Source organism: Canis lupus, chromosome 1, assembly GCF_048164855.1.
Source record: "Canis lupus baileyi chromosome 1, mCanLup2.hap1, whole genome shotgun sequence".
NCBI lineage: Eukaryota > Metazoa > Chordata > Mammalia > Carnivora > Canidae > Canis > Canis lupus.
Window position 1 is genome coordinate 56,128,144 of NC_132838.1, and position 71,784 is coordinate 56,199,927.

The 71,784-nt window shown below is 51.4% G+C and overlaps 2 long non-coding RNA genes across 2 annotated transcripts; one reads left to right on the plus strand and one right to left on the minus strand.

Annotated features, from left to right (window-relative positions):
• Positions 1-17,291: 17,291 nt before the first annotated feature.
• Positions 17,292-29,745, minus strand: LOC140617457 (uncharacterized). The gene is made up of 3 exons (XR_012017701.1): positions 29,647-29,745; positions 18,660-18,989; positions 17,292-17,928 (listed from the first exon to the last, which is right to left on the minus strand). It is a non-coding gene; the product is annotated as an uncharacterized lncRNA (long non-coding RNA).
• A 32,734-nt stretch (positions 29,746-62,479) lies between these two features.
• On the plus strand, positions 62,480-69,222 carry LOC140635735 (uncharacterized). Its single transcript, XR_012033080.1, has 2 exons — positions 62,480-65,052; positions 66,528-69,222. It is a non-coding gene; the product is annotated as an uncharacterized lncRNA (long non-coding RNA).
• The last annotated feature ends 2,562 nt before the right edge of the window (positions 69,223-71,784 follow it).

Genomic DNA, 71,784 nt, shown 5'->3' on the forward strand with positions numbered 1-71,784 from the left:
AACAACAAACATAGCTATAGACTACAATAAATGCTCAAAAACATGAAAACACAGGTTGGAAATAAATTGCTAAGGGCGCCTGGTTGACTCATGTGGTTAAGCATCTCCCTTTGGCTCAGGTCAAGATCTCAGGGTCCTTGGATGGAGCCCCGCGTCGAGCTCCCTGCTTGGTGGAGAGTCTGCTTCTCCCTCTCCCTCTCCCCTCCCTCTCACACATGCTCTCTCTCTCTTAAATATAAAATATTTTTTTAAAAACTTAAAAAATGCATATCAGTTAAATAATAAATAAGAAAGCCAGTCTAGCTATATTATCATGAAAAAAAAACATAGAAAATGCAGAATTTAAAGCAGTAGACGTTATTAAGGATAAATAGGGCATTATTACATCCATAATAATAAATATGTAAAACCTAAAATTATTTGTACATAATAATTTAGCATGAGAATTTTTAAAGCAGAAATTTGAAGAATTCAAGCAGAAATGGAACCAGTCTAGAATCCTACTTGTTCATATTATGATATATTATATAATTAGTATATATTCTATTATGTATTAGTTACATTATTTTCTATACTTTTCCATGGGCCTGAAATAATCACAACAAAGCAATCGTGATTTTGGAAAGCGAGTGAGCGGTGCATTCTACTCAGAATCACGCGTGGCCCACATGGGGTGCCTCCAGGATGCCTCAGCGCAACCAAGCAGCTCCTTTAGGGGGCCGACAGGGTGGGGCAACTTCACCCCTCAGTGGGATCATTTATAGAGATGCCCCCAGGTCAGGGTTGCATTTGATTCCCTAATGGGCATCTGCCCTTAAGAATCCTCCCTTCTGGGATCCCTGGGTGGCTCAGCGGTTTAGCGCCTGCCTTTGGTCCAGAGCGTGATCCTGGAGTCCTGGGATCGAGTCCTGCATCGAGCTCCCTGCATGGAGCCTGCTTCTCCCTCTGCCTGCGTCTCTGCCTCTCTTTCTCTCTCTGTGTGTGTCTATCATGAACAAATAAATAAATAAATCTTTAAAAAAAAAATCCTCCCTTCCGGCCTTTGTACTGAGCCAGGCTTTCAAAACACCTTCTGATCACCTTGAAACTATGACCCTCAAGAAGGAAAAAAAGTAAGAACAAAACCAAGGAAAAAGCCAAGTTTAGACTTAGCAACTGGGATCTTCAGACCACTTCCCAAAGGAATTCTGGGCTTGCGGGTCATGCCCCTGGAGATGGACGGTGCCTCGGAGCCCCCACCTAGCAGAGCCAAACAGCCCGCCCCATCCGTACCTCAGCACTGGTCTTCCTGCAGCTGAAAGCTGCTTTTTATTCCTTTCTTTTCATGGCAAAGCTGCCTTGAGATACAAGCAAAAGCCTTTGTTAATAATCTCCCTACTCCCCAGTCTCCATCAGGGATTACTTCCACCCTGGGGTCCAACGGAGGGACTTAACTGGGCCTCCTGGGGGCTGTGGAGCAGGACCATCCAATGATTTCCTCTGTTCCCAACAAGAGAAAAAAAGAAATATAACAAAATCACACTTTTCTTTTTTTTTGCCTGACAGAAAACATAGGTTTTAGATGGCCTAGTTTCAATTACTCATGCATCCTTGAAATCCGCGTAGACACTGTTCAATCCTCACTCCCGACTTCCCGGAGTTAAAACAAAAACAAAACGCTTTTAAATGAGTTCTTTCTTATTGTAGTATTATTTTGTAATAAACTGCATGATTGCACGATTGCAGGCATTAAGCAGAGGCTCGCCATGCACACGCCTGGAAGAGCCCAGGCCGCACGGTTGAGTCAGCCCCAGCATCTGGCCAGGTGACTGTGGGGCCTTCGCGGGGGACACAGTGGTCCTGAGGGGAGGCTCATCCTGATGTTACTGTAATATCTACAGTTACCTTAGATGTTCTTCATTATAAACCCTGCTGGCAACTACACGAATTTCCTCTCTATGACACTCTTTGGGCTCTTGAGAAAAACAAATTCAATTTAAATTATAAATTAATGTTTATTATAAATACACATAAAGTATAGAAAATTTAAAAGAATATGGGAACCCCCACAATAACATGTACTCTTAGAGGCAGTTGTGATAGATGTATTTCTTAGATATATTTATCTATTTCTTAAAACATCTTCAAGCCTGTTTTCCCCTTCACGAAGCTGGGACGCTGTTCACTGGGGCTATTTCTGTGTGTCGAGTGTCACATCCTCTGGTGACAGGGAGACTGCACTGCCTGCTGTTAGTGAAGAGGGTCAAGGCCAGTGGCCAGCCCTCAGTCAGCGAGTTCCAGAGCAAGGGATGCCTGTCACTTCCAGATCGAAACCTTTACAACCTTAGTGCCATGACAGCATTCCCGCCCTTCTGCAGGGGAGACTAGGGGAGTTAAAAAGCTTAATTTTTAAAAATGGGGCAGAGGGAAGACTGTGAATTCCTAAGGTCACCTGGATCTCCAACGGGACCTACTGATACCCTAAGTAAAGTGTCAAGGGGGAGCTGCTATCAGCGGGTACCTGTGGACAGTCACTGGACAGACATATGATATACAGAAAAGCCTGCGGAAAGTTCCGCTGCTCTAAACACTAAGCTTTGGAGCATGTTTGTTACCACAGCACATCTAACCCACCCTGACTACAGCAACTGGAAATACATGATGTGTCTGGATGGTCAAACATACTTTAACAAAATATATGCATCCTGCTGTATTTGAAGTCCCATAAGACCACTCACGTTTCCTCCTATCTTTTCTAGTAGTGGCTCAGGAGAAGTACCTGGAGCCCAGGTAACCATTTCTCCTGTAGGCAGATGGCAGTGTGCGCGCTTTGATCACTTCTCTAAAGCCAATTCACCTTTCCACTATACCCACTGTTGCTAACTGTAGTCCCCTCTGACCCACAGCTCCTTTTCCTGTAAGGCTAGGCTAGGGGCTAGGATCTAAGGATGGAAGCCGAGAATGGTGGAGCCCGACCTAAGCTCTGCTGCCAGTCAAGTGACCACACCCCCGGCAGGCGGGCCCCATGACTGTCCATCTTTTGCAGGAACATGAGCAGTCCCCTTGCATGAGTCCTCAGATTAGAAGGGCATTCGGGGCCAGCATGCTAGGAGGATCTGCCAGGAGACCAGTGCACTCTGCACCCCAGGTACCAGCATGATTGTCATGTCGGGGTGTCCATGCCTACGGGACCGATGCCTAGAGTTGGGGCAGAAGAAGAAAAGCCCTGGCTGCCAAGGATTGCTGTGCACCTACTTTGTTCTCTCAAATCACTTCATAAGTCCCCCGCTGGGCCTCAGAGCAGTTTTAATGTCTGATAATTGAGAAAACACAGTGACAAAGTGATGGTGAGCTCGTGTGCTCACTTACATGAAATGTACCCCCACAGGGGTTTGGGGGAGCTCGTGGGGAGGTGCATCCCTGGTTGACCAGTGTCAGGGTCGGGCCCAGGAAAACAGCTGAGGGTCACCAGGGCATCCATCCTAGAGGTCAGCATGGTCATTTCATAGGTGCTTTGCCTCCAGCCCATGCTCACGGCCCTCCACTGGAGGGGGCGCTTGGGTCCAGCCCAGGAGGTGGTACAACATCTAGGGGACAATCAAGGTCTGAGCAAGTCTGCATTTTCCTACTCAAGACAGGTGTTGGTTAAGCGTGAACCGCCCCCAGGCCCTAATGTCCACCTAACCTGGGACATAAATTGAGACTTAATTGATCCCCAAGCCTGAGAGCAGCCCTGGTGTCATGATGGACAGGACTCTGCTTGCTTCCTGTAGGTTCTCAGGCCATGCTGGCCAGCATCAGGGCTGGGTCAAGGGTGAGCTCAGGGTCAGGGTCACAGCTAGTGTCAGAGCCAGGTGAGGGCTGGGATCAGGGTCAGGGTCAGGGCTATGGTCAGAGCCAGGGCAGAGGTCAGGGACAGGGCTAGGATCAGGGCTGAGAGCAGGGCTGGGATCAGGGTCAGGGCCAGGGTCAGGTCAGGTCAAAGCTAGGATCAAGGTCAGGCCTGGGGTCAGGGATAGGGCTAGAGTCAGGGCCAGGTCAAGGCTGGGATCAGGGTCAGGGCCAAGGTCAGGGACAGGGCTAGGGTCAGGGCCAGGTTAGGCCTGAAATCAGGGTCAGAGCTAGGATCAGAGACAAGGCAGGGGTAAGTGCCAGACTGAGGGCCAAGGTCAGGGTCAGGGTCTGGGTCATGGTCAATTTTAGGACCAGGTTTAGGGTTGGAATGGAGGAAAAGAGAGTGCAGAGCCTGGTGTATTTGGGGTTCATGGGGCACCCTTGTCAGGTCAGGTACTCAGCCAGGCAGGCCAACCAGCTGAGCCAAGAGAAAGCGCTGGATGCCCTCAGTCCTTGTGGCCACCTGGGTGACTCAGGCACCCGCTGAACCACTGACAGGGCGGGCTCTCCAGAGCAAACATCACCAATGGGAGGAGGAAGTGTCGTTCAGCAGTGTCTGCTTGTCCTTTCAGAAGGTGGAGAAAGAAGTGCTGTAGTTGGCCAGAAACAAGAACCCTATTATACACCACTCGTATTCCTTCCTTGATGATCCTGCAAATGTAGGGAAGGAAGGTGGCACTGCTCCGTGCCCACGGGGGCCTGAGAGGTGGGGAGCGGTGCTCGGGCCCGTCCTCCCCTCCTGCCACCCCGACAGAGCCGCCGGCACCCTGGGGGGCCGTGGGAGTGCCACACCAGTGGGATCCTACCCACCTGGTCCCCCACAGGACAATGGGGCCGTTCTGCAATCCATGGGCCCCTCATCCGTCCAGGGGCCTTTCTACCTAGCAGATGACAGTCCTGGTTTCCTTTCAGGTTTGTGTTTGGGGTTTTTCCCACACTGCTGTGGCCACAGGTGCTCTGAGCCAGTCCACGGGCACCCTAACTGGGACACCCACTGCCGTGGCCCTCGCCTGGGACGGAAGCTCCATCCAGGGGCACTGTCCTCCCTCACGCCCAGCCTCACCGAGTGGAGAGACAGGAAAGGCCCCGTGGGTAATTTAAGAAGGAGAAATGTTCACTTTAGATAAAACACGGCAAACCTTTCTCAGCCGAGTGAGAGTGAAAATACACCCTACCCTAAATCAAATATAAACACAGCAGCCAGGCGTGAGGCTTGTGGGGTGCACTAGAGCCCGGATGGGGCATTCCCGTGGGGTGGCTTTCCATCCTCACCCAGGCCGACCTTGAACCCGGGCCTATAGGGCCCAATGACCCTGGCCTCGAGGTCCCACTTGCAGCTGCCCGGGCACGAGCAGGTGCACTGTCAGCCATGCTCTGAGTCACACCGAGGGCTGCGCCCATGGGTGTCCGCCGCAGGGAGCCGCAGGGAGCCGCAGGGAGCCACAGGGAGCAGGGCCCGGGCAGCGACACCCGAGACGCCCAGCCAACCTCCTCCCACGCCCCGCCCAGCTCTTCCTGTCCTGCTCACACAGCCTCACGCCAGGCATCCTGCGGTTCAGCTTTTGAACTATTTTTCGGAACAGAGCTACATTCTGAATAAATTTTATCAACAATTAGAGAAAGTTCAAGCAAAATGAATATACTTTCAAGTTGCCGGCAGCTTTGAAAATTTCAAGCAAATGATCATATTTTTTCCCTGAAGAATGTGTCCCGGGAACCCGAGCAAACAGGGTGGCGGTGGCGACCCCAGGGTGCTTACTAAGTCTTACACCAGATCCTCGGTGGGCGATGCCTGACTTGCTGTGACCGGACAGCGGGGTCATGGGCTGCCCACTGCTCTTCTCGGTTCGATCACGTTTTCCCTATAATGGGCACCATAGAGATTATTGAGATTGTGCAAATTTTCCTCAAAGTGATATTTGTGCAAAATACACAGTCTGAACAAAAGAATGACTTTTCCATGCTCCCTTTTCAGAGACATGGGGTCGAATGAAGTCAGGTCAGAGGGCCCATTAGAGGAAGTGTCACATCTCCAATCCCTCGTATTCCAGTTGGGAAAAGTGGGTGGTCCCCAGGCCTTGTGTCCACGGCCATGTGGGTGGGGGCCTAGGCCACGCTGCAGCTCGGCCACCCCGCCCCTGCCCCTCCTCCGCCCCCTGCTCCCCCGACGTGCAGGCGTGGCACGGGGGGCCCTCCTGGGTTTCCCCGTACAATGTGCTGGTTTGAAGGCACAGCACCATCCAAGTCCTGGCTGGTGGAAATGGAGTTAACATCAGCCAGAAGCCACTCACACTGGTTCAAAGCCGTTGACCCGGGGCCGTGCCGTTCCTCCCACTCCCAGGCAGGTGGGGAGGGACCTCTGGGCTTCGACCCCTTGCACCGTGCCAGCGTGTCCGGCTTTGGATGCACAGTGTGGGCGGAAAGTGGTGGGAGATGGACAACCTAGAGCTGATGTGATGTCCCTGGAGGATGCAGGCAGGGCCTCTGAAGCTACTGGTCTCCCCAGGTCACACCCGTCGGCTGGGGTCCCCGGAGGAGGGGCTATTCCACCCCGGAGCTAAGTGGAGGACCTGGGACAGGGGTTGGCAACCATGGCCCCAGACTCTGCAGGTCCAGTCTCCAGTAAAAAATAAGTTTTATATTTCTTTAGGTTTCTGTGGAATGACAAGGAAGGAGGTGCAGGGCGCAGACTGCACAAAACTCAGCATTCTGGGCCGTGGGAGGCACCTGTTTTCTTTCATTGAACCTGGTCTTCCTGTTTCCTCCATCCACGTGGGGATGAGCAGGCTGCGTCTCTCTAAAGTTGAACGTGCTGATCCCGCTTGATTTCCTAGCAGGTGGCCTGGAAGGTCTTAGACTTTTAAGAGATTGAAAAATCAAAAGAAGAGTATTTCTTGATACATAAAACTTGTAAAAAAAATACAAATTTCAGTGTCCAGAAATAAAGTTTTATTGGAACTCAGCTTCACCCCTTTGGCGTGGATTGTGTTTATGTGTTCGTGGGCACGTGGCAGCGGTGGAGCTGCAAACAGCAGGCTGGAAGGGGTGCAGCGGGGACCCCGAGGCCCAGTCAGCCCCATGGTTTGCTTGGTGCCAGGATGGGAGTCTGCAGCCCCCTGCTCTGCTGAAGCACCTCTGCTCGGGTTGTCAGTGTGTCTTTGATCTTGTTACAGTTGTGACTGACTTCTGCTAAATAATTTGATTTTTTCTTTTCTTTTTTCATTTTATTTTTTTAAAAGATTTTATTTATTTATTCATGAGAGACACACAGAGAAGGGCAGAGGCAGAGACACAGGCAGAGGGAGAAGCAGGCTCCATGCAGGGAGCCCCATGTGGGACTCGATCCCGGGACTCCAGGATCACACCCTGGGCCGAAAGCAGGCGCCAAACCACTGAGCCACTCAGGCATCCCCACTTTTTTCATTTTAAAAGTAATTCATCTTTGGGGCACCTGGGTGGCTGAGTCAGTTAAGCATCTGGCTCTTGGTTTTGGCTCAGGTCTGTGATCTCAGGGTCATGGGATCGAGTTCCGTGTCAGGCTCCATGCTTATTGGGGAGTCTGCCTGAGATTCTCTCTCTGCCCCCCCAACCTCTCTCTATCCCAAATAAATGAATAAACCTTTTTAAAAATAAAATAAATTTTTTTAAATAAAATAAAATTTAAAAATAAAATAAAATTCAGCAGCTGTTTAAAAAACAATAATAATAATTTAACAGAATTCCTCCACTAAACCTCAAATGTTTAACTAGCCCAGCCTCACATTCTTGGGAAGGGCGGGAATAATAATAGTTGTATTTATTTTCTTTTTTTATAAAAAGTAAAACTACAAAAACCTTAAGTGATCTTATTTCTCTTCAAAGAGCAAAACAGCTTTGCAGGCAGACTTTGGGGCCAGCTCTAAAGGAAGTCATAAAAAGCATTTATTTATTCCCCAAACATATCCCATACCTCTGGGCCTTTGCTCCTGCTGTAACCCAACCTGGAGGGCCCTCCCTCCCAGCCTGCTCTGTGCTGGCCTGGCTCACGGGGTGTCTGCACCAGCGAGCTGCCCGGGCTTCCCCACACCCAGCTGGAGTCCCTGAGTCACAGGGTGCTGCTCCACTTTGTCCCCTTTCATTTCTTAAATCTTACTGTGCAAGGAATGCTTGGTAATTAAACAAAAGGCTGCCTGGCTTCAAGTAGAATTGTCTTTCAAATTTATCTTTTCCTCAGATTTCTAGTGAAGGAAACCAGAAGCGGCACTGATGAGGCTGTGCCAGATGATGGGGCAAGGGACGGAGAGCCAGGGCTTTTGCAGCGTGTTCCTGTGTGCTAGTGCACGTACATATGTACATGCACACGTGTGCACTCCAGTCTGACTTCCTACGGGGGGACCAAAGGGCCGCAGGTGGCCAGCCTGCCCTGGGCTCGGGTTCCTGGAGCAGGGTCGTGGGAGAGTTGGAGTCAGGTGGTGGCCAGCACAGAAGCAGCCACGTCCTGTGTGTACACATGCCACCTTCCAAGCACGTAACACAGCAGCAAGGCCATCGTTACACGCCCCATGGGAGGGGGCAGGCGGGAATCCCTTCCCAAGCCACAGAAACAGGCAGAGGAGAATTAAGAGGAAACCTGGCACTTGGGTGTTAGGGACGGTTCCCACAATCCATGGGTTCTCTTGTGATGCATGGGGGTGGCACACAAGAGCCTGCGCACACATGGAGAGCTCCCCCTTCCATGCCGGGCGCTGCGGGTGTGCCGAGTGGCAGGCACAGCCTTTCCAGGTGCTGTGGTGGGGCGGCCAAGTCCCTCCTGGGGATGACAAGGTCAGGTGTTCCTACACGCAAGGCACCCCCCATTTCCAAGCTATCAGAGCTTTTCAAACCTTGTTTCAAATCCTTTGTCAAATGTGGTGAAGGATGAACTTCCCAGGTCGTGAGCCCCCCACCCCGCCCCCGAGGAACCAAGGAGCAAGCGAGAAGGGATTTTCCAACACACCTTTCACTCTTCTTAAAATTAAAGTACATTCTAAAAAATAAAAGACATTGAGGTCACAAATTAAGGAAAATGTAACTGTCTGTGGTCAACACCAAATTGCAGACTTGGCGCTGTTTAGGGGACATGTTCTTACGACGTACATACGGTGTTTTCTGAGAAAGCCCCTGACCCCAGCCTGACCTATGAACTTGCTGTGTTTCATTTTGTTTCATGACACACACACTTGTTAGTGGCTTTGCAGTTGCGGATCAACAGATGGGAGCGGACAAAACTGCTCTGACCATTTGAGGTGGACAAACGTGATGATGGTCAGCCTTCTCTCTCTGGCTCTCGTGAGTGTCAGCTGTAGGTCGCTGCTGACACACTGATAACAAAGGTCACTGGTCTTCTCTGTATAAAGAACATATGTCTGCATTTTATTTAACAACCTGAAAAATAGGGACAAACATGGCCACTATTCTTAAAGTTATCTAGAGCATCTCCCTGGAAGATGACCTTTCTGTACAGTCCAGAGACCGGACAACAGAATGGTGCCTGCCAATTTGCCAGCAGGTTCCACCAACTCAAGAGAATCTAATGATACTCCGTACCTTTACTTTTTCTGGTCAACGTTATCAACTTTATAATTTTCATGCAACAAAATGCATTCTTGTGTAAGTGTGGAGTTTGATAGGTTTGGGCAAAGTCTTCACCCGGGTAACCACCACGATCAAGATATTCTGGAAAGTTCCTTGTTCCTCTTTGCCATGGGGTCCACACGTCACCACTGGTCTCATTTCTCTCACTGTAAGTTGGTTTTGCCTGCTCTGGAATCACATCACTGGAATCACACAGCAAACACTCTTCTGCGTCTGGCTTGTTTTGTGCAGCAAAACGTTTCTGAAATTGACTCATGTTGTATCTGTTAATGGTTACCTTCTCCTTATTGATGAACAAGCTCTCATTGTAAAGGTACACAATAAACTGTTTGTGTGTTCCTCTCTTCTCGGACCATTGGGTTGTTTCCAGTTGGGAACTATCATAAAGTTGCTGTTAACATTTGTTTACAGAGTTTGTGTGGACGTATGTTTTCGTTTCTCTTGAGCAACCCACTAGGGGTAGGATTGTTGAATGTTTAATCTCATGAGAAGTAGGTAAGCCCTTCCCCAAAGTGGTTGTGATGTTTTATATGCTCAGTAGTAGCATGTGAGTCCCACCTCTTCACCAATGTTTGGAACTGCCTGCCTTTTTTTTTTTTTTTTTTTTTTAATTTTTATTTTAGTTCTAGTGGGTGCGAGGTGGTATTTCACTGTGGTTTTAATTTTCATTTCCCTGATAGCCAGTGATGTCAAGTACCTTTCATGTGCTTACGGACCATTCATAGACCTTCTTGTGAAGTTTCTGCTCAGATCATTCGTCTGCTTATTATAGGGTTATTCGTCTTATTTTATTATTGATTTATTGGAGTTTTGATATATTTTGGTTACAAATCCTTTTGTTGGATAGATGTATTACCAATATTTCTTCAAATCTGTGACTTGACTTTTCATCTAAATAGTGCCTTTTGAAGAGTAAGTTTTTAATTTAAATGAAATCAAATTCACCAATTCTTTTCTTTTAGGTTTAGTGAATTTTGTGTCCTACGGAAGTGTCAACCTCTTCAATCTTGTAAAAAAAAATGTTTTCTTTAAACATTTTATGTAATTAGCTTTATATTTAGGTTTTTGACTCTTTTCAAGTTAATCTTTGTGTTTGGCATGAGGTGATGGCCAAGAAGACATGTGGAGATCTGGTTGTTCCAACAAGAGTGGTTGAAAAGAAACTATCCATCTCCATTGAAGTACCAGGACATCTTTATTGAAAATATGTTAACCATACACATATTTATTCTCTTCTATTAATTTATATTAATATCTCTGTTCACTAACAATATATGATTTGACTACAGCCGATTTGTAGTCAATCTTGAAATCAGGTAATGTGAGTCCTCCAACTTTGTTCTTTATCAAATTTGCTTTGGATAGTCTAAGTCCTTTGTGAGGTTTTTTTAATAATATAGATCCAACTTTTCAATTTCCACCAAAAATGCTTGATATTGTTTTGATTAGGATTGCATTGGTTATACAGATAAATCTGGGTAGAATTAACATCATAACATTATTGATTCCTTCAATCCATGAATATTATATATTTCTATTTATTGAGGCTTTCTTTAATTTCTGTTAACAATGTTTTATAGTTTTCAGGGTGCAAGTTTTGTATACCTTTCATTACATTTATTCAAAACTACTTTATGGTTTTTTTTATAAATTTATTTTTTATTGGTGTTCAATTTGCCAACATATAGAATAACACCCAGTGCTCATCCCATCAAGTGCCCCCCTCAGTGCCTGTTACCTCATCACCCCCACCCCCCGCCCACCTCCCTTTCTACCACCCCTAGTTCGTTTCCCAGAGTTAGGAGTCTCATGTTCTGTCTCCCTTTCTGATATTTCCCACTCATTTTTTCTGCTTTCCCCTTTTGATACTATTATAAAATAGAAATATTTTTGTTTTATTTTCCAACCATTTATTTTAAGTGTATAGAAATAAATTAAATTTTTATATCTTCGTCTTGTGTCCTATGACATTATTAATTTCATTTATTGATTCCAATAGATTTTTGTGTGTATGGATTCATTAGGCTTTTTTATATACAGGATCATCTCATCTGAGAAAAAAAAGACAGTTTTGTTTATTCTATGTATGCCTTCCTTTTCTTGATTTTGCATTGACTAATATTTCCAGAATAATGTTCAATAGAAGTGGTAGGGACAAACATTCTTGCCTTGCTCCAGTCTTAGTGAAAAAGAATTAAATCTTTTACCATTAAATAGGATGTTCAGTACGAATACCCTTTAATAGGTTAGAGATGTTTCATTTATTTTTAGCTCAGAATTTTTGTCATGAATGGATGTTGAAGGGTTACAAACATCTTTTTTGCATCTATTGAGATAATTATATGATTTTTCTCCTTTATCTTACGAAATAGTGAATTACATCGTTTAAATTTTTTATCAAAGTGTTATTTACATACAATAAAACTCACTCTGTTTTTGGTGTAAAGTTCTGTGATTTTGACAGACATACAGATGTGTAACTACTACCACAATCCAGAGAGAACCAAAAGAAATGCCCTCCTACTCCTTTTGTAATCAGCACCTTTCCCCCACTGGTTCCTCCAGCAACCCCTCAACCATGTGCTCTTCTCTAGCTTTTCCATTTCCCACCTATCCATATCCTATGCATAGAATCACACAGTGCACAGAGTTTGGCTACATTGACCTACCACAATGCATATGAAATGTATATTGTTGTGTACATTCCTGTCATTGCTGAGTAGTGTTCCATTTTATGGAGATACCAAATTTATCATTAACTAGTTGGGATCATTTTGTTTGTTTCCAGTTCACTGATTGATTTTTGAATGTTAGATCAGTCTTGAATTCCTGAGGTTGTCTCCATTTAGCATTATCCTTTCTATATACTGCTAAATTTTATTATCCAATATTTTCTAAATATTTTTACAAATATATTCATGAGGAATATATTCTTGTAGCTTTCTCATATGGTTATCAGTGATATGCTGACCTCATTAAAACAAATTGTAAAATGCTTCTTCCTCTTTAATTTTCTTAAACTGATTGTGGAATTGATTTTACTTTTACTCAGAAATCTGATGGAATTTTGAGGACTAACATGAAGTCACCTGGGCCTGGAGTTTTCTTTGTGAAAAGGTTTATCGTTAAGGGTTTTATTTATTTAATAGATTTTAGATTTTAGTTCTTCGGGGTTTTTAAATCTTTTCTTGACTTAGCTTTGAAAATTGTGTCTTTTAAGGGATTTATCCATTTTTATATTGTTATCATGGTAAAAAAAAGACAGGAAATTTACCATATTAACCATTTTTAAACACACAGTTCAATGATGTTCAGTATATTCATATTGTTGTACAGCAGATCTCTAGAACTTTTTCATCTTGTAACACTGAAACTTTCTTCCAGTTAAACACTAATTTGCCTTTTTTCTCCTGACCCCCAGCCCCTCGTGACCAGCTTTCTTCTTTCAGTTTCTCTGATCTTGACTCCTTTAGATATTCCATGTGCATGGAACCATACGGTATTTGTCCCTTCTTAACTGGCTTATTTGGCTCAGTATAATGTCCTTCAGGTTCGTCTGTGTTATAATGGGTGGGATTATATACATCACATTTGGTTTCTCCACTTATCAGTTGGTGAATACCTGGGTCGCTTCTGCTTCTTGGTTATTGTGAATAATGCTGTGACCACACGGGTGTGTAAATCTCCCTCCAAGATCCTGCTTCAAATCCTTTTGAATTAGAGACCCAGAAATTGGATTTCCATAATAGCAATTCGATTTTAATCTTTTAGGAAACTTCAAAACTGTTTTCCATAAAGTCTGTCCCATTTTCCGTGTTACTGTGCCAGGCTTCCAACTTCTCCGCATCCTCTTCAACACTTACTACTCTATGTCCTCTGCCAGTAGCTAGCATTGTAGGTGTGAGGTACCATTTCACTGTGGTGTGGATTTGCATTTCCCTGGTGATCAGTGATGTTGAGCATCTCAGCATGTGCTTATTGGGTATTTGTAGATCTTCTTTGGAGAAATGTCTACTCAAGTGTTTTGCTCATTTTGTAATTGGGTTATTTTGTTGTTAAATTGTAGACATGGATGGTGGCAAATGAGACTTATGAATGAAATGTTTGAATATATTTTCAGTTTCATAGTTCATATTCAGTTTCATATTTCACAGTTTCATAAATGATAAAAGACCAAGAATATAGCATTCACTCATTCTTTGTTTCATTTATCACTCTTATTCATTAAATTATTCAGTGATTTTGTAATAATCATGTATTTACTGAGACTCTTCTATGAGCAGGAGTTGTTGTAGATAATATGGATGTTTTTGTAAACAAGACTGATGTGATCCTTCAAACAACATATTTAGAGTCAAGAAAGAAAAAAAAGAGAACAAAAAGGAAGTTGCTCTTTTCATATCCCAGACCCCAGATCTTAATGTTGGATTCCTTCTTGCTGGAGCACCTAAGGCCAATCCCCTTCCCTCTCTCTCCCTTCTCCCACCCCTCCCTCCCTCTCCCTCTTTGCATCCCTTCCCCACTATAGAAAGGACACAGCAAACAGATGACCATCTGCAAACCATGAAGCGGGCCCTTACCAGACACCAACTCTGCTGGCACCCAAGCCTGGACTTCTGGCCGCCAGAACTTGGATCGCCTGAGACACCTAATGAACTGGAAACACCTCACTACCTTATTAAGCAAAGCCACAAAGATATGAGTTTTCATACGGCTTAGGTTGAAATTAAATTTTTCAGCACCAAATCCCTACCCTGTGGCCAGCAATTAAATGGATCAAAGTAACACAGCCTGGTCTCTCGCCAGCCGCCCAGGCTTCCCTCCCTCCCAGCCTCTGTTCCCCCTGAGCAAGCACTGAGCATCATCCTGGAAACTATGCAGGACTCCTTCCCTTCTTCCCTCCTCAGTCACCAGGCCCCGCGAGGGTGGCTGTTCATCTCCTGTCTCCAGCTGTCAAGAGCTGAAGTGCCAGGCCCTGGGCCATGTGATTATGAAGCAAGTGACCAGGGTGTGAGCACGGTCACAGGTGTGCATACTCTCAAACCTTGGCCTCCCAGGTGCGGGGTGCGCAGTAGGGCTGTCAAGGTGCTGGCCACATCCCAAGCATCCTGACCTAGATCACCCCACAGGTGTTTACATGCAGGACAGATGAGGGGCTTGTATCTATGACGTCAGGATTTGGGAAGACTGGAAGACCACCTGGCTGGGGTCCCGGGGCCACCGCTTCCTACCCCAGGGAAGGCTGGCAAGTCCCCTCACCTTTTCCTTTTCTTTTCCCTGCCTCTGTTCTCTCTGCTGAGGAGTGCGGTCCGCGTTCTTTCCGTCAGCCTGCCGTGGGCACGACACAGGGAACACGCCTTGGCTTGGCACAGCGCTGCCACAATCATTCCCCGCACGCGCCAGCTCTGCCTTCCCTGTCACCTCCGCGGTGCTCCGGGTCCTCGGACCTGCCTCTCTGGGGCACAATGGGGATGTGATCGCAATGGTCAAAGCCCTGGTCGAAGACAAGAAACAAGCGGCAGTGCTGTTTTCTCTGGAGTCTGGAAGCGACACAAGGCGGGAAGAAGAGAGTGGAAGGGAAATGCAGAGGTCAGGGCCTGCCAACAGCCACCCAGGAAAGTGGGGTGTCCCCCTGCCCCCGTGTGCACCTGCCTTCCCATGGCCGTGCCCACCCATCCAGGGAGCCTCATCTCCCTGCAAGTCCATCCACCTGCAACATGAACGGTGACTAAGGCTTTGGGCGGGATGACAGCAGCCCGACGGCAGCAAGCACACCGTCCATGCCAGCGGCCTCGCAGAAAAACCCGTGCGGGAGAGTCAGGAGGGGCATCTGCAGATGGTGGCACGTCGGAAGTGCTCAGTGTTCCCTGGGCCTTGTGGGCCTGTGGTGGACATATGGACATACAGACCGTAGCTAGGGACCCACAGCTCGCCATCTCCAACTGGACAGAGGCCACCAGGTCATGGTCATCGCCCACACCCTGCTCCGACCAGCTCTCTGTGGCTCGCTTTTTCTTTCTCTTTCCTTCCTTCCTCCCTCCCTCCCTCCCTACCCCTGCTTCCCCCTTCCCGGCCCTTCCTCCTCCCCTCCCTCTCGCCCCCTCTCCCTTCCCCCATTCTTCCTTCATCTTCATCTTCCCCACCAGGTTCTGAACATCACACCAGCACCACCCCATCCCTCTTGGGAGCTTCAGTGTCTGACTCTGGTCAGATCTAACTGCTCAGAATCACCGGGACTCCTTTGATGTTTGAAAGAAACACCAAAAACCCAATTAAGAGAAAGCTGAATGTCACCGTTTCCGTGTGGTTTGTGAGAGCGAGGTGTGTGGAACGGACAAGAGCAGAGGAGAGATTTCTAGGAAGGAGAATGATCTTTGGCTGAGGAAACACTAACAGACCTTCAGTCACAGGAAAGAAAAGTCTCAGACGAGTTTGGAAAACAGAGGGTTAAATAATGAATGTACACAATTTATGTATTTGTGTGCCTTATGTGCACACAGGTGTTAGTAAATATGTAATGTCCACCGATAGAGCGTGGAGGCAAGAAGTCCCAGAGTGGGGACAGACCGCGAGGCCTCGGGCAGTGAGGGTGGCATCTGACCTCAGGGTCCCCCACCTGTTCCCTCCTCCATCTGCCTCAGGGCCACAGGATGGGCCCGTGGAGACAGTGACTGGTCCCAAAGGCCACTGGGGGTGACGCGCAGCCAGGAAGGAGAGGCCAGCACATCTCAGCTACCTGCAGAGATGCAGGAGAGGGCTGCCCGCAGCCTCACGAGTGGGTCCTGAGCGGGATGGTGATGTCAGAGGACGGTGTGCATGGGGACAGAGTGGTCTGACTCTGATCTGCTCCCAGGGGCATGGACCACCAGACTCCCACCTCAGGAGCGGCACCGGCCCCTCTGCCCACACAGGTGTCAGCCAGTGGCACTGAGTGCCTCTGTGGGTGTCCAGGGCCGCAGACGGTAGGTGCTCCACCAGGCCGGGCTTCAGAGCTGCCTCAGAGAAGGGCCCGAGGCCTCGATGGATGGATGAAAGCTCCGCAGCACATGCACCAGGGGAGAAATCTGGCGTCCCACCAGGCTCACGTCTGGCAGGTGTGCGCACTCTCAGCCTTCCTGTCCGAGCTTGAAGGGCTCCGAGGAGGAAGAGGTGGGTCTGGCCAGCACCCCTGAGCCCCCCACCAGCGAGGCACCTCATCGTCCCTGTTCCCAGCCAGAGGGCTGTGCAGCTCTTCCCCAGGCTCCGGGCAGGCAGGCGGCCAGGCCCCGCCAGTGGGCATACATCTCTTCTGGTTTAAAAGTACAGAGGTGACTCTGGAGTGGCCAGAGGGGAGCGCTAACCATCTCTGCTGGAGCTGGACTTGCAAACTGGGGAGACGTGAGCCGGGGCTGCCAGGAAGACCCTCGGGGTGCAGAGAGCCTATCCCTGGGGACACAGAGCCATGGGGCCTGTGAGAGGATGAGAGGACGGAGGGCATCCCGGAGGCCCGAGAGGCCCTCCCCTGCAACGATGCTCTCATGCCGGCCTCCCTTTGCTTCCCTGGGACCAGGCTGAGCTGGGTGTCGTTCTGTGCGACCCAAAGCATCCCACGCAGGATGGGAGGCTCAGGAAGCCAAGTAAACGAAGAGCAGTTTGGTTTTCTGAGAGCAAGTGTGTGTGACAAGGGCCTTAGGGGAAGCGCGCTGCCCACTGTGGTTAACGCCCCGTGGGCCCTGCGAGGAGTCGGGGTAACACTGAGAGCCCCAGGCCCCTCCCAGCCCTTCCCCACTCTGGTGGCCCCGATCCACTGCTGACAACCACTGAGGGACATGATGCCTTTGATGTCCCCTCACGGCCTGACCCTGAGGGGCAGCAAAGGGCCTGCGTCGAGCAGAAGTGAGCCCGACGGGGTGTCCACCAGCCCTGGGCGGGGGGTCTCTCCAGGATGGCTTCGTCTAAAGATTTGCTTGACAGTGTTGAGACCAAGGGACACCTGCAGCCACCTAGGAGTACGAGCCCTCCCGCTTTGCCCACGGATCCTGTCAGGGCAGGAAGGTGGCATCTACAGGAGAGCTCTGGGGCAGCGAGCTGGGGTTGGGCAGTGAGACCCGGAAAGCAGGGGCCTGGCGGTGCTCAGGGGCAGCTTCCTGGACATCTTGCCCCTGAAGGAAAGACAGACAGCCTCCCTGCCGCTGTTCTGATGGGTCAGACCACTCACCGATGTCAGTGGTTGGATGGTGGGGGGCCCTTCCCTGTGACTTTGGAGCCGCCCGAGCTGTTGGTGGGAGGATGGAAGGCACCTTCTGGAAACAGCGGCTCAGGTGCTGTTGTTTGCCGGGGACCATCGCAGGACAGGCCGAGAAGAGGAGGCAGCAGGACAGTGAGCCGTGAGCTGTCAGCGCAGGTGGGTGTCTTGAGCACCAGCTCTGTGCCAGGTGAGCCCTGTGGATCCCCACAGCAGCCCTGCACGACCGGAAGATTGGCCGCATTTCACTGGTCAGGAAGCTGGTGCTTCATGAAGACTGTTGTTCTCACTCATGACCCCGGAGGGTGGGTTCACACAACGTGGGACATGGAGTCTGGGCCCCGTCCCCACCCACCCTGGGCCACCCTGGCCTTCAGTGTTGTTGGGCCAGTCGTGGCTGTGGAAAAGACCTCATGAGGTCGGAGCCTTGGCCCCAGCCAGACAAGCTCCCAGCGCATCCAAGGCACCTCGCTGCAGGCCGGCGGCTCGCTCTCTCTCCAGCCCCATCCCTTCTTACAGAGCATCAGGCAGAGACATTGGACCGAAATCAGGGGCTCCTCCGAACGAGTTACAAGTGATGCCAAATAAGTACTAGGCAATGCTCACGTTAGCCAGTGAACAGGCTCCCTGGCCCGTCCCCCACCTGAGTCCCGGGGTGCCCCCACCCCAGGTGCTGAGCTTCGAAGGCCTCTCCCACCTGCACTGACCGAGGCGCAGCAATGCCAGGCTCCCTGAGCACCTGCTCTGTGACCCCGGGCAGCACGAACCCACGTCTACTCCATTCATCTATGGGCACCCGAAGCTCTGGGCCTTCGCGGGGTGTGTGTGCGCAGTGCACGCTCCCTAGGGATGCACACACGGGGATGCTGCTTTCCTGGAGGGGTGGGAGCCCCTGCCACAACCCTGAGGTCAGAGCGAGGCTGCACCCGGCCGTGGCGGATACGATTACCTTTTGTCCTGATGCACAGAACGATTGAATGAATGAGCCCGAGGACTTGCTCCAAAACACGCACATGCCAGGACGCCCCATCCAAAAGGCCTGCCCCAGTCACCTCTTGATGGCTGGATTCTTTCTGAGACCCTCAGTAAGAACTGAAACAGGCCCAGGTGACTTAATAATCCCTGTGCCCTGAGGCAGGCATCCTTTCTCAAGGCGACAGAGAGATGGCCCTGCAGGGGTTCCTGCTCCACACTGAGCCACCGTGGACACGAGACACCCTCTCTGAGCCTCATCTGTGACGGCGACAGCAGCCTCCTCTGTGCAGTGGGACGTGTGGACCTGAGGAAGAGACAAAGAAGGGCTGAGATGTGCCGGCAGTCACATCGACTGTCCAGCCTCCAGAAGAGCACCCTGTGAGCCGGGCTCTGCTGGGTGCTGGGGTCGAGAGACCGAGCAGACTCTGCAGCTCCCCTCCCTGCACACGGGCGCTGGGTGCAGTCCAGAGCACCTGCTCTCAGGGTGCAGACGGAGGGCTGCAGAGAGGGTGAGGAAACACCACCACTGGGGCGACACGGGGCTCATGTCTTGAGAGGCCTTGGTGCCCCAAGGGTCACCTGGAAAAAAAGGGGAGGATTCATGGGAAAAACCAATAGAAAAGACAAAGGGAAGACAAAGGGCAGGGGTTGGAAAGTACAAGAATGTTCTAGAAACTGCATAGTCTAGCTGGACACGGTGTGGACACCGCTGTTATCTCCGGGAACGTGGCACGAGGGTGGCCTGAGGAACGCCAGGAGGGACCAGGGGTGCTCCAGGAGGACATGGTGGCAAAGGCCAAACAGCACAGGGCGTCTGGGAGTCCAGAAAGGGAAGGACTACAGTCCTGGCCATTGATCCTGGTGGGACCTGAGAAAAGCCCGGGTCCCATGTGGTTCAACCTTTTTTTTTTTTTTTTGTATATTTTTTATTGGAGTTCGATTTGCCAACATATAGCATAACACCGAGTGCTCATCCCCGTCAAGTGCCCCCCTCAGTGCCCATCACCCAGTCACCCCAACCCCCTGCCCACCTCCCTTTCCACTACCCCTTGTTGGTTTCCCAGAGTTAGGAGTCTTTGTTTAAAGTCACATTCAAGTTACAAAGGCTGGCTGCTGCGAAAGTTTTCAAGTGCATGAGCGGTGGATTTTTGTCTTTCTCGGCCTCCTGCCTCCTCCTGCTCCCGCCAACACACACAACACACCCGGGCGGAAATACAAGCCAGATTCCCACCAGCACTCCTTAAAATTCTTGGTTGACATCTCTGCCACTCCCCAAAATTCCACACTCACAGCAACTGCTAAAAAACCTTTATTTTTCTTTCTGCTCTTGGAACTCCTCACGGGTCATGTTGTGGCCACGACGCCCCCCACGTCACGCTCTGCTTGCCCCTCTGGTGGCTGCAGGGCCGGGGCCGACAAGCTGCCCCAAGCACATTGCCCTGTGTTGCAGGATCTGAAGGCCCTAAAGCTAGCACAGCGTGGGGACTCCCTTCAAGAAAAAGAATAAAAATACGGACCCAGAGGAAAGTACGGATGAGAAAAAAATGTTTAGAATAGAAAAGAAATCACAACACATTATAACTATTCAAAAGCTGGCAAATGCAATAAGCATAACGAGAGAAAAACGCACCCTTTTTGCTAATTAAGTGCCTAATGATGACTAGGGTTTTGAAGAACTTCCTGCAGAGAGAGCACAGAGATCATCAAGCCTTTCCTCCGCCCAGCTCTGAATTGGCTTCTTCTCTGTCTTAGAGAGCTTGTCACCTGACCGCATCCTGCGCCAGCAGGCTGTGGACACGTCCCCGTGGGGGGCTCTGCACGGCGCTGGCCCGGGTCCACCTGGGGTCCCTCAGCCAGGCCTGCCCCGGGAGCCTGCAGCCGTGGCTCCAACCCTCACAATGGCCTGGAAGCTTTTCCAGATACCCAAGCCTGGTCCCCCCCATGGAGGTGGCTTCCAGGATTTGAACGTCCATGGCTTAAACCATGAACCTTGGGAGCCAAGGGTCCACCAAGGCCAACCTGCTTCCCAGCAGCCAAGAGGAGCATATGAGCTTAGAGACACATCAGCCCTCCGCAGTGTTCATTCACCCCTGCGCGCCCAGGCTGCCAGGGCGGTTTCTCTTGCGTGGCACTGTGGGCCTTGGGGTAGGCATCCATTCTCGTGACCATGGCTCCTGGTGGCCATGGGCTCCCCATGGCCGTGGCTCTAGAGCCTCTACTCCGAAGGGCTTAGGCTGGGGGCAGCCCTCCGACAGGAAGACAGATGAAGGGGCCTGTCTTAAAACTGAATTTTCACAGCAGATACGTGATCATTTAGAGTGGATGATAAACATTAATTTAGGTGACAATTTTCCTAAATGTACTTTTATTCCCTGCTACAGACGCCCCCCCCCGCCCCATCTCACAACGGTTCGCCTTAACGATTTTGAACTTCACAGTGGTGCAAAATCAATACATTTCACTGCACATCGTACTTGGACTTTTGCGTTTGGATCTTGTCCAGGCTAGAGACGTGTGGTTTGACTCTCACTTGGAACGCGTGTCCACGGCAGGTCCGTGGCAGCTGCGTGGTCACGGGGGTTAAGGGCCAACACATGTTGGTCGGGAGGTAACCCCCTGGTCCCTCAGAGAAGATGTACAAGTCGGTTTCCCAAGGCAGCCGTGACACTTGCTGCAGACTGGGCTTAGATGGTAGGACAGTGTTCCAGGTTCTGGAGGCCAGGAGTCCAAGGCCCGGGGGTCGGCAGGGACAAACGTGTTGGCCTTGCTGGGACCCACCGCAGGGTGCCAGGGGAAATGGGAGCTCGAGGGTTGTGCTATAGTCCCTCTAAAACAGACAAGTGGGGCAGCCTGGGTGGCTCAGCGATTTAGCGCCGCCTTCAGCCCAGGGCGTGATCCTGGAGACCCGGGATCGAGTCCCACGTCGGGCTCCCTGCATGGAGCCTGCTTCTCCCTCTGCCTGTGTCTGTCTCTCTCTCTGTGTTTCTCTCATGAATAAATAAATAAAATCTTTGGGAAAAAAAAAAAACAGACAAGTGAAGTCAAGCACACATACCCTTAGACCTTCTTTCCAGGGAGCATGGGAAGGGCAGACGGGAAGGTCACGGCCACCTTGCTGTTCCTGCACCTACCCCACTTGCAAGCCCAGCCCGAGTCCAGGCCCCACAGAGGGGCCCGTGGAGGTGGAGGTGCTGGGTGTCCTCGCTGGGGAAGCATCTCGTGACGGCTGGGGTGCAGCTCCTCGATGCCTGAGGGGTGAGATCTCTGCGGAGAAGCTTCGAAGCAGGTAAATATGCTTTCTCAGACAGGTTCCAGGCTCGCCCCCAGGGATCAGGGTGATAGAGACACACTGGCCTGACCTCCGTGGCCTAAGACAGGTCCTCACGGGTGTTCTGGGAGGGCTCTCTGTGAAGTGCACCTGGTGGGCATCAAAGAGCCTGCCTGCAAGGGCCGAGCGCTCGGCAGGGAGGATCTGCTGGCACACGGAGCAATGGGGGATGTGGGCGGAGAAGGCCCTCGCACAGACCCACCCTCTCGGCCCTGCACCCGCCAGGGCGCCATCACCTCTCCCCTGCGCTGTCTCTGTGTCTGTGTCTCTCTCTGTCTCTGTCTCTGTCTCCCCTCCCTCCCGGTGAGGCCCTCCATCCTCTCGGTAGCTGGTCCTACCACCTGCCACATCATTCCTCCCCTTTCTGAGTCTATCTTTTCATCTGTGAAAATGATGGTAACAAAACCCTATCTGATAGAACTTCTGTGAATATAAACGACAAAATGAGAGAAAGGGGGGAGCCCCTGCTGGCGTGCAGCAGCTACCCAGTGAGGTGTCCAGTACTTTAGAAGAGATTGAGTTAATGTTGTCCGATCTGGAGAAATTTCCCCAGGGTGGGAGTGTTATTTAAAAACAAATATTTTTTTTTTCCTTTTCAAATCCTAGCTTCCCAGTGCTTTTCAAGTGAAAAACGAGCAGAAAGGCCAACCTTTTTGTGTCTTTGGTATCTGGTTACAGACCAGGGGTGGGTAAAGGCCAAGAGAAACCCAGTCTTAGAAGAGGACCGTTCTGGACATGCGCCCCGGGCATCAGCAACTGACATTCCCCTGGACCTTCAACAAAGGGGATCGGGTTCCCACCGTCTCCCCAGCCCCGGACGCGGGCACACAGAGTGTGCATTCATCCCGGCAGCCCTGTGGGGCGCACAGCTCAGGATGGGTGGGCCTGGCTCTGGGCTGACATCAACGTCCGCCTGGAAATGCAGGCATACCTGCCTCGAGGTGCATGTAGACCTTTTATCCAAGACCCAGACCTGCAAATTGGGGAACAGAAAGCTGGCATCGAATCACCCAAGTTTGCGTTAATAGGTGGATCTGCCAGAGATGGGCCTCAGGAGGGTCAGAGCTGAGCTCCTGAGGACACAACGGTCTCCCTGCCTCTCCCAGGGGACTCCGCACGTTTGAAAGAAGGTTCTGGCCAGAATGAACTCTGGATGGGCCACGCTTTTCATCAGGAAACTTCTTTCCAGCCAAGATGGTCTGATTCCGAAGCAGAAAAGGTGGTTGAGAAAGAGCAAAGGGGTCACGCACATTGTTCTGCCAACAGCTCATGAAGGCAGCGGGATCCACCCCAAACCCCTTCAGCTTCCCAAGTGGCAGGACAGGGACAGCCCCCCAGGCCCAGGAGTGGTCCACGGCATGGGCCTGGAGAGGTCCGGGTCAGAACTCCTCCAACCTGCCAGGGCCCGGTCGCTGGCTGGCCCGGCATCGGTTAATGAGAGTCCACTGAGAACAAAGAGTTAACTCTGTAGGCCTGTGGTTTTTAAACTGGAGCATCAGCAGGAAGCTCCAAACAAAACAGATTCTAATTCTCTTTAATGTTACATGCACAGGGGCCACGTTAGGCCCTTTTGAGTTTTCTGTATTTCCAAAGCTGCTGATGAAAAACATCTAAAGCTGAGTCACCCTCACACCAGCCACAAGTTCAGGTTCATTTCAGTCCAGGATCTCACTGGCTGTAGGGTGTTGGATCGGTGTCCTGGTGCTGCCCAAACAAAGGACCACAGCCTGGGTGGCTTAAAACAACACAAACCGATCCCCTCCCAGTTCTGGAGGTCAAAGGTCTGGGTGTGGGCCGGCCGCACTCTCTGGGAGGGGCGCAGGGGAAAGTCCCCTCCCAGCCATCTGCGTTGTTCCTCCATCGCTGGCCTCCTCCTCCGGCTGCCCCACCCCGGGGCCTGCCTGGGTCACCCCGTGGGCGCTCACATGGCATTTCCCCTTCTCATAAGGACTCAGTCACTCTGGATGAGGACCCGCCTAATGGACCTATCCTAACTTGGTTATTCCCGGAAGACCCTAGGAATGAGGCCACTCCCAACATACAGGGCTCAGAACTTGCTCTGCCCCTAGAAATGACAAGCTTGAAGTTTGAGGTATTTTTAACAATAGATGCGCCCTGTGCCTCTTCCTTTGAGGACCACCATCTCCTCAAACTTGCGTGTTCTCTGTTTATTATCTGACTCCTGGTGAATTCAAGTCCCTGGTAAGCACTGAGCAGGCATTTAACAAACAACAGTGGATCACCTTCTGCTTCCCACTGAGCTCAGGGTGCCTTAGCTTGATACTGAGAGCACTCGCTGGAGGTCCAGTCCATTGCCCCAAGCCCCCCGTTCAGCGTCTTTCTCTGGCTCATTCTCTCCCGGAGGACTCTTAGAAGCCAGCGGGAAGCTCTCAGGGCCTTGTGAGCACGCATGGCTCAGGGTTGAGCTGCCTCCCAGGAGCTGGGGAGGTGAGGACACAGGCTGGGTTTAGGACCAGGGGACTGTGTGCAGACGGACAGCTGGGCATCGGGAGCCTGCTTGGGAAGGACAAAGAGTCTGAAAACCCAGTGTTTGCTTTTTGGGGTTGGAAGACCCCGGCCACTGACCACCCTGTTGTCAGATCTGACCACAAAAGGGCCATCATTGGCCACCCTACAGGCTGAGAATTAGTGGGAGGGAGGAAGCCTGGCTTCTGCTCGACCTCAGCACTGAGCAAGAGGAGAAGCCAATAAATATTCATGTGTTCTAATACTGACACAACCTTCATTTGCATGTCACTCATTAGAAATGCTGGTAAAAAACGCTCACCATGTAAAAAAAAAAAGGAAAGGAAAGATTGCTTTAGTTGAAAATAAAGGGATTTGTCTCTGTGGGAGATGAAATATTCACATTAATTTCCAGGATTTTCCTGTGATCCTGTCGAGGTCTCAGATGCTTGCGGCAGCACGAGGCACACATTGCCATTTCAAACAAAGTCAATGTCAAAAATGACACTCTGCATTTTTTCTCTTGAAAGCGAGAGATACAAGAGAGATTAATCTGCAAAAACATTGAATGCAAAAAAAAAATGCAAGCAGTCAATAAATGCAGATGAGAGAATTAAGAGTCATTTTCTCAGGTTGCTATTAAAATAAGCAGAGGGACCCACAGACTGGACACAGTAGGGGTGACCACCTCCCCAGAGTGACAGGAGTGGAAAAGCAGAGACAAAGTTAGGGAGAAGGTAAGTAATCTCATGAATGACTATAGAAAATACTCCCCCCCACCAAGATTGCTGAATATATTCTTCTATTCAAAATAGTGATAAAGACAGAAATAGCCAATCAGATACAGCTGAGAAAATACCCATTTTCCATAGAGCAGCACACATGCAGACGACCTCCCACCAGGCTGTCCTCTGCAGAGGTCCTGCCCTGGGGACGTCCACCCTGAGGCTGGGTGCCCAGCAAACCCCCTCCTTTGGGGTCTCTGAGTGCAATGCTCCGTCAGTGCCTCGTGACTCTCCCTGGTTTATGGATTGGGAGTGGTTTGCTCACAGGTTTCTATTGAAGACGGGTATGTGTGGACATGGCCTAGAAGGCTGGTGGACAGGATGACAGAGATGAGGACAGTGTGGGAAAAGAGGTTGTTATAGATCCAACACGGACGATGGAGAACCCCTGCTTAAAGCACGTTTACGTAGCACCGTCCACAAGTTCTCCGAAGCAATAAAGCCCAGATGGGGGGTCCCTGGGTGGCGCAGCAGTTTGGTGCCTGCCTTTGGCCCAGGGCGCCATCCTGGAGACCCGGGATCGAATCCCACGTCGGGCTCCCGGTGCATGGAGCCTGCTTCTCCCTCTGCCTGTGTCTCTGCCTCTCTCTCTCTCTCTCTGTGACTATCATAAATAAATAAAAATTTAAAAAAAAAATAAAGCCCAGATGGGACCTACGAAGGAGCAAGCTGTATTGTTTGGGAATTTTCATCATTTTAAAAATAACTTAAAAAAAAACCCTGTAAGATTATTTTTTTAATAAAGTATATATGTTTAGATTTGAAAGGGTTCAAGGTTGGTTTTTAAATGAGGTAAGTTTTTTTTTTTTTAAGGTTTTATTTATTTATTCACGAGAGACACACACAGAGAGATAGAGGCAGAGATGTAGGCAGAGGCAGAAGCAGGCTCCATGCAGGGAGCCCGACATGGGACTTGATCCTGGGTCTCCAGGATCACGCCCTGGGCTGAAGGCAGTACTAAACCACTGAGCCACGAGGGCTGCCCTAAACGAGGTAGTTTTAAAGGTTATTTGTAGATCTAAAACTTTGTTTGCATTTAGCACAGACTGTGATTTTACCTACTTCTGACACTGGGTTTTGACAGTATATAATAGATTCTCTGTTCAAAGACACCCCTTGACAGAGTTTGATGAGTGAGGCATTAGTGTTTCAGATCATTTGTCTGAAAGGAGGGGAAAATGTGATTTTGTACATTTGTCTGTTTGGTTTTTGAAGAATGGTTTTCTTGAGGGAGCACAAACCCTGTTACAAGTCTTTGCTTCCTAAGTCAAGACCAAGGGACTGGATTCTTGGAGCTCATCTTAGACTTCACTTCCGTTTCCCTGGGCTCTGCCGACAGGTGAGCGCTGGCACAGACCACAGTCATTGCAGCAGCACAGCCCCTGGCTCTGACCACAGCTGGAACAAGGTTCATCCTGCAGCCTGAAGCCCTCCCCTCAGCTCCCCGGGGTGGGAAAGCATCACTGACAGGTGCCTTCAAACTCGGTCTCTTGCACATCACTCAGGATTTCTTTCTCCAGATCCCAGGACACTCCAGGTGGTGGTGGGCAGGGCACAAAATGCCCCAAACACCACTCACAATGCGTGTCTCTCTCTGGAATTTGATTTCAGACAAATAGTCTGAAAGCATTAATGTCTCACTCATCAACTTCTGCCAATGTGTGGCTCAGAATGGAGAATGCATTACATGCTGTCAAAAAGGCAGTGTTGGAAGCAGATGAAAATCACCCCTATGCTAATGCAAATCAAGTTTTAAATCTACAAATGGGCCCTGCCATGGGGCACTCCCTCCCACCCAGGGCTAGTGCCCTCTGGAAGCACCATTGCCCTCCAGCAAAGTTGAGCAGCAGAGGCCCAGCTACCCAGGGGTTCGTGAGTGTCCAAATCCCCAGGTGAGTCCAGTACAACAGCGGTCCCATGTTACACATGACGCTAAACTGAGGTCACCAGAGTCAGAAACAGTCAAGGCCTCCCCCTGCCAACCTGAGGCGCTGCTCCTGCAGGGGACTGGCAGCCTTGGGCTTAGGCGGTGAGCCGTGTCTCTATGGAATCCACTGTAGCTGGGACGGGAGGCTAGAGTTAAGGGACCCCAGGGCTCCGACACTATGACCTATGAATGGAGATGGAGTCTTAGTCAAAGGGCTCATATGCCCAGAGGTCGGGAGGTTGTCTAACTGCTTATCCAGCAAGGGGTCACTAAATCTGAATGAGATCATCACCATCAGAGTCTCCTTAGACCCTCCCCTTCACAAACGGTTACTGAGAGTTCTTTCACATTTTTCTTAAGAATCAAGGTGTCTTAAAGCATTAATTCATAGTTTAAAGGATCGTTCAGCCAACTCAGCACTTCCATCCAGAGGCATATGACCACGAATGCCAGGTGCCACCCTGGCGATGGAATTTAGCAGCACGGAGCTCCTGAGCCCCAATCCCCTGATGAGTTTCTAATGGGTCGTGGAGCTGGGAGCCTGGGAAGGGTGCAACATTAGGCTGCTTCTGCCTCTAATATGGTGAAGAGAGGGCTCCATTGAAATTCCGACGATTATCCTCTCTTCCTCTAGTGTGTAATCATCTGACGCTTTCAAAGAGTGTCATTACAGGCAATCACTTTCCATTAGTTATTGTTCCCAGTGTCCCTGCAGTACGGCATTACCGCCAGCCCACTTGCTCAGCTCAGCAAGGCAGTGCAAGAAAAGACTCCCTGACTTTCAAGAAAAACTGACAGAAATTGGAGTAAAAGAAAAAAATTCTCTTTCCACATTCCCAAAGCCGAACAGAACCCAGAGTTTAAAACTAATAGACCTTCTTGTGCTGCAAACAAACCACACTGTACCCTCCCTAATGAGGTCTCCCAGAAGATCTCCATAGTGTGTGCATGTGCGCACACAAACATACACACACATGCACATGCAAACACCATACTACTACTACCACCCCTCTCTACTCAGAGAACACACACACATACACAGTAACACCACCGTCACCATCATCACCATCACCATCATCACCACCATCACCATCATCACTATTACCACCGCCTCGGTTTATTTTTTCATTCATTCATTCAGCACGGATTAAATACTTGCTTACGTGCACTGGCCTTCTCCATTCATTCATTCAGCACTAATTAAGTGCTTCCTGCATATATTCGTCATTTTGCCAGGCCTTAGAGAGACAGAAATAAACCATCCATAATCCCTGTTCTTAGGATCTCATAGGCTATAAGAGACACAGAAAATAAACTTTACCTTGCTGTATAAATGCCATCTCTTATGCAAGTTGGACTCTAAAAAGCAGGGTAGGTAACGGAGGTCTAAAAAAAGCTTCGGTGTTTAGATAAGGAATGGTACTGCCTAAGGGAACCAAACCCAGCAAGCTGAGAAACATCCCTCATCACCACCCACCCTCCTCCATGGGTTTTGATGCCTCCACAGAACAGTTGTGGGGGGTGAGGTCTTATCACAGGGAAGGTGCACACGTTGGGATCGGGGCTGGTCCACACGTGTTCCTCAGACGGAGGTGTTTGTAAAGGTGCTACTCTACCGGGGCTGGTCACCAGGTCCCAGGAAGCTTACAGAATCTCCAAGAATAAACAGAATGTAGCTTATGACACATTCCCCCAGGAGCTAATGAGATACTCTAGTCTCACCACATCGTCATGAAATACCAGCCTCCCAACCACACTCAGCCTCCCTGCACAAGCGGTCATGCCTGTAGGAAAGGAAGTTCTGTGGGTTCATTAATCAGACTGTCCCAGAGACAGGTTGGAAATCGATCGGCAGACCAGTCTTCGGTGTTATGAACTTATATGCAGAGTATGTGTTACTCATGCAAACTTTTTAAAAAAAATAGTGTGCCCTTTTTGGTAGTTGGCCAATAGCGTTTCACCTCTTATTGAAAACACAGCACACCCCATGCTCGGCTGTCCTCCTTCAGTCGCATGGGGTCACTGCAAAGTGAAAACCATTGTAAAACTTTCACAGCTGACAGAGAACAGTTTCAAAATACTGTGATGCTCCCAAGTAATGGTCAAGACACAGCAGATGCCAAGAAATTAGAGCTCATCTCTCTAGGTGATTAAACCAAACTCCTGAGATGTTTCCCACACTAAACCCTCAGCACTACGGTGCAAAACCGACATGTTCACATCTTCATGATATGTGGTTGAATGAGAAAAGCCAGTTGTAGAGCGACATGAACTGTCTGAACCTACTGTATAAAACCGTGTGTGTGTGTGTGTGCGTGCGTGCACGCACAGAGGAAGAAACCAGAGTCCCACTCCGGTGCCGGCTGTGTCCCCCACAGGCTGCCCCAGGGTCACGTCCCTGCTGACAGCACCCTGGCCGCTACCCTAGGGAGCAGGGCCTGTGGCTTGGACTCACCTCTGCCATCCTTCTTTCCCTGCCTCCTTCTCAGACCCTGGAACGTGTCCTTAGCGTCACCTACGCTGGGACTGGGCTCCATCATGGCTTACAAACCTCACACTTCAAGTTATTTATAGCTTTTCTATCACAGCCCTAAATAACACAGAAAATTATCACACATCACAGTTATTTGAAGCCACAAAAACGTTCTCTCAGCAGTTTTTATTTGCAGCGAGGCCTTCAGACTCGAAAGCCCATGTCCCGTGTGGGTGCGTCCCTCTGGGGGAGGGCTGGCTTCCTCAGGTCTATTCTCTCTCTCCCTGGTCCCCAGGCATCCCACACTATCGCCCCTCCTGAGGCAGCCTCACAGGTCCCCAAACAAAGAAAATCCCAGGTGCTCAAATCAGAATTACCTCTGGTCACGTAGTATAATTCTATTTCTTCCCAAGTAAACTGCGGGATTCTTCTGACTATAGATACCCCATGCTAACAGTGCCTAAAGCACAAGCATTGCTCCTGTGCTGACAATTATTTTTATTTGAATCGTTTTTCTTTGAGTACTATTAGTGTGTGTTTCCAAATTTAGAGCTACAAAGGGGTCACAGGGGAAAGTCTTCTCCCACCACCATCCCCAGCCACCTAATTTCCTTCTCAGGATGCAACCAGTGGAACCAGCTTCTTCTGTATCTTTCAAGAGATATTTTGGCATAAACAGGTATATTCACATAAATTTGGAAGAACGAGCTGGAAAGTACCCACAGCCTCAAGGTCTGGGAATGACTTTAGTGTGGCATGATCACCGCTGGGCTCACCTGAAGGAGGAAGGGTTAGATCACAGGGACTCAGCTGCTTTGGAAACATGTTGGCAAATTTGAATGAGATATCTTGACAAGGAGCTATGCCTTGGGTGTTTATCTCGTCATGGATAGCAGGGGCACACGGGCCAAACCAAACACACAGCACATTTAGAACTTATGAGGACGTCACAACCACTCCCATTCCATTGGCCAGAACAAGTCACAGGACCAAAGTCTGTAGGGAGACTTATATGTTGCCCCCAGGAGGGGCGGGTGTCTGCTGAACACCACTCCATCTACCACAGGAGGGCTGTCACAGAAGCGCTTCACTCATCATTGAATGTTGGACATTTCAACACAATGCAAAATGATTACACAATAAAATTACAAATTTTGCAGGAGGCATTATCCCACGGAATCAATGAAAATAATGGGTGAGAGCTATTCATCTCTCCACAAACACACAAGTACATGAAGATTGTCTTCAGCTGGTAGTTGACGAGAAAAGCACATAGATCATGGAACAAGTAGGTGCAAATTCAAAAGGAAATTTTTGAATCAGAGAGGCCTTTGCGAAACCGAGCTACACATTTGCAAAATTTACCTTCTCTATGATCCTGCTTCCAAATGTGGAAGGAGAGGTCATGCTACATGGCATTCCACTGAGAGAAATTACACTAGAAATCCCCACAGAACATTTGATTCTTTCCTTGTTTGTAATAAGGATTAGTCACAATTGCAGTGAAAACCTAAATCTTGCAAAATATGGGAGAGAATAGCTATATTATTAGCCCACCTCCTGGCTTTATCTTTCAAGTTAATGTCCCAACCCAAAACTGTTTACACTATTTATTTTGAATTTTTGGTGCCCACTTGAAGCAAATTCACTTTGAGTAGATAACGAGGACCCTCCGAACAGAGGCTCAGGGTTTACGCTCTGAGACCAGGAGATTTAGGCTCGAGCATCAGTGTGTCTGTGGCAGCCTTGTGACTTTTGGCATGTGAGTTAGCCTCCCTGAGGCTGAGTTCCCTCACCTACCCCTCACTGACACTAGCAAGTGAGGTAGTATATCCAGAGCAAACATAATACCTGGCGTGTAGTAGCTCTCAGTAAATGACAGGTATCACTATCAAGGTTTCCAGACTGCCCTATCCCTGTGTTCAAAATTGTACTTCTCTTTATAATTTTATGGATAATTTTAGGTTGTCTAACTGTAGCAAAGTTCATATAAGTAAATTAAGCAAATGTGTTGAACTAAAACAGCCTACACATTTTAGATGATATTTCCACCTGTTCTGGAATCTATTATATATTACATAAGAAAAGGAGGATAAAAACTCAGAAGAATATAATATTTATGCAAAAAATTAACATGCACTGAAGGGATATAATTAACCTACTCAAATAATTCCTAAGCAGCAGGGCATAAACTCATGTGCTCAGTGATAGTTCAAGAAGTATCAGGGGCTCTAGAGCTAAAATGAGATGCTGGCGATCACATCTATACACACACGTAGTAAAGTGTTTCTCCCAGCCTGCTCTGAACTGCATTCACCTTCCTGTCACCTCTGTCTGTGTGGAGAGGAGGAAGAGTCGTGGGTGAACAGATGTTGTTGTAAAAAAAAAAAAAAGAGAGAGAAAGGGAGAGAAGGAAGAAGGGAGAAAAGGAGGGAAGGGGGGAGGCAAGGAGGGGGGAAGGGGAAAAGAGGGAGGGACAGAGGGAGGGAAGGAGGGAATGAAGGAAGGAAGAGCTCACTGCTTCTTAAAATTTGTTATTGCAAAGATATTATGATATATTTGGTATTTTTCATTATTTGAAATCAAATAAATTAGTCAAAGTGTGAAGGCTATTTATTACAGCAGGTGACTGTCAACACTTCTCAGAGAGAGAAAATGTGTTTATAAGTCAAGCCAGCGGGTACAGCCAGGAAAGCACTGAGAAGATGTTCTGTATCTGAATTGAGAAACCAGCACGGGCAATAAAATATATAGACAATCCCCGTGTCAGGAAAGAAAACCAGGTCTGGGTAGAGGAAGCAGTCTGAACAAAGCCATGGAGACATGGCGGAGCACAGTGTGTGTGTGTGTGTGTGTGTGTGTGTGTGTACACGAATGCGCATGCATGTGGGCATGCATGTACGTAGGTGGAGTTGCAAGTGATGGGTGTTGCCAGCATGCATAATACTAGATGGAAAGGCGTAGAAAATGAAATGGAGAACAGGGCAAAGTTCAAGCCACAGGAACTTTGCACATCATTCTAACGGATTGCAGAGATACCATCGAGGTATTAAAATAGTGTTAAAATATGGGGTGAGGACTGGCTCTTTCTGAATTGGATGAGAGCTGTGCACCCCTCCCCTGGAAAGTGCCCATATGCATGCTCACACAGATGCACAATGCCCAGCACGCAAATGTGGATACTCCTATGTCCACAAGTTGACACACAGCTTAAGAGTTGCACTAAGGTGGAGGGCTGTGGGGAAAACAGCTCTATGAACCTCTCACTCGAGTGGGAGAGCCGAAGTGGAGTTGGGAGGGGAAAATTGGGAGGAAGACTTCATGATGGCCAAGAGATAACACACACACACACACACACACACACACACACACACACAACTACCACCAGGACAGTGGAATCCGCCCTTCATCCCCTGCCACCATACACTCCAGGACTTCAGACTACATAAAAGAGGAAAAACAGGAAACCCCAGTGCTTAAGCTGTAGCTCAAAGGAAACCTGAGCCATCTTAAGTAGAATGAAAGCAAAAGAAGTGCCATCTACCCTGTGTCAGAACAACCAGAAGGGCTGGACAGAGCAGATAAGAAATAATGTGGAGTCTGGTAAAACCAGACCCACAAATGGGAAAGAAGGAAGCATGGCACAGAAAGCCAGACTAAGACCAAGTCTGGGAAGAAGCAACTCTAAAGGAACAGAAGGAAATGCCCCCCCAGGATTTCTCATTCAAGGAGGCTGGTTGCCCCGAGCAGGACAGAGCCGCGAGGAAGAGCCATGGCAGGCAGCGGGGAGGCACTGAATAATAGCAGTAGACGAGACATCCTTGCACAGAGGGCAATGGTATTGCCATGGTGGGAGACGGCACAGGCAGTGACGGGCTGTGGTCATGCAGAAGGGTGGCCCTGGCCAGCCGGTGACTCTGAGCAAAGATGCATTTATGAAATATGAAGGGGATATATGCTGTACACGGGACAAAGACCTGTCATCCCTCCTCGCTCTCTGACCTCAGGGACATCTCTGGCCTCTACTGTTTGCTTCCTTTCTGATTCATCTTCCTTGTCTGTTCAGTGCTAGAATTCCTGAATCTTGTCCCTACTCATCCTCCTCTTCATCCTCTACTCCTTCCCTGAGAAATCTCATCTATGACCATGCCTCCAGTTAGCCTTTAAATGAAGATGACTTTCAAATTCTTATTTCTAGCCATACTTCCTCGATGTGCTCAGGATCTATACATAGATGTATATGCTGCTCAGCATTTCCACATGAACGTCATAACGTAAATTCGATATACTCAAGACAAAAGTAAAAAACTTCACCCTCACCATGGTCATCTTCTGGGCCCTCCATGCTGGTCCATGGCACCACACCTGGTGGTCCAGTGCAATCCTGCCAACCACACCAGGCCAACTCCAGCAACCTCATATCCAATCCATGCTCCAATCCAACCTCATAACTTAGTCATGCCTAAGTGCCCCTGGAATTCACCCATTTCTCTCCATCTGCATTGCCGTCCCTCTTATCCAAACTCCCTTTGCCCATCAGTCCTCCTCAAGGACACTGACCACCCTCCTGACTCCACACGGCTCTGCTCCCCTCTGAACCATGCATGGTGCTGCAGCCAGAATGACGATGGGGACTCCCTTCCTAACTTCAGCCCAGATGCCCAGCCGCACTTTTGGATGCAATGGCCCCATAGAGTAACTTGCATAGCCCACAGGGATTCTTTCAAGGCAGGAACACATTCCAAGACAATCTGATCAAGATTATTTAAAGTAAATTCTAAGACTTTAAAAAACCTCTCAAGGAAGCAGACTTTTCTTCCCCACTGGCCAAGAAAATAGAGCCTGTACCCAGATGGCCATTTTGGAACAAGCCTCCCCACCTCCTGTCTCCATCAGGAAGGGAGAGCCTGCCTGATAACAGAAACCATTCCAAGAACCGGAGCCCAAAGTTAGAGACACAAACCAGGTCACAGTGTTTCCCTGGATCAAGCATCCCTGAAATTTATTTAGTGACATGGGCCAATAATCTCACCCACTTTGTTTTCCTAAACAAACTCCAATTCAAATCTATGCAAAATAAAGCAAAAGCATTCTAAATGTCACAGTTAACAACAGTTAACACGTGGATGATCTTATATCATTACCCTCCTATCAAAAATTCTCCGGGAGTGTCTGTTACTCATTGTTCTTAAGATAAAACCCAAAACTTTTTAATAGAGTCTCCATGGCCCTGATCTCACCCATTTACCTTTCCAATCACACCTCAAACTGCTCTGCACCTTGTTCTCCACATTCCAAATGCACAAAATTTATTTCAAGTCCCTCACCACACTGGTTTATGCTGTTACATCTATATCCTTAATTTCTTGTCTGGAACACTGTCACTTACCCATCACCCTCAAGGCAACTGATCTTTTCCCCCAGGGAGCTCAGCAAAGTTAGATTTCTATTACATGCTTTACAGAGTTGTTTTCCTAACCTCCAAAATACCTTCCACTGCTGATAATTAAATATTGCTTTAGTGTGACTGTTTCATTGTCTGCCTCCTGCACTAGACTGCAAGCTGTGTGAGTCATCGGGGGTATCTACTGCTCACAGTTGCAGTCTGAACACTTACCACAGCAGCACACAGTAGGTGCTGAAAAGTGCCTGTTGGTGGATAGATGGATGGATGGATGGATGGATGGATGGATGGATGGATGGGCAAGTTGATGGACGGGTGGGTAAATGGATGGGTGGATGGATGGATGGATGGATGGATGGATGGATGGATGGATGGTTAAATGGATGGATGGTTGGATGGATGGATGGATGGATGGATGGATGGATGGATGGGCAAGTTGATGGACGGGTGGGTAAATGGATGGGTGGATGGATGGATGGATGGATGGATGGATGGATGGATGGATGGATGGTTAAATGGATGGATGGATGGATGGATGGATGGATGGATGGATGGATGGGCAAGTTGATGGACGGGTGGGTAAATGGATGGGTGGATGGATGGATGGATGGATGGATGGATGGATGGATGGATGGTTAAATGGATGGATGGATGGATGGATGGATGGATGGATGGATGGGCAAGTTGATGGACGGGTGGGTAAATGGATGGATGGATGGATGGATGGATGGATGAATTGTCATTTAACTCTGGAGGTTGGAGACAAAGACAATGAGAGGTAAACATGATACCTTTAACTGAGCTAGAGGAGGAGAAACTGGGCAAGGACTTGGCGTTTGCATGTTACCATTTAAATAGTGGGAGGGAGGAACTAGTGAAATTAAGTTTGCAAATACAGCCCATGTTCCCTACAACTACTGACTGAGTGAAATGTGTTGTATCCATCACAGTCAAGTAAGAAACATTCAGACAATTTCCACCAGCCACTGTCTTTGTTCCACAAACTGTAGATACCGTCCATATGTGTATCTTAACCAGGTTCCTAAACGTGCCTCGTCCCAGGTGCATAGCCCGCCTCCTGTCACTGTGTCTTCCTTTCTGAACACTCACTTAGCTTCAAAACACTTCGTTCAGTTCTGACCATCATGGGTGACACTTTTCTGCACTAAGAACAATACTTCTATATAATAAAGGTAGTGTGAATATCTAGCATGTTTCCCAGTGAGTAACTAAAAAGAGTGTTTTTGCTCAAGACTGAAAAGGACAAATTGTAAAGCTTTGGCACCCTTAAAACTGAGTGGGATCCCACGGAACTTGAGATGGTATATATTGCAGAGTGAAGGTGTAATTCAAAAATAAAATATCAAGGCTTAATTATAGTCAGTGGTGTTTACACTGTAACCTTAATTCAGATGGTTTAGTTTCCCTTAGCAATATCTCTGCAACTTATTGTTTCTGGTTATTCAGATATAAATGATTATAAAAACAGATTATTTCAAGTATTTCATATAATGAGAAAAATGTGTGAATTTTTCCATTTTTGAGATTTTTTTTTTTCTAGTGGGATTTTCATCTTGGTTATGGCTGGGTGTTTTTTTTTTTTAGCTTTATTTATTGATTTTGAGAGAGAGGTAGAGTGTGTGCACACAAGTGGGGAGAAAGGAGAGAGCAGATCCTGCAGTAGACTCCCCACTGAGCGTGGAGCTCGACGCCTCATGACCTGAGCCGAAACCAAGAGTCAGATGCTTAACTGACTGTACCACTCAGGTACCCTGGTTATGTTTGTTTTAAAACATAAAATACAAAATATTATGTGAAGCACCATTATTCTTAAATATAGGTCACATGTTTGTTGAACACGGACAGAGAAAATAGAAGTCCTTGACACATTAAAAAAATGGATACAGGAAAATAAAAAAAATAGCTCTTCAGAATCATTCAGTCACCTGTAATTAATTGTAATCAGCATAATGCATCAGGGTCTTGAACACTGGACCTCCAATCCATCTCAATGAGTTCCCCTTAACAGTCACACATCTAAACCAAGGGGGAAACTCCAATAGGTGAAATTCTATATGGGAGAGTATTTTGCACACTTACTTTTAGTTGGAGCCTAGGGAATAGAAATGGCTAAATAACTGAGTGAACCAGCAAGCTGCTCCATTTGGCTGCAGAGGGGGAGGGAAATCAGGACCATGTACAGAGGCCCCAGGGGAGGGAGGCTGAGAGGGGAGCACAGCCGTGGGCCACAGCATGGGGATGACCGATGGCCGGGATTGCGAGTTCAAGTGGAGCCCTGCAGGAGCCCCCCCCCCGCTCCCTTCTCTCTCAGTAACGATGATCCAGTGACGGCATTTCAGCTGAGCACAGGGCATCCTGGACCAGAAGACTACGTTCCCAGCCTCCCTTGCAGCTCGGGGTGGTGATGCAGAATGTAAAATGATGAGAGACAACCTCAGGGGCCTCCTTGCAAGGGGGCATACAACTCCCCCTGCCCTTCCTTCCTTCTTTCCTTCCTTCCTTCCTTCCTTCCTTCCTTCCTTCCTTCCTTCCGCTGGAATGCTGGAATGTTGGCAGCTTGAGCACTCCCATAGGACAGGGGGAGAAGCTATGCACTGAGGTTGTCTGGGCAGCGGGAGAGAAGAATCCTACTGCCAGCACGGCAGCTCTGGGCTGCTGGTCTGTGATTATGTTTAAGAACCGTGGTGTGTGTGTGGGTGTGTGTGTGTGTACATGCGCCAGCTATAGTCAGACCCAACCCTAGTAACACATGACCTAAACACTGGAGCACACCTGATTCCTGATGAGCTCAGCCCTCTAGGGTTTATCTGGGAAAGGGGCCCAGGATTCCATGCAGGTGAGCCCTCTCCTCGCTCCAATGTACTGGGATTTCCAGGATAACAGAGTGGCTGGGTGAATGGGCTGAGATGCACACATGCCTGTGAGCACAGACACACAATACATATGTGTGGACACACAACATATGTGAACACAGTGCATGCAATACACACGAACACACAACACATGTGAATACACGACACATACATGAGCATATGTACATACATATGAGCGCACATGCAAGCATGTGCATATGCGATCACACAAACACATATGGCTACGCATGAACACATGCTTTTGAACATACATGTACGTGTGTGTGCGTGTGTTGTTCCTTATACCAAGTCATCGTGAGTCTTAAGCACAAAGGTGACAAATGCCTACTCATTCCAAGGAACCAGATTTCGTAACCAAAGGCTTCTTACTCAGAGTCAGAAGCAAGTTGTGGAAACTCGGACTTCCAGTCATAAGAGGACGACGTGTTTACAGAGGAGGAAAAGACAGAAGCTTAAAATAGCCGCGTGCGCTCCACGCATATTCTAAACTCATGCAACAGTCGGCGCGTCAGATGAATTCGGCTTGTGCGGAAAGAGAAATATTTAAATTCCTTTCTTATTCTGAGTGCTGTAGAGTTTCCTTTAATACAGAAAGATTAAAGCAAGTGAGAGAGCAGCTGGTTCTAACAGGAGTATTTATTGAGCGGGAGAAGGACTTGCCCTGGATCCAAGGGCCCCAGAGAGTTCTCTCTTCTCCGCGCACTGCAAGAACGCCCGTCTCTCAGTGAATTATTAAGTCAAATGAGACCAAGAGCAACAAGGTGAATCTCTTTCTGACTGTCCCAAATTTGTCCCTGCGCTTCACAGGCCACCCACAGGTGCGTCCTGCACCTCCCTAGGCTAGGGGCAGGATGCGCTCAACATGCTGGATGCAGCCCAAGGTTTCCACAGGCCCCCAAAATTCTGACATCAGTGATGTGAGAGCTGAGAGAGGTTCCGCTTTAGTGAACCTCTCTCAGCTTTAGCCAACATAGTTTGTGCAAGGCGAGAGTGAGAAACAATTTAAGAGTAGATGATGTGACAGGTGTAATAGTGACGCATTTACTGAGAAAAGTGGGCAAGGGAGGCAGCTCCATTTGTCACATACTGGTTGAGCTGCACCCACAGGCTACCTGCAGACACAGGAGCATCAGGGTGGGCGGGCGGGCCGGGGGAGTGAGCACACTGGAAAGAGTACTGGATGTTCACACGTGTGATTGTGTGCCTCACATCTCTTCTGCCAGAAAGATTTTTTTTCATATATACATAGGCGTACATATGTATGTACCCAGAGGTACATAGGCACATACACAGGCACACACATACACATGCACAGACACACAGGCACACATGCACACACATGCACACATGGCCAGACGCACAGTCATATGCACACACTTGCACAGAGACACACATACACAGGCACACACATGCATAGACACACACGCACAGACAGGCACACATACACAGGCATGCAGACACGCATGCAAACACACGAACAGACACACAAGGCACACACACAGGCGCACACATACACACATAGACACACACATACACATGCAACACATATGCACAGACACATGCACACACATGCACAGAGACACACATACACAAGCACACACAGGCACACACATATGTAGATGCGCATGCACAGACACACAGACATACACACACACACATACACACACGCACACGCCCAGGCATTTATTGAGAGCCACTTGTTAATGATTTGCCAGCCGACTCCACCCACTCGCCCGCCCTCCCTCCATGTCTCCCACACACTTTTCCCTGCTCTAAAAATACATTTCCTGGTATCAGAGCAGGGAGTAATCCTATCCAAGTTTCGAGGATCTCGAGTGAAGGAGCCATTGTCTTGCCTGGGAAATCTTCCAGAGACAGAGCCATACCTATTCACTCTTTTCAGAACGTGCCTTGGGGCTGGGAGGCCCGTTGGCTGGGGCTGCGGCTCTGTCTCAGGATTTCAGAGAGCAGTGATATTTCTGCATTCGTGGGTGCACGGGCGTGTCCGGGTACTACGGCAGCATCGCGCCGTCCCCCCAATCGGCTCTCGTGACTTCACATCCAGCAAAGGCCTTCCTTGCAAACACTTGCTCTGGAAGCCACTCATGGATGCCCAAGCGTGAAACGTCTGGACCTGCCCTCAGATACTGCGTAAGGCAGTCTTACTTCCATGTTTCCCCCCAGACTGTATTCACTCTATTTACCCAAAACCTTCCCAACGAGTTCCGACTGTGCGTAGAAGGAAAATCCAATTTCAGAGCTAAAGTGCGCCACTGCAGACCAGGGCAGCATGGAATAAGGAGACAGAGGCCTTGTATAAAGGACGCAGCGCCCCGGCCACACAGCTGAGATAAAACAAATTCTGGAGGAAATCTCAAAAAGACTTGCAAGCACCGTGGTGCAGAGCCTGAGTCCCCCGGATGAGCGTGGCCTTGCACGCTGACTGGGCGGTCTGGGAGGCGCTGCCAGGGCACGTCGGAGCGCACGCCACCCGCAGCTCTCCCTCACCAGGGCTTCCCAGCTGGGGCCCAGATGAGGCCCCACCGGCCTTCGGGCTCCATCCTACGAGGCAGGGCCAGGTCCAGCGGCTCCGCACCCCCGGCCCTCCACTCTCCAGCTCGATGGCCTCCCCTTCATCACGGCACCTCCCATATGCCTCCAGTTGCCGCTGTTTTCCGAGCCAAGGGCCGCATCTCCACTGCGCCTTCTGCACGATGCCCCACACGGGCTGCCCGGGGCTGGGGTGAGACTGCAGCGAGGAGCCCGGCAGCAGGGCAGCCCCTGTCTGAGCGCCAGTGGGGGTGCCAGGCGGTGGGGGGACCAGCAAGCCACGGACAGGAGACGGTGACCCCTGGCCTGGCCACACTCCTCCTCCTTGCCTCCGCAGGGCCCCCTTCCTGTAGCACCCCGGCCACCGTGTGACAGGTGCAGAGGTGGTCAGCAAAGTGCTGTCTTCCCAGACGCCAGCAGTGCCCACTGTGCCCTTGGACCCCGCCATGGACTCGGCAGGTGCTGGGCCCTACAGGGGAGGGAGGGCAGGCCCTCAGCCCTGGGCTCCTCGGGACCTGGAGGGCCGCACTGACGTCATGAGAGCCCACGTCCTCCTCCTGCTTCCAGAATCCATACCCAGAATCTTTCTCTGTGTGTAGGTACTGTGTGTAGAAGGAAAATCCAATTGGAAATTTGGAAAATCCAAAATCCAATCTAATCCAATTCAGAGAAAGTTAAGAACGCGCTCATGGGGTGTGGTGGGTGTTGGTTCCTCCACCCATGGCCACATGTCCCCACGGGGCGGCCAGCCGTGACCTTTTGTCTTCTCTTCACCTTCACGAAGGGATGTCACTCTAAGGTGTTACCTGTCGGGGAACCACACCGCAGAGGCTCCATCGTGAGATTTTCTTGCAGGAACATCCTCTCCCTTGCTCGGCAAAGGTGTTCAGACACATGCTTCTGTGCTCATCCGGGGAGAGGTGAACGAGGCACTCAGCCCACCCCCCCAGTTTGGCAGCTTCTCAGATCTGGGAGGCAGAACAGTGTCGTGTCCTCGGGGGCCCGACACCTCTGCGCCCCTGCTCACCACGGGCAAGGGGAGGCCCCAGAGCCGTCATTCCACTCAGTGTCTTTGCTCAGCACAGTGGAAGGAATGGGAAATTCGATGATGCCAAACACAAAGTCATTTTAAATTCAAAAGTAGGTCACGGCGGTGCTAGCCCAGCTTGTTTTCTCCATTTGCACGCCTCACACTTGCCAGCCCGACAATGCTCAGGACACACCTGAAGCCGCTCTCCAAGACTTCTCGGTCTGGCACATGGGGATGAGGGCATTTCTTCTGCATTCAGAGTTTGTTTTTTTTCCCCCATCCTGCTTGATTCCTCTCATGGGTCCCAGGAGCGAGTTTAAGCCCTAGAATGGTTGGCTGTTTGGGGCATGGAGACGGTTCACCCCGATACCAGAGGAAAAGAAAGGCTTGCAAGGTGTGGACGTCAACCCCACGAGCCGACCGATTGCTCCAGCCCAGCCTGAGTTCACAGAAACTCTGAATAACCTTGCCCCGAAGCGAAAAGAGACTTCAAAGTACCATCATGAAAAAATGCCCAAGTGAAATTCAGAGCTGAGAAAAAGTTTTAGGGAAAGATACCATCTGTACTAGAGGAAAATTCATAAAATGAAGGCAGTATTTCAAATTATTACCTGGATGTTGGTCGGTCTAATGGGAATTTATAATTTAATTCAGCAATGCCAACCTTGAGGCGAGGACAACACAGCATCTGTGGTTTTGAAAGGAAATCCCACTAGAATAATGGAGCAGGGACCAGAAAGCCAGTGTCTGTAGCACCTGCTGTGTGTCAGGAGCGCGTGAAATCCTACAGAGTTGGAAACAACACGATGCCATCAATGCCCGGCGGGGAGAACAGCCTGGTTGGAAACCGGGTGTGGAGGTCGCAGTAACATGACCTGCATCTGCTCGATGGTGGCAGGTGTGCATGCCCTGTGCTGGCTTCACCGACCGGGACTGGACGTGCAGTGGTGTTGGTGCTGGTGCGGGGTCAGTGCTGGTGTAGGGTCATGTGCTGGTGCAGGATCGGTGCTGGTGTGGGGTCGGTGCTGGTGTAGGGTCATGTGTTGGTGCAGTGTCATGTGCTGGTGCAGGATCAGTGCTGGTGTGGGGTCGGTGCTGGTGTAGGGTCATGTGCTAGTGTAAGATCATGTGTTGGTGCAGGGTCATGTGCTGGTGCGGGATTGGTACTGCTACAGGGTCATGTGCTGGTGTAAGATCATGTGCTGGCACAGGGTCAGTGCTGGCGTGGGGTCGGTGCTGGTGTAGGGTCATGTGCTCATGTAGTGTCATGTGCTAGTGCGATGCAGGGCACTGTGTGCGGTCTTCACTTGGTCACTGGGAGTTCATCCTGAATCATTGCTGAATGGTCTCACGTAGACTTGTATTTTCTTTTTTTCTTTTCTTTCTTTCTTCATTTATTTGACAGAGAGAGAGAGAGAGAGAGAGCACAAGTAGGGGGAGCAACAGGCAGAGGGAGAAGCAGACATCCTCCTGAGCAGGGAGCCTGACACGAGCTCCATCCCAGGACCCTGAGATCATGACCTGAGCTGAAGGCAGACGTTTCACCGACTGAGCCACCCATATTTTCAAGCTGGGTTTTTTTCTTCTCTTTCTGTGACTTATTATTTATAAAATGCTTGTCATATTAGTCAGCTTGAACCACCACCACAAAATACCACAGACCGGGCACCGAACTAGCAGTGCCGATTCTCACATCCTGGAGGCTGCAAGTCCCCAACAGAGGTGCCCACGGATTCGGTTCCTGGCGAGGGCACGCTGATGGCGGTCCCATCCCGAGGCACCCAGGGACATGGGGACAGAGCTGCCCCTTGGGGCCTCCCTCTGTGAGGACAGTGGTGCTGCCGTGCCGGACCCACCAGAGGCCTCATCTGCCTTTCATAACTTTGCCCCCGCCAAAATCCAGCCACTATGGAGGCCGGGGCTTCAACGTATGAATGTGGGGGGACTCAGCTTTCGTCCATAAGACTGTGCAGAGCAAGTCACTTTTCTAAAGTCCTGAGTTGAAGAAGCCCTCCTAAGGCGCGAGAGCACGGGGTTCCGACGACGGGCATGGCCAATGCCCACCCCGTGCTTCTCCTTGTAAACTTGCCCTACAACATTAATTTTTAATATTTGCATCTGGGCGTATCACGTATTACAATAAAAGTCGCAGTTGTATGATGGTTCATGGTTTTACAGGGGGATATGTTTATATATTTTGACTCTCGTAAAGCCTAGAACAGTCCTGGGTGCTCCTTCTTGCCCTATCCCAGAAGGGAACTGAGGTGGAAAGCATATTTCTGAGAAAGCGAGTGCTTCAGCCCCGGGGTTGGCACCCAAATCCAGACCCCAAACCCATGCTGGTTGTGCTCTGAGGTCTGGTGGCGTCGCAGGGGCGGGGGCCGAGAGGCTGCATCAGGGCCCGTGGGGCGCCTGTTCGGGGCCGATGCTCCATCCCAGCAAATAAATGACCTCGTGTGCCCTAATCTGAGAGCCACCTGGAGTTGGGAGGCGCCCACCCTCCCACCTACCCTGCTCTTCCTCCTCCCACCTGCATGGCTGGGTGCCACCCCAGCCCCCGCCTTCCCGGCTGGACGTGTACCAACTTCCCTGTTAACAAAGGGCCTTTCTTTGAGGATGGCTTGAAGACCCTGGATTCCTACCACATTCCCGAAGGATGAGACAACGCAGCTCCAAGACAGGCTGGAAAGGCTCATGTGAGAACGGCTCACTTAGAGCCCAGGTCCCCAGGTTTGTCCTTGGTGGCTCTGGCCCGGCCACCTGAGCTGGGCCACGGGTCCCCCGGACTGCTCGGGGGCCTCTGCTGTGTCCAGGTTGTACAGCAGCCCGATCACACACCCGGTCCTCCCGTGTCCCACATGCTCCACCTCCAGGGTCTTCCTGGGGGCCGGCCGTGTCACAGCTTCCCTACCTTCTTCAAGCTGCTTTGGTCCCAAACCACACCCTCGATCCACACCTTTCTCGTACCCACCACGCTGCCTCCTGGAAGCGTCCGCTGAAGTTGGATTCCTCACCCCGCCCAGGAGGCACGCTCCACCAGCAGCCCACCTGTCTCGTCCTCTTCCTTGGCTCAAGAGCCTGGAGGCTTCGTGCGTCCCCTTCTCTTACATCCTCCAGACCTGACCTCCAGCCCTGGGTGCCCACTGCCCACCACCCCTTCCTCTGCCCACACCACCGCCGCACCCTGAGCTCCATCACCTTGTGCTGGATGACCGCACTGCCTGCCACTGCTCTGCATGCAGAGTATCCACCCCATGGTGGCCCTGAGATGGGACACTTAGGTCAGACGCTGTCACCGCCCTGCTTGACAGGGAGGATTTCCTCTCCCCCATGGGATATGCCCCTGCCCACCCTGCTGGCTCCACCAGCCAGGAGTGTGATCCTGCCCCATGTGGCACGCCCACACCCGGTGTCCGTGGATGAGCCACACAAGCTGTTCCTGCCCTGCTGCTGTTGCTATGATTCGTTCCTGACATGCTTGTCCCACACATTCTCCCACCGGGGGCTCCTTGTCACCATGCACGTCTCAGCTCGAAGGGCTCCTCCTCTCTGTGTCACCCTGTCCCCATCGTGCGCTGCTCTTAGAGCTCACAGGTCAGTGAGACAGCAGAGTCGGGGGTGTGGAGGACCCAGGCTGGTATCAAAATACCACCCCGTGTCCATCTGCACCCTGCATAGTGCTCAACCTTGGAAGGGGCGGAGATTCCATCACAGGCCATGCCAAGGATGCACCTGGAGGACAGTGTGCCAACAGAAACATGCCAGACACAAAAAGACAAACACTGTATGGCTCCAGTCCTATGAAGGACCTAGAGGAGTCAGGTCTGGAGACACAGGAGAACGGGGAGCGCCAGGGGCTGGGGGATGAGGAAGAAGGGGACTTGGTGTCTCACGGTGACAGAGTTCCAATTCGGGAGGGTGAAGAGGTTCTGGAGATAGACAGTGGGGTGGCTGTGTGACAACGTGAATGCGCTTAGGACCACCCACCTGTGCACCTGAAAATGGGTATGTGGCAAAGTCGGTGTTGGGTGTACTTGACCACGACACAATGGATACATGCACACGTGTGCACACACACACACACACACACACACGCATGCCCTGGGCAGCCACCGGGCTGGCCCACCCCTGTCCACTCCAGCACGGTCCTGCCATCCCTGGCTTGTTGGGGCTCCGCATTGCAGAACCCCATTGCTTCCCCCAAGGTCGGCCTCCGGCGATTCAAGTGAAGGCTTTGCTGAGCTGGTTGCCGTTCAGCGGGAGCAACATCTCCAGGTGACCGAGGCCTCTCCCGAAGCAGGAGCCCGCGTTCACGCTCCTGTTTCCATGGCACCCTGGCGGTGGCACTTCTGCACATGCACTGGCTGCAGCACCGAGACACGGAAACTGCAGCCGCCATCGTCCCCCAGGTCCCTGTCGACGCCTCCCCAGACCCCTGAGGCCGACAACAGGCCGGGGTGTCCGCTCCGGGACTTAACATGCAAACATCTGCTCAGTGGCTGCAAAGGGCGCTTGTGGGGGTTGTTTAAGCAGAAGGAGACTTAAGTGTATCTGCTTGTTTATTTTGGAAACAATTGTTTATCTCATCCACTGAGGGTGAAATTGGTATTTTGCCTCCGCAGATCTTGTCAAAGAGCAGCGAGCTTTGGCCCCCGTTCCCTGAGCCAAGCTTCCAAGTAGCTCTGAATGATATTTTCTTTCACTGAATTTTTAGGCCAAGCCAGTTTATTACTTCTGCGTAGAGGAACCAGACAGCGGCATGCCACGGCCTTCTGGGGACAGGGCCTCCTTTGTCATCGTCACTTGTACTTGGCCTTTCTTGCTGCTTCCAGAGATGCAGCTTTTCCCAGAAGACTGTGTTTCTATTTGCTGCCTCTTGTGTGGCCCTTCCCACCCCTCACGCCTCTTGCTGTGGAAAGCTGGAATGGGAAAAAGAAAGAAAAACCAAACATACGAGTCCCATGCTTTTCGCCCATGTCCCGCATGGCAGCCCGTGCGGCGCAGTGGAGGTCGCCGACCCAGAGACAAGCAGGGTCCTGACCTCGGGGTTCGCAGGCAGCGGGGGCGGCGGGGAGCGGGGAGATCCAGGAGCAAACGCAAGTCAAGGGCAGCAGGGACGCTGCTCTGAGGCCCCAGGAGACCTGAAGCCCCCGGGGAAATACAGACGCGCTGTCCGGTGGGGAGAGGCCGAGGGCCTGTCCAGGGGGGGCACGTGCCAAGTCGAATTTCCAAACACAAGTGGACGACTGTCTGGCTGACCTGAAGCCGTGACAAGGCCAGGGATGGCAAACATCCCTGCTGTCCTCAGGCCACGGCTCCCCTCCCCAGTCCCCTCGCTGGGCCAGAGTGGAAAGGACTGAGCTTGGTCACATGAGAAGTTGCTCTCCTGGGCACATTTTTCAAAAACGACATGTTTTCCAGAAAACACTTTCACGGGAATGTGTTGTCATGACAACCGTGAAGGCCACAAGAGGAGGGGCTGAAAGAGGCAGAGCGAGGGCCACTGTAGGGTCGTGGACACTACAGAGGCACCCCTTTGGACCAGCTGGATAGCTCATAGGTTGCTGCCCTGCAGGCGGACCCCCCAGGGCCCTGGGGTCAGCAGGAAGGGGACAGCACTGTCCTCCCTCCGTCTCCACAGAGAAAAGGCTGGCAGCAAATGACAGAACCAGAGAACCGCTTCCATCAAGCTCAGGCCTGATGATACAATAAACCCTGGGAAGCCAGGAGGCCCCCACCTGCCTCTGAAGGAGCCAGGACCAGGACTGCCATGAGCACATGCTGAGCCCCCTTGCCGGTGTCAGCGGGGAGTCCAGAACCTTCCAGCGTTCCCTGAGCTGTGTGGGTCTCCTCAACCTAGGACATGTGCACACTCAGGACTGACACCTGAGGGCTGCCTGGCTGGGAAGTCCCAAGCATTCTCTGCATCTCGTCTGCCCAGGGATGTAGCCCTCTCCCATGGACATGGAAAGGAGGAGATGCAGCAACCACAGCCCAAGGTGCAAGAAACTGCCCTCGACCCTCTCCTGAGAGATGGGGTGAAAAGCACCAGCCTCGGACACCTTGGTGCTTAAGATCCTCGGGTCCTGGGCCTGCCTCTGGGATGCCCGAACACCCAGACCCACTCCACAGGGCTGTGACCACGCGTGTCTTATTCCCATGCCCTGGGATGAGCAGCCAGTCCTCCTGCACCAATGAGATTCTAATCACACAACTGAAAGGCCTTGTTTTAGAGGCCACACTCCTTATGGTGTCCACCCCTCACGACCCCAACGTAAGAGAGACAGAGCACTCAGAGCCACTGCCCTGTCCTCAATGTTCAAAGTCAATGACAAAGCCCCGGGGCACATGGAGGCCATTACAGATGGACAGTGTCTTCAGTACAGGATGATCAGCATTTAGAACATCAAGTTGATCAGCCCAGTTAACTGTTGTTCTTCAGAATTAAACAAATGACAACATGCAAGTTGCTGCTCAAATTGGTAGAAAGCCCAGATGTTGAGGTTTATGGCAGTGATGAGTCTGCTCGGAAGTCACAGTTCATGTCAGAATAACCTCATAGATACAGGGCCAGAGTTTTAGAGGTTTTCCATCTTTATTCAGTCACGAAGTCTAACGTACAGTTCATCTCATTCTCTGTTTAGTGTAGGGATGTGAAGTCCTACTCAAATTTAAGGCACTGTAATCTCTTTACTATCATTATCACCATCATCATCATCATCACCATCACCTTCACCACCTTCATCACCACCAGCACCATCACCATCACCACCATCATCATCACCATCATCATCACCTTCACCACCTTCATCACCACCAGCATCATCCTCATTACCACCAGCATCATCATCACCATTACCATCATCATCACCACTATCACCAACATCATCACCTTCACCACCTTCATCACCATCATCATCACCTCACCATCATCATCATCATCATCATCACCATCACCACCATCACCAACACTGTCATCATTATCACTGTCACCATCATCCTCACCACCATCATCATGTCATCACTTGAGCAGAGACTGCAAGACCTTCCAATGTCCTCCCATTTACCATATCTCATATTTCTTTTATGCCAAGCTGCCTTCCTGCATTAATGAGGTTCTCACATTATATCTCTACTTTGAAAAAATAGAAGAAAAACCAGCCTTAGCAGATACAATGTACTGACTCTCACTTCTGAGCAGCTCAAAGCACTCAGTATCCAAACAGAAGCCCATTCAACAGCTAACACTGAACCCTGACCATTTTTCTGACATGATCCTACCTCTGGGGGTTAGGGTTGAGATCAGAGTCTGTTTATACAGCTCTCTGGGGGTCCGTGGCATTGTGGCATGTTCTGGGGTCACAGACCTAGATCCCAAGGGTAAAGGTACACTACGGTGAATGTTACTTCTAGCCTATACCACAAGTAGGAGAATAAAATTAACAATGAAAATAAGTGAATCTGCACAGTCTTGGATTTTTAGGGAGAAAAAAATGAAAGAATCCCAGACGCTGAGTTTCCAACTTGATTGGAAAAGAATTTGGAAAACAGCAAGGCAGTTCCTCTTCTTTTCGTCCATCCATTCATCCATCCATGCATGCACTCGATAAGCCCTTGCTCAACACCTTCCATGCACCAGAACTATGGAAACAGAGGAATAGGACAGAGGGCGTGCTCTCCCTAGGGACGGTCTGAGAGCTGGGGAGACAGGGATAAGCACGAAGACATTTCCAATATTAATCAAGATAGTAATGAATGCTCATTGAGCTTTAGAGTTTGCTCCCAGCTCTGTCCTAAGGACTTGACTTAGAATGTCCCATTTAATCCCCACAGCGTTAAAAGTATTACTAGACCCCACTGTACAGTGAGGAGCAAGGCACAGCCAGATGCGGTAACTGGACCTACACTGCATGTCTAGGAGCCCGAAGGGCTGAATCCAGTCCCCGGTGGCCTGGATCCAGTACCCATGTTCTTCCCCTATACCATCTTGTCTATATAACAGGTGTTTCTCAATTTGATAATTTTCGGGTGATTTATTGAGCTCTGGTTGTATAGGAATTGTAAAAGGGCCATGGTCCCTGTCTTTATTTTGCTTATAATTGGTATCTAAAGAGAGCCCCTGGAGATAAGGGCATGCACCCTAAAAGAAGACCCAGGCCTGCTGCCTCCCACATCTTGCACCAAGCCTCCACTGGACGCTGATCAGATTTAGAAGATTTGGGGTTTAGGAGACCTCCTATCACTCGTAAATAGAGTTATCCATTACGAGGTAAATCTGATTTTGGAAAAATTTGTCTTTTTTGGTGAAAGTGAAATTTCCCTGTAATTTCTCCTTTGTGTTCTTGCTAGCTCTGCCTCCAGGCCACCATAGATTCTATCTGTTCCTTCTTTCATATGATAACTGTGGAAATCTTTGGAAACAATTCTGAATTTATTACCCACCTGTTCTCTTTCCTCTCTGTGATAAACACCAGAAATGCCCTCCCCGTTTCCTTTAAGAAGTGGTGTCAGGATCTTTATCAGCTGAGCCAGTCTCTGAGGATGAGCTTGAGGCCGGTGATGTTCCCATAAAGTGCGGTTATGAACTTGGTTTGTGACTGCTTTGGGGAGGAAGTGAAACAACCACATGTCAAATATTGCGTGTATTTGCTTATGGACAATTTCCGGGGAGGCTTATTTAACGGGGTCCATGGTCAGTGAGAATTACTCCTCCAAAAAGGAGATGAGGGTTCCATATAATACTCCAGATATTGCCTGATTACTGTGCAAGGTTTGACCTTATGCTTACTCTAGAGAAAGCTAAGCATTAGTATTAAGCAATATTTTTAAATGACTCAGGGCAGGCTGTGGAATCAGATTGCCTGAGTTCCAAGCCCAGTGTATGATCTGCAGCAGATGACTTCATCTCTCCAAGCCTGAGCCGCCTCCTTCAGAAGAATTAAGTGAAACATGTGTGTGTGTGTGTGTTCAATGTATATGCTTTTTATTGCACATACACACCCATACACATATATAATGCTTGCACACGTGCTTCACTAATAGTAAACACCCCACAAATTTTAGCCATTATTATGAGAGCACAAAGTCACTCTGAATTACAGTCACTTAAGAGCCCCAGATCTTGCTGCTTCACTGTGTTGTGTTTTATGCATTTTATTTTCTGAACTCCACTGCTCAGGTTCGAATTTAATGTATCTTATTGGAATCAGCTCATGGTTCCAGTCTTTTAAATTATGCTCAATCTTTTTTTTTTAAAAAAAGATTTTATTTACTTATTCATGAGAGACACAGAGAGAGAGGCAGAGACACAGGCAGAGGGAGAAGCAGGCTCCCTGCGAGGAGCCTGATGGAAGACTCGATCCCAGGACCTCAGGATCAGACCCTAAACTGAAGCTAGACACTCAACTGCTGAGCCACACAGGTGCCCCTGTGCTCAATCTTAGTTTGTCATTCAAGTATTGAATCTGCCTTGAAGATACTCCTAATTTTGGAGAGGATGTATTATTCATCTTTATTTAAATATTCTATTTCCTTGATGCTTACACGTACTTTTCCAGATTATAGTATTTCAGGGAAAGGGTGCATCTCATGTGCAACATGGGTAGTCTGTTCCCCTGAAAACTGCGTGGTACGTCAATGCTACAGTTGACATCTAATGATATCTTAGCATATGAAAAAATGCAGTGAGTTACGCATTGGACACGAAAGCTGAAGCTTCAATCAGATGGCATTTCTCCAGAACAATAGTTCTCAAGGGTGGCTACCCATTGGAGCCACCTGGTGATTGTCAACAAAAGAACCCTGGTGCTCGGGGCCCACTCCAGGGAGATTCTGATTCACGGGCACTGGATGCTCATAAAACTCCCCGGGTGGTGCTGACTCTTGGTCAGAGCTGGGGCCCTCTACTGCTGACTGAGCCAGCGCCCCAGCCCCAGCCCCACTCGCTTCCTCCAGAGCATTTACCATTGCCACGGGCACCTGCTGCCGGGATTTGCTGTGAGCCCATGTCCCTTGTACATCGAGGACACAGACGTGTTGCCAGCTGCACGCTTTCTTTGTCCATGGAAAGCACCCAGTGCATGCTGCCTGGATGAGCCCATGTCGCTATCAACCCACCGAGCAGCACCCTCGGGCTAGGGTTTGCTCACACAGATCTGTGTCCCTCGTGTTCCAGCCGTAGCGATGGCGGTATGACTTCAGGCTTTGCTCGAGTTTTCACTTTATCTCAGTGGAAATGAGCAGAAGAGGCAGCCCAGAGACTGCCTGGGAGGGAACTCAGAGCTGGAGGGGAGGTGGTGGTCTGAGTCTGGTGTTGCTGCCAGGTGAGGACCTTAGGATGTCACCTACCCTGCGGACCTCATTTGCAAGTGTGTAAGGTTATATTAACCAGGCAACAATTAAAGACCCTGTGATTCCCAATCTTTTCCTCACACAAATCCAGGGCCGTGGAGTTACCATCCCCTTACAGCTTTCCAACGTGCTCAGTTTCGTTGCTCTGTGGCAACATCGACACAAAGGAAATCATTTAAAATGTGGCACAGTGCCCCAGATGAAGCCCGTGTCATTTTCCTACAGCAGGCACAGCCCCGGGAAAGCCCTGAGCACGTCAGCCCCGCAGGGAAGCCGGTCTGGTGTGGAACAAAAGACAGGCTCCCTTGATCCCAGAGCCCTACTGGCAAGTGAGGCCCTGGTCCCCGCTGGTTCCCTCCCCCGCCCCACCAGCAGCTCCCGCACAGCCACCAAACCCCTCCTGCTTCACAGCAGCAGCAAGGCGACAAAGAGTGGCCTGCTCATCAGGGCGGAAACACAAAGGCTTGCCCCTACGTCATCACAGAAGCACCAGCTCTGCCCAGAACGGCGTGCAAATAAATTCACGGCACGGACGTGCCGCATGGAGGCCTGCTGGACCGCACCTGCTGTCCCCATAACCCAGCGGCTTGAAAATCATTACCACCTGCGTGCAGGCACACGCAACCGTAAGGTGTTTTGCTATATTCCTGCCAGCTCTGTGTCCTGGGGCTGCTCTCGTGAAGCCTCGATTTTTATGACAAGCAAGCATCTAGCATGTAAGATTCTGTGACGAGGATATAAAGGGGCAACCAGGGCCAGCGATGGCGGAGCCTCACCCGACCAGCGTGCAGGAAGGCAAAGCCATGCACCTACCACTTCCTCCGCTAACGGGGACCGCTGTGGTCACGTTGCATTTAGATGTCGTTTGTCACATTGGTAGCAACGTAGCTCGATAAACAAAGAGAATTTTTCTGAGTATTTAAGCTGTGTAAATGTGCAAACAACAGAGCACAGCAAGGCAGGTAGCTGGCGATGAAGCTGTGCACCTGCTCCGGCCTCCCCCACCACCCAAGCTCCACCTGTGGGCCACCAGCCTCACCTCTTAGAAAGGTTTCACCAATTCCCCTTTAAGGAATTCCTACCAGGTATGACTTTTTTGCTATAGAATTCACGGACCTTTCTTCAGAACAAAAACTGCAGAGAAATTCTAATCTGAGCCAGAAAAACAGCTTATTACAGGTTTGATAAACCAGATTATGTCACCTGTTTGTGAACATAATTTCCGTTACTTAGACTTATGCAGAAAGGATGCATGGCCGACCCTGGGGGGACTCTCTGCAAGTCTCCCAGCACCCAGGGGCCCCTCACTTTCCACCTACAGAGATAGTATGTTAAGTTCACCTGGCCTGGTCTGTGCCCGGGCTCTGCTTGGACTGGAAGCCGGGCCGAGGGCCCTCCCATTCCTTCCTCTGGCGGCTCTAGCAGAAAAGTGGCAAGTTACCCTACAGCTGGCATCTCCCACCCCCAACCCCCCAACCCCGCACGCTCCACTTCCTCAGGCAGGGAGCCAGCTGAGCCCAGATGCAAAGGGGAAGCAGGGGAGGGAACATCTTGCCACCTGCCTTTCAGGTCCCACTCAGGTCCCACAGGCCCTTTCCTCCACTTCCTTCTCCCTGGAAGGAGCCCATGTGTCGTGATAACAGGTGCCTTCACACGTATCCACTCACACTCACTATGGGGTGAGGGCTGTCTTATTCTTGTGACACAGAGGAGGACACTGAGGCTCTCGTGGTGGCAGGTTGGGGAGTCAGGATTTTGCCCAGACTGATGGACTCCTTACCTCATACTCTCCCTGTAACCCCACACCTCGTACCTGCAGCTCCCCACCGGCCTCTGAGCCCCTGCAGGCTGCATCTCCTCACACCTGCTCCTCCCAGGTTCCTGGGACCAGGACAGAGGCCACTAGCCTGCTAGCCTGCGGGGATCAGCCCGGCTACTGTCCATGCTCGCTCTCCTGCAGCAGGCCAGGCCTCTGTCTCCTCTCACACATTAAAGCCTGATTTCGTGCCCTTAGCATATGAAGCAAGTTTCCCCTCAGAATAGTGACTTAGAGGCTGGCCTGAGCAGCCCTTCTGTGGGGCCCTGGCCTCCCCTCTCCCCCAGAGCCCTGAGGCCAGGCTGCAGGGACTACCCCTTTGCCTGCCAGCCTGGGCACTGTGTCCTCCTTCATCCAGCAACCTTTGCCAGTCAGTGTCCATGGAGGCTTGCAGCTCTGCACGATCCCAATGTGTCTCAGATCCACACCCACCCAGGGAAAGGTGCCTTTGCTGGCATATCCAAAAAATGCAGGGGTTTAACCCATCATCCCTGGCACCCTTTGATTCAAAACTAAACGGGATGTGGGAAAAGATTTGCAAATTCATGTGGGTTGTGAGGCTGGAGAAACTTCTCTATTAAATGCAGTGCCCCTTGGGTTTCCCTTTCTTGCTAAAAAACCCCATCACTGATGCTTCTTCATGTCATTACTTTGGGAGATTAAAAAACGCTCATCTTTTGCTGTTGCTCCATGAATACAGATGCTGTGGATTATTTTTTATAAAATGACTGAATATGTTCTGAAGGGAAGCAAGGCGGTACCCGCAGGGCAAGAAAACCTCACACTCCTTGGCAAGGAGCCTGGGCCCTTCTGATGGTCAGTCAATGTGGAAAGATGTACGTTAGAGGCTGCGCTCGCCAAGGCTAGTTGGGTGTCCTACAAACTCAGCTTCCTGTGAGCTAACCCTTGACGGAAATCCTTGATTACCCCCCTTTCAGAAACACAGGGCAGGGAGGACCGAGGGTCTCTGGGCCCAGAGGGATTCAGAATGAACCGCCACCCCCACCACCGGGCAGGGCCTGTGTGCCGCGGGCATGAACAGTCCCCACCTGCCAGGGACCCTAGGGAGCGAGTCGCAGCATCTGCCGGATAAGCCAGCGATCTGCTGTGCTGACCTCTCTGGTGACAGAGCCTGTCTGCCGCGGACAGCAGACCCCGCGTCAGGGATGCTTCTGCTGACGGCCGGCACCTTCTGCGAGAGGAGGGTGAAGTCGGCCGCTGGAGCTGGCCCGCCGGGTCCACTCTGCAGGTGGGGGGGCGCTCCGCTCTAGGACGCCAGCAGTGCCGCCGCACACTGACCCCCGACACACCTCAAACTCCACAGCTGGCAATTCCAGATGTGTCCACACAACCTGAAGAAGCCCAAGTAGATCAGCGTGGCCACGGCCATGAGCCCCACCAGCATCGCCCTGGACACCGTGTCTGCCACAGAGGCAGAGAGTCCCCAGCAGCAGCAGAGACATCAGCACCCACGGCCCGGGACCCCGGCTGGACGATTCGGGCAAGGCTCCCATGGGATGAGAAGCCCGACGGCGGGGATCCGGCCGGTGCTCCCTCCACACAGCGCCCGAGAGGGGAGTCCGCTCTGCCAGACGTGCAGGGCCCCTGGCTGCCTTTCCCCCCCACCCTAGCAGGCGGGCACCAGTTAGTAACTTTGTAAGGAATGGATGGGCCTTGGACCCCGGTGGTAAAGTCCTAGTGTGATAGGGGCCTGGGCGGCTCAGTCGGCTGAGTCTTGGTTTTGGCTCAGGTCGTGATCTCAGGGTCGTGGGATCGAGCCCCCTGGGCTCTGCCCTCAGAGGGAATCTGCTGGATGCTCTCGCCCTCTGCCCTCCCTCTCTTCTCTCTTTCTCTAAAATAAATAAATAAACCCTACAAAAAAGAAATGTCCTAATGTGATAAAGCGGGTTGGGAATATGACAACCAGCTCGGCAGCCAAGCCAGGCTGTACTGGAGGGGCCTTGGGGGCCCACGGGGTGAGCTCTCAAGGGCAAGGTCAGGTCACGGTCGGGGTTACGGTCTCAGGTGGGAGAGAGACGGGCCTGCCTGTTGGTTTGACAGCACAGCAGCTGAAGCCTACATGACGGGAGGGGCAGGGAGAGATCACTGTGCGTTCGGGGCTTGTTCAGAGCTCCGTGGGGTGAGCCTCAGGACCAGAGAGGGTGCTGAGGCAAAGCTGGGAGTTCAGGGTTCAGCCATCTCCGTGCTTCTGGCGGTGCGGCTCAGGGAACATGGCCCCTTCATGGGGGCAATTCTGGGGTTTACAAACCAATGGGCAGGGCCGTCTGGGAAGAGCCTCCTTGAGAGAAGCAAAGGAGTCTGCTCTGTGCAGGAATGCAGGACCAAGTGCCCCAGTGGCTGCAGGGGAGACTGAGTCAGCAGCCGGAAGTGACGGCCGGGAGGTGGGCCAAGGCCTGGAGAGAGGGGGTGAGCTCCAGGGAAGGGGGTAGGGACCTCAGGGCCAGAACGGCGGGGAGCAGGGCAGCGTACGGAAAGTGAGGTAAACCGAGGACCCGAGGTGGTTCTGGCATCCTGGCTCCTGCTGCAGACCCGGCCCTGTGTGGGGGAGGGGGGTTCCCTGCAGGGAGAAGGGGGCAGAGCAACACCCACCCGTGACGCAGAAGGACGTGACACCTGTGGGCCCAGGCTCCGGGACCCAAAAGCCACCAAAGCTGGAGGTCAGATTAGGAACACAAGCCTCCTGTTCCCAACAACCCCCCTGAGTCCCTTAAAACACATAAATCCTCAGGAGCACTTGGAAGGGCACTGGTGTCCCCACAGTACGGAAGCCGGGGCTCAGGCTCAAGTACTGGCTCTTGAGCCACAGGGAGCCCACGGGCCTGGGGAGGCCGGGGTGGGTTTGGGGGGCCTGTGCTGTGCACACGGGTTCAGCCAGAGACGGGCAAGGCACAGACGTGGCCCCGAGGGGCTCCTTGCCCCACGCCCTCGGGCTGCCAGGCCGAGCTGAGCAGCCCATTCAGCCTGCGGGGCTCCCAGAGGCTGGGAGGGGGGACCACAGGGGCGCCCACAGCTCCAGCTCAGAGAGGGCAAACGCCTCCTCCCTGCGCGGTCCTGTCAGCACCCCGAGGGAGACCCAACGCCCCACCATTTCCCGGCCGTCCTGTTGTTTCTGGATGACGGCGTGAGCCACACGCTTAAGATGCTCCGTGATCATTCTCCTTCAATGACAAATGTAAGCCAAAATCTGCCAAGCGCCTCCAGAGCTGTTCGGGACAAAGATGATGCCTAACGATTTCGTGTTATAAGTACATGGGAAATACGGACTTGATTCACAAAATACTTAGTGATCATTCCATGAAGTGCTTCTGACTGGTACTGAGCTCAGCACCCTTGGAGCTACTGTCTGAGGAGCTGCCCCAGGTCGGGGTGAGGGGACTCGGGGTGCGGTCCAGTCTGTGCGCTGGCGGGGCCGCTCGAGGTCCATCACTCCCACGTGCAACGGCCAAACCGAAGGCCCTGTCTTCGGCTGCTGCAGTCTGGAGCCAGCAGTGATTTGCATCGGTCAGCAGCAACCTCACAATCGGGGTGTGTTCGCGGGGCCGCTTCTTGGAGAGTGAGGACAAGAGAGCCTTGTTTCTTGTTTGGCCAGGAGGTCAAGGTCCACCACGGCGGCGTGTGGGTTTTCCCTTCTAGGACAACTCTCCCAGGCAAGTGAGTTCAGCGCCCGGCACTGTGCCCTCCCTCTGGGCATCGTCGTGGGTGGGACGTGTGTCCTGCAGGGACCACGCACACGCCCCGCATCCCACCCGCAGGGAGGAGGGGCTCTGGTACTGGGCACGCTCGCCCGGGCTCAAGAAGCTCCTCCTGCGGCAGGCCCTGCCTTCAGCCCCGGCCAGCGAGCATCTCCTGCTCCGGGACGCTTCTGAGCCTGGGAAACCGGGAGTCGCATGTACAGTGCTCAGCAGACCCCACAGCCACACTTGCCCAAAGTGGAACCCACTGGGTACACACTGGTCGCTCCATCCTGACAGGGTGTCCACTCATGCGAGCTGACTTGAGTTGGAGATATAAATTTGTCCTCTAGTCTTGATGCATTTGAAGCATTCGTGGTTGGCAAGAGAGAATCCATGGGAGAAGCGGGGAATGGTCACCTCGCCGCTGAATGTGTGGGAAACCGGGATCAGAGAGGGCCAGGGGCCACCGAGCTCAGTCCCACCACCACCAGACACCTGTCTTTCTCCGAAAGATCAATTCTCACAGCAGGTGAAGAACAGCCCCAGGTTCTTTTTTTTTTTTTTTTAAGATTTTATTTATTTATTCGTGAGAGATAGAGACAGAGAGAGAGAGACAGAGACACAGGCAGAGGGAGAAGCAGGCTCCATGCAGGGAGCTCGACGTGGGACTCGATCTGGGGTGTCCAGGATCACGCTCTGGGCTGAAGGCGGTGCTAAACCGCTGAGCCACCCGGGCTACCCACAGCCCCAGGTTCTAAAGTGTGTGGAAGCAAATCTGGCTATAAACCCAAATATCTGCTCCTGTTGCGACTAAACCACGCTGTTACTGCAACGGGACAATCGGCAACACTCACGTTTGTGTCTCTGAAATAAGGAAGTCCCATTTGGAAACTGAGAATGCACCTGCCCATGTTCAGGAGAGCTCTGATGGAAACAGACCCACACCCGAAGCTGGAGAAACACCTGGAAATAATACTCTGAAAATCTTACAAAGGAAGCACAAGGCCCTCACCCCACGCTGGGTGGCTAAGCAGGAGCGTGGGGACGCGGTGCGGAGTGGTTCTCACCGAGGTGCAGGCTCGCCACCAGAAGGGGCAGCTGTGATGACCGTGAATGGTGGGCTGCTGGCCTCAGTGGACCTCGAGGGGCCACGCGGACCCCATGAGCCTACAGTGACCAGGCTCCACTAGCCAGGGTGTTCCCGGGCCCTCAGCCGTCCCCCAAGGAGGACGGGAAGGTGTTAGGAGGGGGTGAGCCAGCGCCCTTCCTGCCGACCGTCCACTGACTGTCCCACTGCGCTCACACTGCGGATCTGACAAATTTACTGAACTTTTCATCGTTTTGGCTCTTGTCTGAAACGGGACTCTCGTCCTCCCCGGGAAACGTAGCTTCGTGCTTCGCCTGCCCATCCGCGTGCCAGGCTGCCCCCTGCAGCTTCTTCGTCCTTCCCGGCTTTCTCCAGCCCCCCGGGGTATTCCAGAAGGGTGCACCGCCCGGCACGCGTGGCCCTCGCACGGAGATTCCTCTTCGCCTTCCCCCCCGGCCACAATCCTCCTTCCCCTTCAGCAGGACGAGGTGGGAAAGAACGGGCCGCGGGCTCCGTGGAGGTGCCCGGAGCTTCAGGAAACTCCTTTCCCTGGAAGTCTGTCCAGCTGCCCCTGCTCTGACTCCGAGAGACAGGGACCTCTGTCTGGTCTCTCTGGAAGAATCATGCCTTCCTGAGGGCAGGAGCCACATCTTAGAGGGCCAACGGCCAGTGCGGGGTTTATGGTAGGGAACGTGTGTTACTGTGGTGGGCCAGCCCTCAACACCTGCCCCTCACACCAGAGCCAAGTGTGGCTCTGGGGGAGGGGGGCGCCCAGGAAGCCAGCGGGACCTCCAGCCTTGGTCCCACCCCTGGACCCAGGAGGACAGCAGCCTCACACAGGTGCCGCCCACCCCCTCCCTGCATCAGACCTTTGGGACCTTGGCAGCAGGACAATCAGACACGACATAGAGAGGGGAGGCCCTCTCCACGTAGCTTCATTCCACTTACTTCCAGGAGCAGGAAAGGTCTCAGTCTCTGATCTGGGAAGTAACTTACAGAGTTGTGTATGTGTGTGTGTATGTGTGCATATGAGTGTGCATGCGTTCGAGTGTGTACATGTGTTTGTGTGCATATACATGAGTGTTATGTATCCGTGCATGTATTTGCATGTATACACAAGGGCATGTGAACACAGGTGTGCACTGAGTGCACATGTGTGTGCCTGTGTGCAAGTGTGTTTGTATGTACACATACATGTGAGTGTCAGCGTGTACACGTGAGCTCTGATGGCTCAGCTGTCCGTGTTCCCCAGGACGAGAGCAGGGAGAGGCCGCTAGTCTCCACTGACCCCGGACGAAGAGAAATTAAAACGACACCAACGTCCTGCCTCGTTAGCATTTTGCTCCGGTCTGCTGGACTCTCGTGGAGAGCTCTTCTTGTCTTAGTGGCGTGAGATCTGGGTGTCACCATTACATGAGAGGCAGCGAGCATCCTCAGTGAGCAGGACAAATGAGGGTGCGCTGCAGGACCACGGGGACCACGGGCTCTCGGTGGGGAGGCCGCGGCAGGGTGGCGCTCTGCTCCTCTCGGGCCAGCCTGGCCACTGTGAAAGCTGCCGGCTCGGCCAGAGGCCTCCTACGGAGGAGGGGGGCACACACGGCAGGTGCCCCGCAGATGAGAGCATGGTTTCCAGGAGGAGGAAGGGGAGCCGGGAGAAAGCAGCAGATGGGGCATGAGGTCATTGCTGCCGAGCACTCGAAGAACCAGGAAGACATTCAGAAAATCACATCAGCAGTCTGGAGAGCCGGCCTGGAACGAACGGTGTGTCACGTGTGCCCACGTGGCCCAGAGGCCACACCGCCCCCTGGATTCCCGCTTCCAGCCTTGGGTGATGGCCAGGTAGATGCACACGTGCAGAGACCCTGCTCAGGACGTGGAGACTTTCCAGAAGGAAGAGACCCCCCCACAAGCCCAGCACGTGCCTGCCTCTCCAGTGTCCACATAAAGACCCGGGTCTTCACATCTGAGTGGGGGAGTCTGTGTGTCTCTACGGCACATGCACCCCCGCACGCTCTTTTAACGTCGAAATGGGCAGTTGGTCCCTCACTTGGTGATGTCAGTGGGCAAGTCTTTGCTGTCAGAGGAGGATGGGTCTCCTCTCCTGGCTTCCACAGCCCGTGGTGGAAGGACGGGTTCCACGCCAGGAGTGTGGCCTCCGTGAAACTCTCCTCTCCTACACAGGAGTAGGACTGTGCCCGGCCCGAGCTCCATGCCACCGTGGGCCATCTGCGAGTGACACCCAGCTCCCTCTCTCCCCGGCACTGGGCAGAGTGGTGGCTGAGCTTGGAAATGCACGTCCACTGAACGGTGTCAAATGCAGACGCTCGGACCACGCCACCACTGGGGTCCTACAAAGAACGAAGAGGCTTTGGGTCTTGAGATGCTGCAATCAAGAAGCACTGAGGCTCCAGGTGAGCAGGCGGTGGGCGTCCTGGCAGGTAGTCAGCAACGTAGGGCTCTGTGAGGATGAGGGACGAGTCTCTCCAATCCCCTGAACCTTGTATAAGGTGCTTCCCACAGGGCTGCCTAAAGGAATGATAGAAGGCAAATGGGACTTAGAACAGAGAATTGGGACTGTCTGTCACTTTCCTGTTGGACACGACCTTCTAGGATTTGTCTCTCATCACTTGATGGGTACCGCTGCCACTACAGGCTACGCACCCACATCTAATTATCCTAATATTTGGCTGAGTTTCCCTGAAAGCTTCCTTTTCCCTTCATTCAGGCTCTGATCCTGGGACCTTCTCCTGAAAAGCAGAAATCAGAATTATGGAGCAATCTCCAGGAAGAGCGTTTCCTCATTGACCCAGAGCTCCAGGGAGCCCCTCTGTCTCCCGAGGGTGGCTGCAGCCCTAGGAACGCTGATGGTCCCCAGTAGAGTGGGGCCATTCTCGTCAGGCACCGGCCTCCATCTCCATGGCAACGGGGGCAGCCTGGGCGTCTCCATGAGGAAGGACACCAGCCATTACCCTAGACACGCTTGTGAAGATTTTACGGGCAAGGAGGCCAGGCCTCTATATCCTGCTTCCACTGGGCTCCAGGAAGACAGTGCTGCGACCAAGCCCAAGCTGACCCGACACCGCACAACAGGTAAGACGGCAAGTCCAGGCGGTATCCCACGGGCTCAGGCCAAGAGTCTGGGAGCAAGGAGCTGCTGCTCCCTCGATGTCTCATCGATCGTGAAAAACAGGTGGTGTTACCTTCTGAGTCTCTGGGCAATGTGCATAGAAACTAAGTCAGTCTCCGGGCCTCACTTCCTGTGGAAGATACCCAAGACCTGGCACCAGACTGCAGAGGCCCCAAGGGTCGAGGCACAGCCCTGGTGCCTGACAACTCCTCAGCCACGTGCAGTCACGTGAGGCCCCAGCTCCTGACCCCACAGGTCAGAAAACAGGAAAAGTCATCATCGGGCACCTGGAGTGTTTTCCCCGTTAGTGGGACAGCTTTGCACAAGCATCTCACGGATGCAGCTACGGACTGTTTGGCATCATCTAGGGACTTCATTGCTGCTGTCACCAGATGAGGACGTTTTTGCAAACCCGACTTTCATTGATCACTAAACCACCCACCAGACTTCCTGGGTCAATAGTGAATAAGAGTTTCAAAGGGGAAATCCCTTGCTATTGACTTTTGAAGGTATTTTGTTCGGCAGAGAGGAGACAGAGGGGGATGCCTCTTCGAGTGCTCTGTTTCCTGGCTCCCCACCCGACACTTCTTGATGTGTCTTGTTAGGTGGTAAATGGCTTGTCTGCTCCGAGTCAGGCTTGCTTCCCAGCCTCTGTTAGCGCCTTGTCTCATCCCAGCGCGCACTCTGGGGCCTCCCCACCGTGCACGGCAGTCTGCAACAGCAGAGGCCATCTGCGCCATCCAGGAATATATTTCAAGACCCAAAATAGACTGTCTGCCGTTTGCAGTGTCACGGTGTGCCCTCGAGACTGCCGTGTGCACTAAGCCGGGCCGTCATCTGAATGAAGTGTCAGATGGGAGCATCTTTATTTTCTTGCATTGGGTTTGCTGCCAAGGTCTCTAAAGGCCAAAGGTCAAGCTTAAAATACCACACGTACACTTGGTGTGAGATCATCTTAACAAAATTAATTCATATTCTTAGCCTTATAAAGACATGAATGCCAAACTATTCTAAATATAAGTCTCAGATACAGAGAGACGACCTCATCCATAGATATGGACTGTCGTCCCCATGTCTGAGCTTGCGTGTTCTCTAGGATCTTACATCTTTGGGATGGCCTTCCAACATCAGGTCATCAAACTGTCTTAAATCGATAAAGCCTTTCCTGAAGCACTATCGCCCTAATCCTTGGAAGCACTGAGAAACAAGGACCTCCAAGTCCACTCGCAGAAACCGGCAAGAATGACCCCCGGGAAGAGACACTAAATACAAACTACCCCGAGAAAGAACTGTGAGCTGTGGGGGTTCGAGGAACTCAGACTTCCAGCACAGAGGGAGACGTCAGCCCAGCGAGGGCCCCCGGCACACTCCCTCCAACAGTGGATTGAGGGGATCCCACAGAAAGCCCTTGGAGAAGGACCACCATGACCCAGCTCCTCACCTCAAGAAACCCCCACAGAGAGTGACACAAAGCACAGCTTACAAATCGGACAATCCAGCCAGGATCGTATAAAATGTCCTGGGGGTCAGGGTGTGGGGCAGAGAGAGAAGAGAGACAGGAGGAAAAACTCATAACAAACCATGAGAAATATGGGGGAATACAACCCAGTCCAGGAAAGAGAAGGTCTTCTTAAATAAAACAGAATCTGGGCACAAAAAAGAGAAAGGAAAGCAAAAAGCCATATGGCTTCAGATTTGTCCCAAAGATGCTCAAAGGTAAAGACACGACTGGCACAGAGGAATGAGGGAAAGACCACGTGAGCTATGTCACCTGCTTGCCTGGGTCCTCGACACGTGGGCAGCAGAGTGGCTCCATCAGACACAGACCCCGGGGATGAGAGTGCTCAACGGCGTCCTTAAACATTGGCACAGTGTTCCCGTAGCCCCGTGAAGCCTGAATGAAAACCCAGAATCCACTTCTCTCCTCTGCTCTTTGATTTTCCTTAAAGATAATCATCCATTGCCTTTCATCCTTTCCTTTTTCTTTCTCAAGATAGGGGACCCCAAGCTGGAACCTGTAGCACCAGCACCAAGAAGGTGATAAGGGCTGACCAGAAGGTTCCAGACACTCACCAGGTCTGTGTGAAAGCCTAGACAACATAAAGGGAGTTCCATTTTAGGAGACGTGAGAGACGGCTGGCAAATCCTTTCCTCCTTCTGCCTCAGTAGGCTCCCCATGGAGCACAAGACCCATGATGCACCTACCGTAGTGGGTCCTGAGAGGGAAGCTCTCTACCTGCACTCGGGCCCTACCCCCGCCCCCAGAAGTCACACGCTGAAGGTGGGGGCGCCCCGTACACCTGCTTGGCTTGCCGACTTCATGGAGCAGAGTTACCTGCAGTTCTGGAGCGCTCACCTGGGACAGCTAACTGAGGTGTGCACGTGCTTGTGGCTGTTGTTCTTTCAGTCCTAATGGTGTTGGATCCTTGGGTGACAGCAACTTAGCCTTTTCATCCTGTACAGATGGAGAGGTTAATGCCATGAACTACCTGACAAGAGATGCTTCTAGTGTTCTTGTCCTTTAGGAATTCACAAGGGTTTCAGGATCCCGGGGTCACAAACCAAGGTCAAAGACCAAATATTAGAACAACAGGAGACATACTACCACCAAAAATTCCACTAATTCAACTGATAGTCGATTGACACCAAATTTCTCAGGAAACTGTGCTGAGAACTACAACTCAACAGCAAGAGAGAGAAAGGCATTTCCAGAGACTGAGAACCCTCCACCTGTCACTGCCTCTAAAATGACCAGAGACCTTCATCCAGGGAGGAGAGAATTAAACCAGAAGGGATAATGGGGTTTGGTAAGAATGATGAACAACGAGATGTGCACAAGCAGCGACTAATGTAGTCGTTGACGGTGAAAATCAAGAAACATAACAACGATATGGAACTAGACCAGCCACGAGGAGGAGGGGCTGCAGAGGCAGATGCACAAGTGCTCCCACGTTCGCCTTCTCCAGAAGGGGATGGATACTATTTCAGGTCTGGTTGGGTGGAGCAGCCTTGGTAAGACGCTTAGCGTAAGCACGAAGAGCAGGTACGGAACCGTAACGTGGAAGGGTGACAAAGAAAACCCGACCGTTCCAAGAAAAGAAAACTAAATCTGAGCAGAAATACCAAAGCTGGATGGCCGTGCTAAGTCCTAACAGGTGAGGGAGGAGGAAAATACACGGAGCACGCCCACCCGTGACACTGGACCCCAGAGTCGGAATCTGTGTTCTTGACTCCGTGCATGGAGGAATCACCTGGAAGCGGACTTGCAGGGCCTCGCCACAGGTCCACGGGCAGCAGATTGGATTTGCAAGCTGGGGAATTGGTGTCTGAGTTCTAATTTCAAGTGGTCCAAACAGCGCCTTGGGAAGCTGCCCAAAACACGGAAGAAGAGAGGACACCTCAGGTCTTGGTTGGCAGGGTCTCCTCGTGCTCCAGGTATGTATGTAGAAGAGCGCGCTCCTCTCGCGTTACTTGTCCCCTGCCCTCGGAGGGTGGGCCTGTAGGGAGCAGACGCCTCCCCGATGGGGCTACCATACCAGACGGAGCAAAGCCTTTGTTTCCTAGGAGCCCCTGGACACTGCCTGCCATGCACCCTTCCGTGGGGGTGGGGGCTGCGGACCCACAGCTGCATGCACAGTGTCCAAGACATATCATTAGGTGAAAGAGGGGGAACTGAGTCACCTGTATAACATGATCCGATTTTCATGAGAATTCATTTATGGGCTCTGTTTCCAGTCAAGCACGGAGAAGGAGAAGCAAAACAAGAAGGTGGTTCTCCAGGCGCTGACTGTGGCTCTCAGAACAGACATGGGCCAGGCCGTGGATGTTACGGAAATTTGTATTTTCCCATCTTTTCACTCATTGTTTCTTTTTTTTTTCTTTCTTTTTTTTTTTTTTTTTTTTTTTTGACTAGCCTGTATTTATGGTACAGAGAGAAAAAAAAGCCAAAAACTGAGGGTAGGGTTTTTTAATGTAAATTTATCTTTATATGAGTTTTTAAATTGCTGTGGTTCTTTTTAATAAGAAAGGATTTGCCCTGACACCTCGGGTGTTGGCTGGTGTGTTTATCCACCCAGAATCTTCAGGATTACCTCCACTGCGACCCAGCGAAACCGCGCCAAGTGCTTGCTTCCTGTTTTATTCTCTCTCTCTCTTTTTTTTTTTTTTTTTTTTGGTCTTTCTTGGTGGGGAAGAGGGAGTGTAGGCCGTGAAAGTCACACTTGGCAAAGAATTCTCTTTGTGTTGGGAAGGAATTCGTTTTGAATGTACACTACAGGGTATTTTTATTCATATAATAGCACTCAGAAATCCAAAACTGATTGGATTATTCATAGTATTTATGTACAAGTTGTTTTGACCATGACAGAGAAAACGAATGAGATCATTTAACTTCTCTGCACCTGCCGCAGTCCTACGGGACATCCACCGTGGCCCCTGGGGAGGTGTGTGTAATGAGTGAACAACAGGGGATGGCCCCATGGTCATAAGCGGTCGGTACAAGGGTTGGTGTGTTCGGGCGGCCGTCCTGCAGTCCCGTCTGCTGTCACTGTCTGCTGACGGACAGGCCTCTGCTCTGGGCCTTTGCTATAGAAATGCCCTGTCTTCTTTTCTCTCTGTCTCTCTGTCTCCCTCTCTGTCTCTGTCCCTCTCTCTTCTCACATTTAGGATTAATAGCCATTAATTTCCAGCAGGCTCGGGCACTGGGCCCCACGGAGCCTCTGATGCCCGCAGCCTCTCTGCAGGATCCCTGATCGGGGCCCTCCCGGGCCTCTGCCCTGCACCAGAGGAGGAAGAGACGCTGCCCTGCAGGGCGCACTGGCATGGCCCAAGCACATCGCAGTCACCACCGAAATCCATGCCTACTGTGCTACCTTCAGATAATGACTATTTTCCCCTTTTCCACATTACAGATTTGAGACTGGGAAGCTTCCCAAGGCCCCAGGGCCAGTCTGCACTGGGCTGAGCGGGGAACCGAGGCTGGGTCTGTTTCTGGAGACTGGCTGCATCCGGGACGGGGCTCCGAGCAGTGAGCGGTCTGCAGGGGACCCGTTAAAACACACCTCCTGCGGGACACTCCCCAACCGCCTGGCCAGATGCTCCCTGGAGTTGATGTAAGACGTGCTGGGACGTGCCAGGCGGCAGCCAAGAAGGATGTGAGTGGCAGGAGCCGCCACCTGGGAGCCAGGGAATGAGTCCAAGAGAGCCAGTGCGGACGAGCGGGAAGTTGGGGTAGGTGACAAAGGACGTGGGACTCCAGGGACTTGCCCGGGACCGTCCTCCGGAAGTGCCACGCAGCAGCGTTCCGCGGTGTGGACGGAGTCGCCTTCCTGTCTCTACCGCCAGCAGCTCCTGTTACTGGGATGCTCCGCTTCCCCTGTGAGGGCCGCCGGCAGGTGTGGGGGAAGCCCGGGCCCTGAGCACCTGAGGTCACCGGGCCCTGTGTCACTGGCAGGTGGCACGTCCCCTCCAGGGCGGGGGCAGGGCGCTACTGTGCCGGGGCAGGTGGCCTGGGGCGGGCAGCCCCCTGGGGCCCTGCTCTGCAGGATGCACACGTGCACAAGCAGCCTGGAGGCCTTGGGGGGAGACGGCAGGAGACCCCCCACCCGGGGCACCAGCTGGATTCCCAGGGCCTGCTTCCTGAAACGCTGCTCTTTGGCCTCCCTGGAGCCTGCTCTCAGGTCCCCACGCTGGGACCACGGAGGGGGTGGGAGCGATCTGCCCCCCACAATCACGGCCGGCTTCTCCCCTGCTGACACGGCTGAGATTTCGTTCCCTTTCTCTCCTGTCCCATCATAACTTCGCCCTCCTGGGTTTCCTTCCCAGGCCAGGAGGTAGGCCGGGCAGACAGGGCGGGGGTCTCTACCTTGCTGTGCATCACGAACCCCCAGGGGCTTCGGGGAGCTGGGACTCTAGGCCTCGCCCTGGGCTTTGGATTCGGAACCACCTCGAAGGCCCTGGGCGCCAGCAGGTGCCTCCCCTGGGGAAGGTGTGGGTGCGGCGGCGGCGGGACAGCCGGGCTGGGCGCAGAGGAGGATTAGCTGGCCTCAGCGTCTGACAACAGGGCAGAGCAGCCCTGGAGAAAGAGCGGAACCCAGTTAAACCACTGATTCACGGCATCCACGTCCACGCCCACCCTGCACTTCCCGTTTCCTGGTGTGTGAGGTAATACATTTCCTTTTTTCTTTTAAAGCCAGTTTGAGTCAGAGTTTCTGTTTCTTGTAGCTGAAAGCACCACCTATTTCCTTTCATGGCTAAAATCCACTTACCCGTCCTCCTGGAACCGTAAAATCAAGTACACAACAGCCAGGTGGGGCCTTGGGGGGTCAACCGCTCGACCTTGCTCTGACCTTCACCGCGGCGGGAGCCCAGAGGAGGGGCTCATCTCCTGGCTCTGCGTCACCCGTGGACAGAAAACCAAAGGACTCTGCTTAGACTGCAGTGTCTCTGTTTGAAATGTCTTTCCTAAGAACTATTAGCACATCAAAATGATAGTTCTTAGGCCTATGAAAATATCCCATGTATGATCTTATCTCCGTGGAGTTGAGATGATGATTTGGGAACAGCAGCAGGTGCATCACACCTCATCAAACCCCCCGGCTGGGGTAAGGAAACAGTCTAAGTGCTGTAAGTTTTCCAAAGGAGAAAAAAATTGTGCTCCAGGAAAGGCAAGGTGAGCTCATCCTAGGGTATGCACACGGCACTGAACGCCCAGGTACAACCAGGCAGCCTGTAGGGGGTTTCACTCGAAGGAGGGAAGCTGTGATCCTACAACCTCAAAGCCAGTTAAAGGTGATTCCTGTGTAAAGACAGGCTTGTATAAGTCTTAGTCTCGCCCTTTGGATTCTTTCTAAAACTTATGTTCTTGTACCTACAATTCTTTTTTTTTTTTTAAGAATTTAGTTAAAAGCGACAGAAATCATGTCGAAGCCGCATGTGGTCCTAGGACACCCCCCAGCATGGCCAAAGTCGGTGGCTAAGGGCGGGGGGTCACCTGCCCAGAGCGGGGGCGGGGCCAGGATGAGGCAGGCTTGGCATGTGTGGATCCTGACCCATGAGAACCCACTACCCACCGTTCAGAAGAGTATGGGCTCCGTGTGTGCGTGGTCGGTGGAAGGAGGAGTGTGTGTGTGGCCCCTGCTCCGGCCACCCCGGCCCTCCCTCCCTCCACACCCCACTGCCCTGGCCTCCGGCTGCCACATGCTCAGCCCCTATATTGCGCTCCCACCACGTCATGCGAACACAGACTCACCCCCACTCCATCACGCTCCCACAGCAGGTGGACCACCTCGTCTTCGGGGACGCTGGCTGGTGGTCTCAGCCCACCCCCCACCCGGATCACTGGCTGGCTGCACCCCACCAGGCAGCGCTCACCATAGACCTGAGACCTGGCCAAAATGCAACGAACACTCATGACACCAAGATACGAAGGAGGAAACAAAAATGAACTTCTGGGTGTGAGATCAGGCCTGGGTGTGGCGTCTTCACATCACTGCTCTGTAGCCTTTGCAGTTTGTTTGAGCAAAACTTTGTTTTCTTTACTTTAGTTGGCGACCTTTACATAAAATGCATGTTATGAAATGAAATAAAAAGGTGAAGGGCACCTGAGTGACTCAGTGGTTGAGCATCTGCCTTCAGTTCAGGTCGTGGTCCTGGGGTCCTGGGATCGAGTCCCGCATCGGGCTTCCTGCATATGGAGCCTGCTTCTCCCTCTGCCTGTGTCTCTGCCTCTCTCTGTGTGTGTCTCATGAATAAATAAATAAAATCTTGAAAAAAGAAAGTGAGTCAAATCAAAGAAAAGGGAAAGAAACAAACACCCTGGTGAGATAACAGGAGAATGAAGAGTCACACACTAGAGCAATCTGAGCAACTTTCTACTCTGTTCCTCAGGTTGGGCCAAAATTGTCCTCTGGAGCTTCCCAGGTCCCAAAGCAAGAGAGATCACAATGTTGCTCCAGAGGATGGTTGTTAATTATCAGATTTTCACTTTCAATTTTGCTCTAAATACACTTACAAAAACTGTCCAGAGCATAGAGGTGTTCGTGACAGTTTTCTCTGCACAGCGAGTGGGCTTTTGGGTGATTTTTTTTTCCACTTTGCACATTTTTATACCTTCCAGATACTCTAGCAATGAGCGTACTCGTCAGACAGTATTGTTTCCAGATTGCTTATCTATTGTCACAACGACAACCGCAAGAGGCAACCACAAACCTTCAGCAGCAAGACACAAACATGTGCTTTGCTCATGGATCTGGGCATTGTCTGGGCAGTTCTGGGGTGTGGACCGGGGGGGACGTTCATGTTTCGGGGTCAGCCGAGAGGGCAGGGTGGCCTCCCTGAGCACCGGCCCCCAGCCAAAACAAGTGGCAGGCGTGGCTCAGCATGTGGGGTCTCAGGCTCCAGCAGGTGTGCCCCGTGCGGGTACAGGGCTCTACGGGGATGGGCAAGCGTGAGAGAATATTCAGGCTCAGGCCACCCACACCCCACGGCCACAGCAAGTCAGAGGCCGCCTCGGATCCAAGGCCTGGAGAAGGAGCTCCCTGTCGATGGGTGTGCTGAGGGTGGGTGTGGGGGGGGCACCAGGCCCGTAGATGCCCGTGAGCCCCTCACCACACCGGCAGGGCACACCAGCAGGGCACAGCAGGGCTCAGCATCAGAACAGCCCAACTCAAACATGACCAAAACCTTAAAACATCTGGGCCGTCACCAGTGACGCATTGGGGAACACAGGCTCAAGAATCCCCCTTCCTCCAGGGAGCAAACCAGGGGAGCACACTAGGGGAGCACACCAGGCTGCTGGCCACCCGGAGCACCGCATCCTGCCCAGGTAGCCCCTCTCCCAGCTAACGGCGTGGAGAGCACAGGCTGGACTTCACTTTGACATCTCTTTCCTTCCAGGATAACGATATCTTCACCTTCTCCTGGGCCGTCTTTTTGTGGCTCCAGGAACAGACCAGGCAATAGGGCACTTGACTTGTGCACAGCGATCTAGAAAAGCCTTTGCTTTTCCTGCTGCCCTGCAGGGTCAGGAAGTGGAGGGCAGGGTTTTTGCCTGATGTCCGAACTGCCCTGGGTCTGTCTTGACTTTCATGTTAAGACTTGAGGAGAGAAAGACAAAAGGAGGAAGGAATTAGGAAGGAAAGCAGGTCTCGGAGAAGTTGAGAAATTTGGCCAAAAGTCTGGGAGCTGGGACAGCAACCAGGTCATCCTGACCCCAAAGCCAGGGCCCTTTGCATCAGTGAGAGAAGTAAGGGAGAGGGTGGGGCGATTAGCTTTGGTCACTCTGATGTTGTAGGCCCTGACCTGGAAAAAACTGTGCAAACACCATGAGGTAGGCCCCCAGAACTCCCCGCGGCTCGGAGAGTGTCGCTCTGTATTCAGCACTGCAGGGGCATCACCGGGGGCAGGATATTTTGCAGCCCCAGTTATAAAAGCCTCGGAGCTCACAGAGAACCTAAACCAGGCATCTATGAAAAGTCCAGTCACCTAAAAGCGAAACTGATAGCAGGTGCCAGGCAAGTGGTACAGATGTGGTGACAATATCAGCTCATTAAAAATTGGGGCACCAGGCCTCACCAAGAGCCTTTTCTCTGCTGTGAGGTTTATTAATATGAAACCTCGTTAAAAGACATACACACGGCTTGCTTGTTTTACACACTGGGGACTGGTTTTTGCCTGATGTCCGAACTGCCCTGGGTCTGTCTTGACTTTCATGTTAAGACTTGAGGAGAGAAAGACAAAAGGAGGAAGGAATTAGGAAGGAAAGCAGGTCTCGGAGAAGTTGAGAAATTTGGCCAAAAGTCTGGGAGCTGGGACAGCAACCAGGTCATCCTCCAGGATAGTGAGGTATGAGATGGAGGGCCCTAGTAGGAGGGCGCAGGGAGGTGACCCAGGACTCACAGGAGTACAACGGGGCATGGATAGCGTGGAGGCCGGGGATGGGGACCAGGAGACACGACCGTGTCCCATTCTGTCCAATATTCCAAGTGGCCAGTAGGGCCTCGGACACCTAGAAACCACCTTATGTGTTTCTCAGGGAAACGAAGTAGCCGTGTGGGGAGAGGCAGAGCATGGCACAGTCCTGGGATCGGGAAACACAAGGACATAGGAGCAGACTTCAAACCCACTGAGTCTATACAGCAGGACCATCCCTTTGTCCATTTGTTCTGA